This window comes from Episyrphus balteatus, chromosome X (assembly GCF_945859705.1).
Source record: "Episyrphus balteatus chromosome X, idEpiBalt1.1, whole genome shotgun sequence".
Taxonomy (NCBI): domain Eukaryota; kingdom Metazoa; phylum Arthropoda; class Insecta; order Diptera; family Syrphidae; genus Episyrphus; species Episyrphus balteatus.
Window position 1 is genome coordinate 9,270,973 of NC_079138.1, and position 72,089 is coordinate 9,343,061.

The 72,089-nt window shown below is 34.1% G+C and overlaps 1 protein-coding gene, 4 long non-coding RNA genes and 5 pseudogenes across 8 annotated transcripts; 1 reads left to right on the forward strand and 9 right to left on the reverse strand.

Annotated features, from left to right (window-relative positions):
* Positions 1-20,581: 20,581 nt before the first annotated feature.
* Positions 20,582-21,505, reverse strand: LOC129920553 (uncharacterized). Its single transcript, XM_056001876.1, has one exon. The coding sequence runs from the start codon at positions 21,503-21,505 to the stop codon at positions 20,582-20,584; it is 924 nt and encodes a 307-aa protein (XP_055857851.1).
* A 1,782-nt stretch (positions 21,506-23,287) lies between these two features.
* LOC129920654 (phosphatidylinositol 4-kinase type 2-beta-like) lies at positions 23,288-24,125 on the reverse strand (annotated as a pseudogene).
* Positions 24,126-27,140: 3,015 nt separating this feature from the next.
* On the forward strand, positions 27,141-28,697 carry LOC129920611 (uncharacterized). Of its 4 annotated transcripts, none has more exons than XR_008773275.1 (5): positions 27,142-27,751; positions 27,832-27,977; positions 28,059-28,171; positions 28,229-28,295; positions 28,355-28,697. It is a non-coding gene; the product is annotated as an uncharacterized LOC129920611 (long non-coding RNA). The 4 variants fall into 4 exon arrangements; XR_008773274.1 differs by having other exon boundaries at positions 27,143-27,751; positions 28,360-28,694; XR_008773273.1 differs by having other exon boundaries at positions 27,141-27,751; positions 28,059-28,295.
* A 12,507-nt stretch (positions 28,698-41,204) lies between these two features.
* Positions 41,205-42,974, reverse strand: LOC129920694 (phosphatidylinositol 4-kinase type 2-beta-like; annotated as a pseudogene).
* A 5,706-nt stretch (positions 42,975-48,680) lies between these two features.
* Positions 48,681-49,200, reverse strand: LOC129920689 (uncharacterized). Its single transcript, XR_008773290.1, has 3 exons — positions 49,174-49,200; positions 48,950-49,088; positions 48,681-48,878 (listed from the first exon to the last, which is right to left on the reverse strand). It is a non-coding gene; the product is annotated as an uncharacterized LOC129920689 (long non-coding RNA).
* Positions 49,201-50,685: 1,485 nt separating this feature from the next.
* Positions 50,686-51,523, reverse strand: LOC129920554 (phosphatidylinositol 4-kinase type 2-beta-like; annotated as a pseudogene).
* A 6,636-nt stretch (positions 51,524-58,159) lies between these two features.
* LOC129920687 (uncharacterized) lies at positions 58,160-58,679 on the reverse strand. The gene is made up of 3 exons (XR_008773289.1): positions 58,653-58,679; positions 58,429-58,567; positions 58,160-58,357 (listed from the first exon to the last, which is right to left on the reverse strand). It is a non-coding gene; the product is annotated as an uncharacterized LOC129920687 (long non-coding RNA).
* A 1,485-nt stretch (positions 58,680-60,164) lies between these two features.
* LOC129920686 (phosphatidylinositol 4-kinase type 2-beta-like) lies at positions 60,165-61,792 on the reverse strand (annotated as a pseudogene).
* A 4,573-nt stretch (positions 61,793-66,365) lies between these two features.
* On the reverse strand, positions 66,366-67,887 carry LOC129920620 (uncharacterized). Its single transcript, XR_008773279.1, has 3 exons — positions 67,117-67,887; positions 66,527-66,982; positions 66,366-66,441 (listed from the first exon to the last, which is right to left on the reverse strand). It is a non-coding gene; the product is annotated as an uncharacterized LOC129920620 (long non-coding RNA).
* Positions 67,888-67,908: 21 nt separating this feature from the next.
* On the reverse strand, positions 67,909-69,649 carry LOC129920617 (phosphatidylinositol 4-kinase type 2-beta-like; annotated as a pseudogene).
* Positions 69,650-72,089: the final 2,440 nt, after the last annotated feature.

Consider the following 72,089-nt stretch of genomic DNA (forward strand, 5'->3'; position numbering starts at 1 on the left):
GCTGCATTACATAGGATTTACCATCTGCGGATTCCCACTTACGCCTGAGTAGCCCTTCTTGCACATGAAGTGAGTCCCATTGTGCCCAATATGCTTTTAGAGTGGGGCTTCGGTCGGAGATGTCGGCCCATTCTGGTTTCTCTTGATGTTCCTTCCATTCAAGGATGGGTTCGATGTCCGAATCTTCCTGTTGGGCCATTCTGAGTTCTTCATTACTCCAGCCGCAAATGGGATCAGCTCTCGTTCTTCTAACAGCGACGACCTTTCTTCTAGTCGTGTGCAATGCTTGCAGTCTTGCTTGCACGGGCGCCGAGATAATGCGTCTGCATTTGAATGCAGCTTTCCTCTTCGATGTTGAATCTGACATTGATACGTCTGAAGTATCTCGATCCATCTTGCTACTTGACCCTCTGGATTTTTGAAGTTCAAAAGCCAATTTAGTGCACCATGATCTGTGCGAAGAAGGAACTTCTGTCCATAGATGTACTTATGGAAGTGCTTTGTTGCCAATACTAGAGCTAGAAGTTCCCTTCTGGTCACGCAATAGTTTCTTTCTTGTTTCGAGAGTACCTTGCTGAAATAGGCAACGACCTTTTCTTCTCCGTTATGAACTTGCGATAAAACAGCACCAACTCCAACATTACTTGCATCTGCGTCAATGATGAATTGTTTGCCTGGAGTCGGATAGGCCAGCACAGGAGCTTCACATAACCGCAGCTTCAGTTCCTGAAAGCTTTTCTCACACTCACCTGACCATTTAAAGGGTTTACCCTTCTCCGTAAGTTGGTGCAAGCTTTTGGCGATTCTCGCAAAATCCTTCACAAATCGTCGATAGTACGTTGCCAGACCCAGGAAACTCCGAAGTTGATGCTTGTCCTGAGGGGTTGGCCAGTTCTTCACAGTGTCAACTTTTTCAGGATCAGTCTTCACTCCTTGGGATGAGATGATATGCCCCAAATATTTAACCTCGGTCTTGAAAAGTCAAATTTCTTTGGATTCAACTTAAGATGTGCTTCTCGTAGCCTTTGGAATACAGCCTTTAGGTTTTCACAATGGTCATCAAATGTTTTTCCGTAAACGATGACATCATCCAAATAGACTAGGCAAGATTTCCAGGTTAATCCATTTAAAACGCACTCCATTAAGCGCTCAAAAGTAGCTGGGGCATTACATAGTCCAAACGGCATGACATTGAACTGCCACAGACCATTTCCTGTGGAGAAAGCCGTCTTTTCTCGATCTTCTGGATGGATTTCTACCTGCCAGTAGCCACTCTTCAAGTCCAAAGTCGAAAACCATTGTGCTCCTTCCATTGCATCTAGAGTATCGCTGATTCTTGGCAGTGGGTAGCTGTCTTTCTTCGTCACATCATTCAGTCTGCGGTAGTCGACACAAAATCGAGTGCTTCCATCCTTCTTTTTGACGAGAACTACCGGTGATGCCCAAGGGCTTTTGGAATTTTCGATCAGCCCGTCTTTCTTCATTGTCGATATCATTTCTTCAACTTCACCTTGTTTGGCCAAGGGGAGACGTCTTGCTGGTTGACGAATCGGCCTAGCGTCTCCTGTATCGATTCGGTGCTGCACCAGTTGTGTTCGGCCGTATTGCCCGCTGGGTGAAGAGAAGATATCAGCATATTCATGAAGAAGCCTTCCAGCAACATTAAGCTGATGTTGACTCAAGTTGTCTGATTTGAGAATTTGAGTCTTTAGTTTCTCAGAGTTCATAGTCATCTGTATGTCCATTTCATTGATCTTAGTTATTGCGGACACAGATTCACATTGCCCAACAACTTCTCCTTTCTTAAGCTTGATTGGGTACGGTTTGATGTTAAGTATCCGTACAGGTACCATGTTGTTCTTTGGTGCCACAAGAGTCTTCCCGATGATGATGTTTTCGTAACTTTGCTCAACTTCTGGTTCAACCATGAGGTATCGATGGCTTCCAAAGTTCCCCTTTAACTTGGTCCACACAAAAACTTCTGAAGAAGGAGGCAGACACATGTCTTCTTTGATGACAGTTCTAATTGTTGTCGAGTTGTCAGTGCCATAGACCATTGGAATCTCTACATTTCTGTATTTCAGGACTTGATTACTGATATCCAAAATGATTCCATGCTCCTTCATGAAGTCGATTCCAATGATGCACTCGTCACATATATCTGCCACCAAAAACACATGCGAAAACTCTAGTTCTGCCATACGGATCGTAAGACGAACTTCACCGTACACCCTTGCTGCTTCTCCTGTGGCGGTCTTCAGACGGTAGCTGTTGGTGTTATGTAGCCATGTCATCTTCACCAAGTCTCTTCGTACAATGGAGGCGGTGGCACCGGTGTCAATTGTAGCCACATGTTGTTTGTTGTTTATGGTCGCCTCCACTGTCAGACTTTTGTTGTCTCGTTTAGTCTGTGAGACTTGAATTGTGGTTCTGGGGCCATCGATACCAGAAACCAGCTTCTGCCCCTCGAAGTTGGTTCTTACTCGTTTCCCGAATGGGAATTCAAGATAAGCATGAGTGGTAGTTGTATCGCTTACCTGTTGTTGGGCAATATTCCTGTTTCCACAGTGTTGGCAAGCAGTTCTTCTTGGTGGCAATCTGCACTGCCGCTGGAGATGTCCGGTCTTGTTACAGTTCCAGCATCGAGCAGCTCCGTCTCGCTGGTTTCTTTGGATTGCGAGTTTTTGACAAGAGCATTCCTCCACTGCAACTTCTCTTACCCGATGAACGCCTTGAGAAGCCTGTTCTGCTGCTTCCATAGTTAGTGCGAACGCTAATGCTTCAGGAAGGGAATGTTTTCCGGCTGTCCGAATCGCTCGCTGGAGATTTGTATCAGATACAGCACGAATAAAGGCTTCTGTCGCAAACTGACTGATAATATCGTCTCCTGCTTTCGGATATGCCAGATGAGCCAACCTTTCAATATCAGCTTGGAGTTGTTGCAGAGTTTCTCCTCTTTTCTGGACTCTTGTATTGAGTTGGACGCGGAAGACCTCCTGCATATGGCCATCTCCAAAGCGTTTTTCAATGACCTGGACAAGAGCGTTAAAGTTACCATTCTTTTCTGGTGGTAAAGTTTGTAACAACTCAGCAGCAGGACCTCTAAGAGCAAGAGTCAGCGCTATACATTTGTCTTCGTCATCCCAGCCATTTGTTGTGGCAGCTGCCTCAAACTGTTTCTTGTAGATCGACCAAGAACTTTGTCCATCAAAGGTTGGTGGATGCATTTCCTTCTTCTTTGAATACTCACCAGAACTTTCTCGGGCCTTAATTTTTCGAACCTTGTCCAACTCTTTAGTAATGTCTTGGAATTTCTCTTCGAACTTTGTGTCCATTGCCAACAGCTTTTCTTTGTTTTCTTCAACACGCTCGTCAAGAGCAGTGAACTTCTTCTCGAAATCACCAAGCTTTCCCTCTAAAAGATTTTTCTGTTCTTCTAGAAGATTCTTTTGCTCATCGCGATGTTCTTCTAGATGTTTCTCCATTTTTTCGAGAAGATTCTGTTGTTCACTCTTTTGCTCTGTTCGTTGTTGTTCCATTTGTTCTCTTTGTTCATTGCGTTGTGTCTCAATTTGTTCAAGAAGATTTTTCTGTTCATCCTTTTGCTCTGTTCGTTGTTGTTCCATTTGTTCTTTCTGTTCTTCAAATTTTGCAAGGAGAACAGCCATCATGGATGACATATCGGAACTAGTACTTACTCGTTCTTCTATCATTTCAACTTCGAATTGAAATGTATCCAAATCTTCGCTTTTCTGGGTTAAATAATCTTGCAGGCGAATAATGAGGTCATTTTTCGATCCAGCAGTAGGAAGACCTCGTTTAGTTAATTCCGCCTTCAGCTCAGTCAAACTTAACTGATTTAATGTCTTACCCATTTTAACTTTTTAGAATGCGAGCACTTTTACTTATTTCAAAATGTTTTACACTTTGTTTATTGTTAAAACACACGCGCACTTTTTATTTTATTCGCGAAATTATCTGATTCGCACAAATAAATAAGTTTTATTCCACTTTTCTGACACCAATGTAATGTTTTATTCCGGGTTCACAATAAAACTTATTTAATTTCCACTTATATTTCCGTTCAAATAAGAACACACTTTATTTCAACTCAATTTACTTTTATTATTCGCTCAAACAAACACACTTTTAAATCACTTTATTTACTACTAACAATTCGCAACACTTTATTTCACTTTGTACTGTACTCTTTCACTTTCAAGATTAAACTGTATCCGGTCGGTGTCCACGCTGCCCTTTTATACCTGAAATTCGGAATTCGAGAATGTCTTCGAAGGTTCTCGTCTTTGCTTCTCGAAGCTTCCTTTCCAAGAGGGGGCGCTTCATACTTCCAGTCCAGTGGGATATTTTGGGATATTCAGCAGTCGAGGGAATTTCTTTGGATGCGTTCAGAGGGTAGTTTCTTAATTACTAAAGGTCCGTTCACATTTCTACCTTTACTGTAGCAGGTAGTGTGTTCAGACTTTTATCTTAAAAGTAGTTCGGTAATTCATCGTTACAATACATTGACTTAATATATATGGACTGCTAGAAGCATATTCAGGTTGGTTCCACTTGTTTCTTCGTGATACTAGCGCCCTAAAAAAAAGCGGAGAATAAGTGCAACATTTTTTACGAAGTGCGAAAGGAACAAATATAGAAAAACAGAGAAAGCACTACCTTTTAACGACAGATTTCATTCACTAAAAGTTTCCTCTTTTCGCCGTCTAAGGTTATACCGCTAGTAGAGCTAGAAAGATGTGGAATCATTTTTTTTCAATTTTTGTATGGAAAAGTCAAACCACTAGCAGTCCATATATAGTAGGTCAATGATTGTATATATATTTCTATAGTACTATCAATCGAAGAAAATACTTTAGCGACATCTTTTGGTAGATCTGCATTTCAATTTCCTGCATAAGGTTCAAATATAAAATAAAATAGCGATGCCACCGGTGGCGACGCAAAACAGAAAATTCTACTTCATGAGAGTACTATAGGAATAAATATACAATGATAGTACTATGGAAATATATATACAATGATGTTGATGATGATTGTAAAGATGGCGATAAAGATGAAAATTAGTTAATGGATGAAGATATAGATGGCGTTAAGATGAAAAGTAGTAGATGAATAGAGTAGAGATGAAGGAAGATGACAAGGCAGGTGGTGGTAAAATATGTAAATAAACAAACACCAAAGGCACTATAGTATATATAGTATATAAGTATACTTAATGGTGTAGCAACAACAAAGTAGAACTGCTAGGCAGAACAATACTAAAAAGAACTCACCCAGAAGGTAAGGGCAAAATGCAATGATATTGATGTTGGAATGTATAATTTAGTTGGTAGATGTTGGAATGTACAATTTAATTGGTAGAGTAAGTCCGAGATGAGGAGATGCGGGCAGTCCAACGAAACTCGAGCAGTCGGCGAAGATGGTATTTCAGCATGAAAGTACAGGACACAAAAATACTTATGTATGTAGCATCAAACAATGCCTCGAGAGCAGAACATATACGTTAAAAAGTTTCACTCACCGGGACGGTAGATGAGTCAGGTAGAGATAATAAAAATGGAGAAGAGCCACTTATTCATGCCTATTACCGAAGACGCAGATGCACTGCGGCGGGAGTGAGAGTCACTTTCACAAGATTTCTCATTACTGAAGCCGCCGGTGCGGAAGTGATAGAATGACATTTGGCTATGTAAGTGTCACCAATGACATATGTCGGTAAGCAGTTTAGTGTGTTTTCGTGGATCGATAATACAGTTCATCCCGGGGAGTTCACAGATTGAAATTTGATTCGGTTGCGGATCGAGTAGATTCCCGGGGACTGAGTCACTGCGTCTTCTGTAATAGGCATGATTATGTTGTTGTAGATGATAGTTGGACAGATGAGACAGATAGATTATTATTAAAGGCTCCGGAGAGAGTTCCAGTTAAGTATCAATAAAAAAGAAAACACTCAAAAATAAAATATTTTTTTTGTGTACTTTCACTATTAAAAAATTGATTTAATTATCTCTAATTACTGAAAATGTGAGGGACTTTTAAAGCAAAACACTCGCGAGAGAAAAAGAGTTTGGTAAAACTAAAAATGATTAATTGTTTATAGAAATAAATAATAGAAATTAGGTAAAAATCACGGAGCTAGTTTTAAGCACGAGCCAAAGGGATTGCTACCAGTGTTGCCACTGATTATCTATTTGACACTTCAAAACGAGTTAAGGACTTTCCCTTCAAGCAAGAAAACGGAGTTCAGAAAAGACAGTCCGACCTCCGACCGAGAAAAACGGGGTTGCACTCACACACTTGCAACTTTTTGTGTATGAAAACAAAGTCGAAGGAGAATCGTGGTGAAAAAGTGAGAAAAGGAAAACGAACGTAGGAAAGACAAAGACAAGAAGACAAGGTATAATGCGTCATTTTGTTATTATTTGTCGTTTGTTGCAGTATCTCGTCGGTGGTCGGGTCGTGCCTCGTTCTTAAACTAAATACATTGTTTTGTTAATATGGAAAAATTTTATTTCAAAAAAAGGTATGAATTGCTTAACGTGCTTCTGCGATTTTATAATTAACTAGCTGACCCGGCGGACTTCGTTCCGCCATTTCTGGTATTTATTTCTAATTTTCGACTCTGTAATTATTTAATTTTCAAATGAAAAAGAGGATCAAAACTTGAAGAGTTCATAAAATGAGTTTAAAAATATTCACTTTTAAACTTTTAGCAAAAGTGGCCTATGCAAAATACTCATGCATGCGCATAACTAAAACCTATATTTTCTATTAGTTTGAGATTTTTTGCAGGCTTTTAAAAATTCAAAAAAATTAAAAAAAACTACTCAAAAATGTTCCTAAAAATTAGTTGTTTTTCAAAAACTCATATTTGAAAATGAAGTGCCTATGAAAAAAGTCCGTTTGAGACACCTAATTTTTTTTTAAGTATAGTTCCAATGGTGTAACTCTTATTTCTGTAAAAAAAATTTCCCTACCTGTAATAAGACTTTTGTCGAATGTCAACCACATGTTTTCACTACAACTTAATTTTGAATTTTTTTTAGAATTTTTTCAATTCGTTTTTCAACCTTAAAAATAAATTTATCTGTCATTTAAAAAAAAATTCAACTCTCTTCACCTTACCGTTTAGAACATAGCCTCGTTTTTCAATATCGTGTTACCCCTTTTTACCCTATAAAATCATTAATTTTTTAGCCTTAAACCTTCTACTGTTATTCCCCTTTGATTAAAAAAAAATAAGAAAAATAAGTCAGCCGGTGTTGCCGGTTTATATACCTATAAGATAGCAAGACCCCCGACCGATTCGCAGGGCGTTAAAAAAAACTGTTTTTTTTTTAATTTTTTTGTATATGTTATTGATTATTTTTTACTCTAATGCTTTTTTATAAACTATATTTTTGGTTTTTCCTTGGTCGTATAAATGAATAAGGCTGATGGCTTACCAACACGTGAACAACCAACATAAAGTTGACCATGGGAGAAAACTGGATGTTCCAAATATATACCACAGATTTCAAGGGTTTGGCCTTCAGATTTATTTACGGTCATACCAAAAGCAACACGAACAGGCAACTGCAAACGCTTAAATTCAAAAGACAAATCAGATGGAATCATTGGTATTCGTGGTATTAAAACATGTTCGCCCTTAAATTTACCAGTTAAAATTGTTGCTTCTATAAGATTATTCATTAAACGTTTCACTACCAATCTGGTGCCATTGCTGACCCGGCGGACTTCGTCCCTCCTTTCCTAGTATTTATTTTCAAATTTTAGCCCTGTAATGTGTAAAACTTATCCAATACAAAAAAAAAAATCGGTTCACTTGGTTCGGTTGATATTTGGAGCACAAACTACTAAAATTCATTTTGGCTATTTAGGAAATTCAATTAGTAGTAATTTTTTTTGAAAATTTATGTGTGTCCTAGTGACAGATCAAACAAAATATTTTTTACTATTTTGAAATAATTTCATGTTTTAAATTTCTATATTTTTATCCAATAAAGGCTCTGGTTTATTAAATTTTGTTTTGTCTCAAACTATAGTTTGGTTTGACGTTTTGCAATTGTATATTGTAGTGTGTGTGAAAATGTATGTGAATCCGTCTCAAAAAGAGATTTGAAAAGATCGAATCTTCCGGAATCTTCCGGAAAAGTAGCAAATTTTTTTCAATGCAGATTGATTCGACTGCAGATTGAATTTTTGGTTGTTTGGAATTCGAAATAAGGTTCTTAACACATTTTTGTAAGTTTTCAGTAGTATTTTAGTTAGTAAAATCAGTTTACTTTTAAACTTTCACTTTAGAACTTATGTAAGTAAGATTATAAAAATACTCATTTAGTGCACCACAAAATTAGTTTTCAACTCCTTGAAACTTTTTCAATAAATATTTCAAAATGGCCTTTTAAAAATTCGGCACTTCAAAAATTAGGCTTTTAAGAAATACGGCTATTTGCCAATACACTTGTGGCGACATCTCAAATTTCATCGCTGAATTCTCAATTTACTTGACATTACTTTAAGTCACTTATTCTTTTAAATTTCATTCATTTCTTTTAATTTCTTTTATTTCCTTTTTCTATCAAAATATTAAATGTATAAAGAGAAGGCTTAACCCAAAATCTTTCTTCTTGATAATCATATACGCCTCGTGGCTACAATCGAAATTTGTATACTTAGTTAGTAAGTTTAAATTTTATTAAATTGGATTATTTTTAGATGAAAGTTCGCATCTTTTTATTAAATTAAACGACTCCACACACTTAAAAAATACAACTCTTTACTTTACAAATTTAAATAATGTGTACCTATGTTAAATTTTAAATAAAACTGATGAATTGGGCAGTCATTACCCGTTAGCAGTGTGCATTAGATTATAATTTCATCTTAAAAGCCAAGTAACATGAAGTCATGTCCAACTTAAGACAGTTGAATGATTTTAAACCCCAAATATTGAATTTGCTTATATTTTGGAATCAGCGTCACCTTCCGGGTCCAAATATAAAAAAAATTGTCTCGAATGAACCTTATCAACAAAAATTCACAAAAATTCACAAAAATCTATACAGTCTTTCGGACTCCAAATATGGAATTTCACTATAACTTGACAACAGCGACACATACTGGGTCCAATTATAACACAAAACCTGTCTGGGATGGACCTTATCGCACACCCGAAATTTCACAAAAATCTGTTCAGTCATTCGACCCCAAGTACGCAATTGCATATAACTTGACAACAGCGCCACCTAGCGGGTCCAATTATAACACAAAACCTGTCTGGGATGGACCTTATCGCACACACAAAATTTCACAAAAATCTATTCAGTCATTCGACCCCAAATACGCAATTTGCATATAACTTGACAACAGCGCCATCTACTGGGTCCAATTATAACACAAAACCTGTCTCGGGTAGACCTTATCGCACACCCGAAATTTCACAAAAATATGTTCAGTCATTCGACCCCAATACGGAATTTGCATATAACTTGACAACAGCGCCACCTACCGGGTCCAATTATAACACAAAACCTGTCTGGGATGGACCTTATCGCACACCCAAAATTTCACAAAAATCTGTTCAGTCATTCGACCCCAAGTACGCAATTGCATATAACTTGACAACAGCGCCACCTAGCGGGTCCAATTATAACACAAAACCTGTCTGGGATGGACCTTATCGCACACACAAAATTTCACAAAAATCTATTCAGTCATTCGACCCCAAATACGCAATTTGCATATAACTTGACAACAGCGCCATCTACTGGGTCCAATTATAACACAAAACCTGTCTCGGGTAGACCTTATCGCACACCCGAAATTTCACAAAAATATGTTCAGTCATTCGACCCCAATACGGAATTTGCATATAACTTGACAACAGCGCCACCTACCGGGTCCAATTATAACACAAAACCTGTCTGGGATGGACCTTATCGCACACCCGAAATTTCACAAAAATCTGTTCAGTCATTCGACCCCAAATACGGAATTTGCATATAACTTGACAACAGCGCCACCTACCGGGTCCAATTATAGCACAAAACCTGTCTAGGATAGACCTTATCGCACACACAAAATTTCACAAAAATCTGTTCAGTCATTCGACCCCGAACACGAAATTTGCATATAACTTGACAACAGCGCCACCTACTGGGTCCAATTATAACACAAAACCTGTCTGGGATGGACCTTATCGCACACACAAAATTTCACAAAAATCTGTTCAGTCATTCGACCCCAAATACGGAATTTGCATATAACTTGACAATAGCGCCACCTACCGGGTCCAATTATAAAACAAAACCTGTCTTGGATGGACCTTATCCCACCCACCAGATTTCAGAAAAATCTATCAAGTCGTTTAGAAGGAGTAGGGTCACAAACAAACGCACAGGAGAATTATATATATAAGATATAAATTAAAATATTATTAATAGCGGCGATTTTAATTTCTGGCAATTGAACAACATTCCAATTATTTGTGTTATCTGCATTAAGATATTGCTTTATCAGTTAGAGATGTAACTCCATCAGTTCTCGATGACTCGGTTGGGATAATCTCAGTTGTTCTTGTTGGCATAACAGTATCATTAACTTGTTTAATTGGAGGGTTACAAAATAATATTTTCCAACAAAATATAGCTTTACTCCATAGTCAATAAACTAAGCTTTTAAATAAAATAAAAATCAAAATCATACTTTGAAAAACAAAGAAATTAAACCACTTTGTTTTAAAAAAGTTAAGAAAAAATGACTTTTTAACTTTTTTTGTTGTTTAAGACCTTAAAACATAATATAAATTTCTTAAACTAATCAATGTGTTAGTATTTGAGTTGAGGTACTTATTTCTTTTTATTTCGATGAATTTTATTAATAATTGCAGAAGTTACACATGTTCAAACATTCTAACATAAGGAAAAATAGCTTCAGTTTCGATTAATTTTTTTCTATGAAAAAATACATTTTTAGTTTTTCAAAATAGTTTTACTCCGTAGTTTGATTCAACCTCAATCCAAAATAGAAATAAAAAAAATAAAAATTTTAGTCTAACTAAGAAACAAACCAATGTCTTTCAGGGTTTCAGGTCGTTCTAAAACAACGAACATTTTATCATGTTTTGTTCTCTCTTCAAGACAAGTGCACAAATTTGGAAATTGTGGGGATGAAGATATTTAGCCTTCTTTATTATCTAAATAATAAAATCTATTTCATTCAATTATCTTTAAAAATGTGAAAGTTATGCACCGATTTGTAAACGATAGCCCGATTTTTACGTGGTCCACTCAGCCTTAATCCAATACGGCACTTTATTGTATCCTTATTTAAGTCTGAATGTTTAAAAAATAATTGACGAATTGTTAATGTTTCATAAATTAATTTATCAACAAGTCCAGCTACGTAAAAACAGAATATAAAGAGTTTTTTTTAGAAAAAAGCCGTTTTGGTTTTTTGTTAATTTCTCGAAAACGACAACATATTTTTGAATCTGGTTTTCTGTTTCTGTTTAAAAAAAAATAAAAGCATCGAATTTAAAAATTAAATTAGTACTTTATTACATGAAATTTTGAAAAAAATTAGTTTGAAATTTTTTTTTTCCAATTTTTTTTTCAAAATTTTGTTTTTAAAAATTAATTTTTCAAAAACTGTGCCATAAAATGGCTTTGTTTACAAATTTTGTAAAAGACTTATGTTTTGGCTTTAATAAAAAAAAGTATAGCACGTTATTGTAAGTATAACCGTTAATTTTTAATAATTTTTTTTCCAAATTAAGTCAATTTTTTTTAAATTGCCCCTCCCCGCTACACGAAGGGGAATAGACCCCCCCTCCCATAAGATTTTTTTTTTATCTTGACCTAACCTACACGCTCTAGCTTTTTGGCACATTACTCCTGAATCACCCTGTATATCACCTAAAGCGAGTGCAAAGCCTTGCTTGCGTCGCCTGTAGTTTGGACAACAAATATGTACGTCTTCTCTGGATCGGACGAGATGAACATCCGCATGTGGAAGGCCAGAGCATCGGAAAAACTTGGCTTGGTCAGACCACTTGAACGATCCAACTTTAACTACCAGAATACTTAGAGAAAATGAGTATACGAGTCCATGGGATATGGAACCCATCGATGAAAATAGTTTCTGGAGTTGATGCAAAATATAAAAGCTTGTAAGTCAAAATAGATGCAAGATTAATAATTGAATCTTATTGATTAAATTTGATACACTCCTTTTTGGATATCTGACAAGTAAAGAATCAGCGTATTGGATACATGTATAAAGGTCATAAAATTCCACCACAACCTAAAAATTCCGAACACCTCCTGTTAATACTCAGAATCCAGCATAGTTAACACCTCCACAGCAACAGCAAGAGCATCAAAAACAGATCAATCCAAATCAAACAATTATCTTGCAAAGTGCCGGAAGATTAAAGGACGCGTACGCTATCGACATTCAATCCCAGTACAAAGAAACGAGCACAAAGCTGATATTTTCGTTTGTTATTCCATAATTTATAAATAATGATTTTATTTATAAATAAATTAAAAAATAAACAAAAACAAAATATTTCATTGAAAATTTGTTTAGATTATTATTTAGAATTGTTGTCGGTGGAAAGCAAAATTGTTCTAAATCCACTGCTTACCTAAAATGAGATAATGATGCAATTTTAGTAATATGAGGGTGCTCTTTCCGAATTTGAAAATCGTTTTTGTCTAAGAAATTTCTTCAGCAGATAATATAATTTAATGCGACATCACATTATAAAAACAGCCAAGCAGCCTTCTGAAAATGAGACCCGAGTATTCTTGATTGTTCTAAGTCCCATCATATTTTCTTCTAAGTCCACTTTTTATTTAAGGAAAGTGCGTACTTGTATAGGAATTGTTCTATAAATCCAAGTTTGGGTTCTTAGTTTTTAAAAATATTAAAAAATAGTATTTATTTACTAATGAAGAAAGTTTGTATCGTTTCTTCAAAAGGAAAGACCAGACTTTATAAAAAACATAACTTGAACTACCGAGGAGCAAAAAAATATCACTCTCAATCAATTTGAAACTTAAAAATCGCTCCCTGTTAAATTTGCTTTTTGTGACTTAGAACAATTTTGCTTTCCGCCGATTATATGTGGTCATTTCATAATCCAAATACGTAACCATATGATCAATGGTATCTGAATCAACGAAATCCTTATCACGCCTTTCAGCTTTATTCCAAAGTAGAATTGGACAAGTTCTCGTATTGCACGGGTCCGAACCTATAAATACGTAGCAATACGAAAAAAATAAACAATTACCAAACACCAAACATGGCATAAATTCAAAAAAAATGTTTACCGATGTTTCATGTTCGCTTACTTGTGATGGCTCCCATATTAATCTGTCTTCATTTTCAAAAGAAAACATAAAACTAATCAAAATAAACTCTGAATGAATTTTTCCGTGTTAACTTCTGATTAACTTTATTCAATAAATTAAATATTCACCTATATTTACAAAACAAAAAATTTAAACGTATCATTACTTGACTTGGCCTTCTCGTTAGCACCATGAAAAAAATGGGCTTTTTTATTGGAAGCGCTGGGTAAACGAGGTTAATCTGCTTTTCGGTTCACTTCTGAAAAATAAAATAAAAATTTTACTAAATACTTGAATTTTGAAAAGAAGAAAAAGGAAACAAAAATTTACTTTATATTATATACAGAGATAGATATAGAGAAAAAAAGAATGGATTATTATTACTTATTATTATTATTATTATTATAATTTTTTTTTTTTTTTTTTTTTAATAGAGTTTTCAATTTTTAGAGTTTTCATAATGTTGTAAACTAAGTTTATGTTTTCGATATTTATATTTTTTAAAAGATGAATTAAGTTGTGGTTGGATTTGCTCATGTTGAGGATACTTTTGGGCAGGAAAGTAAATGGTTCATTAGCCCGATCATCCTAGACGAAATTTCACTATATATCAAAGTTAATTTAAGTACAAGATTTTTTGATGCAGTTAGGTTCCTTTGATGGAGTAGAATATAAAACCACAGTTTTACACCAAAATTTGATATGGCGTATCCCCGAAAATGACCCCTGACCCCTAGGTAGTACGGAAAAAGTGATTTCACGATTTTTTGATGCAGTTAGGTTCCTTTGATGGAGGAGAATATGAAATCACAGTTTTACACCAAAATTTGATATGGCGTATCCCCGAAAATGACCCCCTGACCCCTAGGTAGTACGGAAAAAGTGATTTCACGATTTTTTGATGCAGTTAGGTTCCTTTGATGGAGAAGAATATAAATTCACAATTTTACACCAAAATTGTATATGGCGCGTGCCACAAAATGACCTCTGACCCCTAGGTAGTTTGAAAAAGTGATCTCAATCGAATTTAATAAAATTTTAGTATGTTAAAGTTCACATCATGCTCATAAAAACTCTCTATGGGAGCAACCCCATTGCACCAACTATACCCCTTCTTAAACTCCCTTCTTTACAATTTTTTACCCCAATTTTACCCTTTAAACGGGGAGAGTACGATAAAGTTAGGGCCAAGAATTGATAATTTAGTTTTTAGTAGAGGGGTTGATTACAATAAATTTTTTTATGGGAGGGGGATCTATCTTCCCCCGTTTAGGTTAGAGGGGCAGTTTTCTAAAAAAAAATATCAAAATAAAAAAAAAATAATAAAAAACTGCTTCAATTGATTTCTTATAAAACTCTGAAAATCATGTTCCTATGCCTTCTAGTTTTTGAGATAATTGAAATTTGTTAAACATAAATTTTCATAAAATAAGAAGTTTTTTAACTTCTTTCCACACCACCGTAGAGGTAGAGTTGTCGGTGCGTTTTTTTTAACGTGGTCTCCCCAGTAGGCCTAATGCAATGCTATGGTAATGACAAACAGCTTGAAATGGAGTTACGGAGGTCTTTCTAGAGAATGTTTATCTAATGCACAAACCGGATTACTTGCGTAGGATGTTATAATAAGGCCTAATAGAAGTTGTTGTAGGTGATGTAGAAAATGTTGTAGAAAATGAATAAAAAAAAGAATTAATTGAATTTCATTAATTTTCTTTTGATTTTTTCTGTTTTGTATTTTCTACATATTATTTTATTTATTTTAATTTTTTCCTACTTTGTTTCTTTTCCTTTTTTTGGAAATTCCACAGCTTTTTCTGTTGTTCTGAAATGATGAGAATATTATTTTAATTGAAAAAGAACATATTTTTTTATTTTCATCACATGGGCCGACCAGGAATCGATCCCACGTACCTCTGCATACCTAGCCAGCACCTTACCAGTAGACCATACTGGAATATTAAAGATGAGTGGAAAAAAGGGAGCTAATTAAAACCTCACATAAAAATGCAATGTTTTTTTCTAAAGCGTTTCAAACATTGCATATCTGCAGGATAAATGCTTTGCATACTTATTGATGAAAAACATTGCATACTTGAGAGATGAAAACATTGCATACTTACAAGAACCTCTTGAAACAGGTCTTATGAAAGCCTTCTACTGAAATCACTTTTTTCGAACTTCCTAGGGTCAGAGGTCATTTTAGGGAACACGCCATATCAAATTTTGGTGTAAAACTGTGATTTCATACTCTCCTCCATCAAAGGAACCTAACTGCATCAAAAAAGCGTGTACTTCCATTAACTTTGATAAAATTTCTGTTAAATTCGACTGAAATCACTTTTTCGAACTTCCTTGGGTTCAGAGGTAATTTTAGGGAACACGCCATATCAAATTTTGGTGTAAAACTGTGATTTCATATTCTCCTCCATCAAAGGAACCTAACTGCATCAAAAAATCGTGAAATCACTTTTTCCGTACTACCTAGGGGTCAGGGGTCATTTTCGGGGATACGCCATATCAAATTTTGGTGTAAAACTGTGATTTCATATTCTCCTCCATCAAAGGAACCTAACTGCATCAAAAAATCTTGTACTTAAATTAACTTTGATAAAATGTCTAGATTGATCGGGCTACATCGTGAGGGTGGAATTTTCTTCGCAGAGATGGCATATGGATGGAGATGTTTTATTGAACAGGTGTTGATGTGTTATATATGAATGTCCTAGCCTGAGCCTGATGTAGACCTTTAGTTTACTTGGTGCCATGTTGTTGTGATAGATTGCTCTGTCCCCGTGAGGATTGACATTTTTGTATAGGTGGTTATAATTTGACCAAGCGTCTTTTCTTTTGAATTTCCAGTTTTCAATAAGGAATCTTATGGTGTCTTTTTTGTTATATTGAAAAAATGATTTCAATGGTTCTTTTATTGCGGATTTGGCTTCTGCATCAGCTGTTTCGTTACCAGCGATTCCAGCGTGTCCGGGAATCCAAACGATTTTTAAGGTTTCAGAGTTCAAGATTAGATGGTTGCGTATATTTTCTACAATTTCAGTAGAGTTGGAAATATTTTGTAGGGCTTTTATGGTAGAAAGGCTGTCAGAAAATATAATTGTTTTATTTTTCTGGGCGTGAGTTATTGCTTTATATATAGCGAATGCTTCGGCAGTAAAAGTTGAGGTATGATTTGGTAATAGTCCTTTGGAAACAACTGAATCGGTACTATCAACAACAGCAAAAGAGGTGTATGTTTCTGCTTTGGATGCATCCGTAAAGAGTAGTTTCCAACCGAGGGACTTGAAGTTCTCCGAAAATTCCAAAAATAGAGTTTTGTATATATCCACAGAGGTTGAGTTTTTTGGATAGTTGCAAAAATCGGTGTTTATGGTGTAATTTGGAAGGTTCCAAGGTGGTTGGCTAATACTGGTGTGTTCTTGCAAAGAGATCTGTAGGTTGAAATCTTTCGCGAACGTAAGCGCCCTGCATAAGGTTGATTGTATTTTTTGATTTTTCTTTCGATTCAATATCTTTTTGATTTTTGGATGGATGGATGTTTTATGGGTCGAATTATTTTGGATGTAAGAAAATTGATTCTATCAGATAAATTGGGTAGACCAGCTTCGGTTAGTATGTTGATAATTGGTGTCGAGCGTAATGCTTTCATGCAGCATCTGGCGGCGGCGTGGTAAGGTGTCGTGATAAGTCCCAATGATGATTTGGAGCATTTTCCGTAGATTGGTAAACAATAGTCAATTTTTGATAATACTATGGATTGTGTTAAATTAATAAGAGTATTAACGTTAGCGTAACTATTTTTTGATGATAAATATTTAATTATATTGACCCTGGCAGTTAAACTTTTTCTAAGATAAATACAATGGTTCTTAAAATTAAATTTAGAGTCAAAAATAATACCAAGAAATTTCAAAGAATTTACATTTTTAATAACATTGTTGTTTAAAATGATTTTAACAGATTTTGTACAATTGTGCTTTTTACATATATGAAACAATTCGGACTTTTAATAAGAAATTATCGAACCTGAGTAATTACTTCATTCAAGAAGAGCATTTAATATACAAGTAAAGATATTTTCCAATTCGTGGAGGTCCTTAGTCTTGGAAAAAATAATTAAATCGTCGGCATACAAAGAATGTTCAACTTTATGGAAACTGTCAATTATGTTGCTTACTTCATTAAAAGCTATGATAAATAAGACCACTGATAGTGGTGATCCTTGAGGAATGCCGTTATTGAGTTTGTGTGTGTTTGAGTTGATGTTGCAATATTTTATACGAAAGTTTCTGTTAATAAGAAAAGATTTTATGTAGGGGAAAGGTGCAAACAGTGAGACAGTGCAAACAGTGAGACAATCAATTTTTCTCTTTCCTGAAAATAAGCACAGTAACGCTAGTTTTGGTCAAAACGTTTATTTCCCCGTCTGCGTCTTTTAATTTTGTCCCTACTAAATTAAAGCTGTCCATTCTCCTACACCGTAAAATATCACACAAAATCAGGTGAAAGTAGTTTTTGGAGTGTTATAAAAAGAGTGTATAACACAAAAAAATCTGGTTAGTGGACAGAACTTTTTTTACATATGTATTATATTTATATGTTCTTTCATAAAAAAATATCATGTAATTAGAATTCCTTATCGTTTTTTGTAATTTTATATTTTTCCGAAAAATGACAAAAAGTAAACAGTGAGACATTATTAAAAAGCAAACAGTGAGACATAGATTTTTAAAAAAGCAAACAGTGAGACATAAGATTTAAAAAAAAAATCTATTATTTTAGCATGACTTCAATATGATTTTGTAGTGTTTTTTCTTTCGTTTTTTTTGGGCTTTTTCTTACATTTTTTGAAAAAAATGGGTTAAAGTAACATAAATTAATTAATTATATACTTGTCAATTACCTAATTATTTGACGTTTTCGTTAATTTTTTTTTCACCTAAGAATGTCTCACTGATCGCATCCTTTGCAAACAGTGAGACGTTTTGACTTTTTTTACATTTTAGTCCAATGTGATGCTCTCATTCATTCTTTAACTACAAGTTTTTTTGCAACATTAAGATAAAATATGTCTTAAACTGACTTCAAAGTTTCGTTAAATTATCTTGAAAACATTCTAAGATATACCAATTTAAAAAAAGGGTGTCTCACTGTCCGCACCTGGCCCGATTTTCCATTTTAATAGTTGATTAAGGACAACATGTGCCCCAATCCTATCAAAAGCTTTCTGAAAGTCAAGGCTGAGAATGGTGGCATGATTTCGCACAGATAGTGTTGAGGAGACGAAATGGTCAATATGAAGAAGAGCATCGAGGATAGATTTACCTTTTTTAAATGCCACTTGGCGGTTGTCAACTAATTTGTCTTTTTCGAGGAACCAGAATAAGCGTTTGGATATTATTTTTTCTAAGATTTTTCCTGTGCAGGGGAGGAGAGATATTGGACGATATCCAGAAATTAGAGTGCGGTCTTCATTGGGTTTAGGTAGTGGAATTATATTTGCCGTTTTCCAAGCATGTGGAATTATTCCGGTGTCGAAGATGTTGTTGTAAAGGGTAAGTAGACGGGTTTTTAAAGCCGGGGGAGAATTTTTTAACATAACATATGAAATGCGATCAAAACCTGGTGTTTTGCCTTTGACTGTGTGTACGCAAGAAATTAGTTCGGACATGTTGATTTGTGTTTCAATAGACATAGCTGAAGAACTTGGGTAAAAAGATATATTTTTATTATCAAGGGTTTTAATTTTTTCGTTGATGAAAGAGGGTTGGAAATTGGAGTCGTCCGCAAATTGTTCAAATGTTTGGGCAAATTGTTCCACAATTTGTATAGGACATGACAATGTTGTAGTGTCTGTTTTTATTGTTTTTATTGTGTATGGAGTATATGTGCCTGTAAGAGTTTTAATTTGTGCCCAAAGTTTTTGGGGGGTTGAGTCTGGGTGTATATTGGTTGTAAAATTTTCAAAACAATTCTTTTTTTCCTTTTTTACTGCTTTGCGAAATTTTGCGTTTAGTTTTCGGTATCGAATAAGGTTGTTATCAGTAGGAGAACGTTTAAAATCGTACCATCCTTTTTGTTTTTGTGTTCGCAGAGACTTTATTTCCTGATTCCACCAAGGGACTGTTTTTTTGTGAATCTTGTCGCAGGTTTGAGGAATGGCTAGGTTTGCTGCACTGCGTATTGATTTGTGAATCAAAGCAGATTCTTTATTGATGTTAGAAGAAACTTTTCTCGAAAGCAACTCTTGAGATACATTAGATCTGAATGAATCCCAGTTTGCTTTATCGTGTAGGAATTTTTTTGGTTTTTTTAACTGTTGATTGTAATGGCCAGTAGTGAGATTAATAAAAATGGGAAAGTGATCGCTGCCACAGAGGTTATCCGATGTATCCCAGGTAGTTTTACTGAGGAGAGAGGGCGTGATGAGTGATAGATCAACGTGCGTAAACGTTCTATGGGTAGAAAAGTGGGTTGGTCGACCGTCATTAAGTATGGCTAACCCAGAGTTAGCAATAAAATGTTCGACTGTTTTGCCGCGTTTATTTATTTTTTCAGAGCCCCAAGACGGACTCCATGCATTAAAATCACCTGTTATTAATACCGGATTGGTAAATCCATTGATAATGTCTTCAAGGTCTTGTATTGAAAAGTTTTGATCGGGGTGAATGTATAGGGAAATAATTGTAAATTGAATATTGAGATTGATTTGAACGCCTATTGCTAATATATTAGAGTCAATTGTGACAAAAGAATGGGGGATTGAATTGTGGACGAGGATGCCAACACCTTGTTTTGAAGTCGATATGGAATCAACATTATGGAAGTATGTAGAATATTGCTTAGGAGCGAATGGATGGCGATCCGATGGGATATGTGTTTCTTGCAAGCAAATGACTTTTGCTTGTGTGTCTTTTATAAGTAGTTGTAATTCGTGTAAGTTATTTATGTAGCCATTTAGGTTCCACTGTCAGACAGTGAAATTTTGATTTATTGAAGGTTCATTATTTTTTTTGTTGGTAGAAGGAAAACTTTGTTGAGAGGAATTGGAGGTGTTGATATTATTGGGGTGTTCATTATGACTCCACGGAGTGGATACAGGATCGGTAGGGCTCCGTGAAGAGCCCGATCGATCCGGTATTCCCACCGTGGAGTCGTTATTCTGGTCAATAGGTTTAATTTTAGATTGATTCATCATCATCTTGATCCATGTGATTATTAGGTAAGTAGTATTTACTTTGTAAGAGAAGATTGTTTGTTAAATTTGTTAGAGGAGATGAGAGATTAGGAGGTGTATGTGTTGGAGTAGTTTCAACTAAGTTGTTATGTGTGTTGTTTTTGGCGTTAGATGTTTTTGTAGAGTCGTTTGACTCATTCTTGGAAGAAGTAACAGAAGTATTTTTTTGTGGGATACGTGCAGGAATTGCGGGTGCGGAAGAGGGAATATGACAATTATCATTGCCTGTTGTTGTTGATGTATTTGTTTTAGTTGGAGGTAAATCAGTTGTTGTAGATTGGATTTGAAGATTTTGTTTAGAGGTATCAGTGACGGCGGTAGAATTGGAGGGAGGGGATGGAGTTGGAGGAGGTGTTGAATGTAAGGTTGTAGAAGCTGTTTGTTTTTTGGTTGTGGATGAACTTTTTATCGTGGAAGAATATGTTGTAGTAAAGAACTGTGTGGGGTTTGTTTCTTTATATATTTTTTTCGCGTCTGCCATAGAGCATTTGCGTATTGTTTTTATTTTTAGTATTTCTTTTGCCTTGATATATTCGTTGCAGGATTTGGAAGACGATGGATGACTTTCGGTACAGTTAGCGCACGAGGTACGCGTACAGTTTTCGGGTTGATGGGGGGAAAGGTTACAATTTTCACAAGCGTCTGAAGAAGTGCATCTCTTAGTGGTGTGACCAAGGAGTTGACACTTGCGACAGCGCATTGGATTAGGGAAGTATTCTTCTATTTTTACTTTATGCCAGCCTAAATCAACAGTAGAAGGGGGGCGGAAGCGATCAAAAGTAAATAGTACTAGTCCGGTGGCACGAAGATTATTTTCAGGTGTTGTTTTTGTAAATTTATAAACATCGGTTACCCCTTGGCTTTGCATTTCTGATTTAATGTGATCTACCGACGAATTAATAAGGCATGGAGCGTATGCTATACCTTTGCAAGAGTTTAGGTTAGAATGGAGTTTAACAGAGATTGGGCATAGGGTACCGAGTTTTTTTTGTGCAATGAAATGTTTGGCTATTTTTAGGGATTTTACAAGGAGAAGGAGGCTGCCGTCGCGCAGTTCCGTTATGCTTTCATACGCGGTACTTATACCATCGATAGCTTTTTTAACGAGAAATACACTGAGAGACGACAAAGAAATTTTTTCATCACTCGAAGAAATCACTATGAATTTGGGATCGGGAAGGGAGGAATCAATTAGCACTGATTTGTTCTGTTCAACATAAGTTAAACCATTGTTTTTACGTTTCCTAGACCCAGGCACAGATTTATGCTCTCTACCAAGAAGCTCAAATCTGTTGCCCGAGTTAACAGGCGGCCCTGAGGTCATGATTTATATAATAACCCACTTGATTAAACTATATGTCAGTTTTTGCGATGCCGAGAAAAAACAAACAAGACAATAGATTTTTGAAATAACGGTTAAATATAAATGGAGTATATAAGAAAAGAGAGCGAGCAAAACTGAGAGACAAGTTGTCGACTTGAAAGACAGACGGTGACTGCGCAAAATAAATTAAATTCATCCAAACCTTAAACTAATACATTGCACAATTCCTCTACAAAATTCATATCGGATAACGAAGGAAGGACAAGTTGTTTGGTTTCTTCACTAAAAGGCAACCACGCGTAATGGTATGGATATGCACGCCATGAATCTGAATGTTTAAATGGAAATGTAAAAGCCAGTCCATTATAATGGATATATATATATATAAATTACTAGCTGACCCGGCGGACTTCGTTCCGCCTTTCCAAGTATTTGTTTTCAAATTTTAGCCCTGTAATGTGTTAAACTTTTTCCGGTTCACTCGGTTCGGTTGATATGTGGAGCACAAATAAATTGACTACAGCGCAACCTACAGGGTCCAATTATAACACAAAACCTGTCTGGGGCAAACCTTATCACACACACAAAATTTCACAAAAAATATCCAGTCATTCGACCCCAAATACGGATTTTGAATTAAACTTGACAACAGCGCCACCTACCGGGTCCAATTATAACACAATACCTGTCTCAGATGGACCTTATCGCACACACAAAATTTCACAAAAATCTATTCAGTCTTTCGACCCCAAATACGGAATTTGCATATACATAACTTGACAACAGCGCCACCTACCGGGTCCAATTATAACACAAAACCTGTCTCGGATAGACCTTATCGCATACACAAAATTTCACAAAAATCTGTTCAGTCATTCGACCCCAAATACGGAATTTGCATATAAATTGACAACAGCGCCACCTATCGGGTCCAATTATAACACAAAACCTGTCTCGGATGGACCTTATCGCACACACAAAATTTCACAAAAATCTATTCAGTCTTTCGACCCCAAATACGGAATTTGCATATACATAACTTGACAACAGCGCCACCTACCGGGTCCAATTATAACACAAAACCTGTCTCGGATGGACCTTATCGCACACACAAAATTTCACAAAAATCTGTTCAGTCATTCGACCCCAAATACGAAATTTGTATATAACTTGACAACAGCGCCACCTACTGGGTCCAATTATAAAACAAAACCTGTCTCGGATGGACCTTATCACCCCCACCAAATTTCAGAAAAATCTATCAAAATCTACTCCTTCGAGTAGCGTCACAAACAAACGCACAGGAGAATAATATATATAAGAATATATAAATTAAAATATTATTAATAGCGGCGATTTTAATTTCTGGCAATTGAACAACATTCCAATTATTTGTGTTATCTGGATTAAGATATTGCTTTATCAGTTAGAGATGTAACTCCATCAGTTCTCGATGACTCGGTTGGGATAATCTCAGTTGTTCTTGTTGGCATAACAGTATCATTAACTTGTTTAACAATTTTTGGTTGATCATATTTTACTAGCCAATTATCGTTCCCACGATATGTGTTTCTTATGATTTGTAGTCTAAGAGAAATAATCTTTCAAATTGTAATTGAAAGGATTTAGCTAGCACAGATGTTAGAGCTTTGTTTTCAAAACGTCGTAGGCAGTAATCAGCTCCCTGTAGTTTTGCACGAATATTTGAAATGATCCTTTCTAAAAAATTAATAATTAACATAACATTTTTTAAACAAAAACAATTTAGGGTTGAAAAACTAACTTTCAAAGGAAAGCTCATTCAATTAAATCTTGTGATGGGAAGTCTTTATTGATTTGTTTTTTTTTTTTTAATTTCGCTTTTCGTCTATCGATTCGGGCATAATTAAATGTCTCGGCAACTAAACGAACTATTCGTGTATTCGGTACAACGCCTAATTGTATTTTTTGGTCAACTTGACTTGCTCCAGCTTCCGAGAGATATCTGAAACAAAATAATAACAAGTTATCAGAGATTGTATTATTTAGTAAAATGATTTAAATCCTTACCCTTGATCCGGAATTAAACAAGCACGTCCAAAACAACACAGTTTGTGCATCCATTTTGTCGTTTTTCATTCATTTGTCCATATGGCTCCTCGTTTTTGGGTTTGAATACTGCCACTACTTTCTGTTTGAAGTTCTGAAAAAGTTTTATGTTATTTGATATGCATTATATATAGATATGTTTGCAAGTCAATGTATTAGGTATATTTTAATGTAGATGACACAACTTCCTTCTAACTAGAAATCATTTAAATATTCTAAAAGTTTTGAGACTTATTGGCCTGGTCAGACCATGTGAATACCTTTCAGAATACCTTGAAGGAGAAATACGCTGCAGATCCACAAACCATACGAATCTACCTCAATGCGAATATACAAATCTGCTGGATGATCGAGATTCGAGACTCTTTAGTCCTTACACAGTAATATAAAACTCTCCTACAACTCTATCGTCGTTGTTGAAGCGCAACAAATAGGAACTTATCTCAGCCTTCATGCTTTCTTGCATAGCCAGAAGGCATTGATAATATTTGCTCAGGGAATATTATATTGTTGCTAAAAAAAATATACTATTTTATGTATACTACATAGAAGGAGGGGGTAAGGGTTGTGAAAGGAACAACTTACATCCCTTAACGATTTAATAGATTCAATCCATTGCGTTCGCTTAACGGACTCAGGAAGATAATGTCATCGTCTTAGTGGTGGACTTATCGTCTATTCTAAAAACTTAGTTGGGTGAAACCCAGACCAGGTGGGACTCGAGATAGACACTTTAGTTCATCGACATACAAATTGTATCGTTGTTACTGTAGATTTGATCTTATTCGACCACGCGAAAATGTTGATGTATCCTCTTCGAAGAAAACAGCAACAAATTCTCCTCTAATATAATGGTTTAGAGGGTTTTTCATGGACGTAATGTTTCCAGAACATTATGTTGTATAGTTTGTTGAATTTTTCTATTGGTTTTGGTAAAAATTTTTTTTCCTCAAGAATTTGTTTCTTTACTTTGTTTGTTTATTATTACTGACAAATGTCACTTATACTATGTTTCCACCTACGCTAAATCCGAGATTTAGCTAAGTAGATTTAGAATAAATCTCGAGATTTATTTTAAATCTACTTCGCTAAATCTCAGATTTGTGTTCAGCTACCCTAAATCTAAGATTTTCAACTACTTACAATCCGAGATTTAGAATAAAACTCGAGATATATGATAAATCTACTTAGCTAAATCTAGGATTTAGGGTAGGTGGAAACGTAGTATTAATACTGCTCCTCCGCCGAAAGTGAAGATAAAACCAGTGTAGGACCTCCTGTCATATGCGTTTCCACCCCAGTCCGCGTCTACGTACCCTTTAAGTCCATCATCTGATTTAGTATACATGAGCTTTGCATCGAGAGTTGTTCTTAAGTATCGCAACAAGTGTTTCAATGCTGCAAGATGTTCACTATGCGGGTCTACCCAACTAACATTTTTGCTTACGGGTTGCAAGTCTAAAGGGCTATTCGCACCTATAAGGCTGGTATACTACCCACGGTAAAAAAATAATCAGTAAACGCTGATATTTATACTTCTAAAAAACTTTTTAGGAGTATCTTATAGTGGGATTATAGGTGTGATGAGAAAATTATCTATAAGCACACTATAACGATGTCGAGAAGCATTTAATCCTATAGGAATCCGCGACAGAGGTCATTAAAAGCTTCTTATCATCATAACAATTTTATTCTTATAAAGCTTTACAGGTGTACAAAATGTAGCATCTGGAAAGGTTTATAGAAGGCATGATACTCAGCTTCTCGATTGTTCTTTTGAGGACCGAATCATTATTCGCAGCATCTTTAGTTTTTACCGTTAAATTTCAATTTCCCCTCCTTGGAATCAAATATAAACAAAAAGTTTGAGCCCAATCGACTTATTGGATTGTTTTATATTTTGTGCAATTTTGTATGTATGAGTAAAATTTCCTTATTTTCTTTTTTTCATTTATAGGATGTCGATGTGTCGATACGATTTATTTTTGTTTGACATTTGTTTCCTTATGTTTGTATAAGTGAAATTTCCTTTTTTTTAAACAAATTTTTGGAAACATAATTTTCTAGGACAAGGTCCATTCTCTCTGGGGATATTTTAGTACATCTGATTGCCGAAAAAAATAAAATCGAGTGGCGCTAGAAACTATCGGTGTCACTTCTATATATAATTATTTAATGCTTGTAGATTATAAGAGCTGCCTCTACATACAAGAAAATTGGTTGATGTAGGGGAAGAGCCGACATGTAAAAAAAATTTTTCTTAAATAATTTTTTTTTTATTTCACTTTTTTGAGAAATATTTAAAAATGCAGTTTTATTGCAATTGTTGCGGGAAGATTCGACATTAGTGATTAAAAAAAAGGAAACACCATATTTCCATTATTCGTATTTTTTGAGAAAAAGTAAAAACGCAGTTTGATTAGAATAACTTAGAACTTAGTTCATTATGTACACGAAATTTATTCGAAATCGTTAGAGCTAGAGCCGTTTTCGAGAAAATTGCATTAAATCAAAAATTTTGTATGGGAGGTACACTTTTTAACAGAGATAATAAAAAAACAAAAAAAGAAACAACTTTGGAAATGACAAGAAAAACATCTGTACCAAATTTCAAGAAAATGCGCCCACCCGTTTAGGCTGTAGCTTCATGTACAGATGGTCGCACCTACGCGACGCACAGATGTAGCGAGACCCACGAACGTCATGACGAAACTCACTTTTGTTAACATCTCCATAATCATAATGTTAGTTTTGATTTTATTTTCTAAGAGCCAATTTTTATTAGCCATATAAACCTCATAGTGGACTAACAAAAAAAAAATTATTAGGGAACCCGGCCGAACAGCTCTGATTTCGAAATACTTTAACCTCTATAGATAAAAAGTTGCTGATGTTCCCGTATCGTTTTTTAAATTTAAAGTTAAATTGTATATTTTATTGTAACAGTAACATATGAAAAAGGCAAAAATTAAATAAGTAAATCGTCATTAGGAAGGGTTCAAAGTGCGATTGCGGGTTTCAACCAAATCCCCCCTACCTTCTTAGATCTCAGTACAAAAATAAAAAAAGTCTGTTAATTTTAAAACATTTTTGATTTTGTACTTATATAGGTATATGGAATGACCTTGAATAAATAATCTTAAATCATAAAACATAAATAAGAAAACAAAAATATACAAAGAGGCATTTATGGGATCGGTGGGTATCAACCCCTATGGCGAAATACCAATGAATACGCAACAACATTATGCCACAAGAAAAACTCGCAAAAAATGTGATTATAAAATCCGGAGTCATAGATCCAGCTGTGATTCCTAGAGCCGCAGAGTGGTCGAGCATCGTGCTTCTAGTGGAAGACTTTATTACTAGCTATTCGTGATATGAAGGCAGCACGAATTGCAATTCACCGACGTGCTGCTCCGCAGACTGTTATTCCACCACCAATGAATCAGGTTCATCACATTTTTATCAAACCCACACATGCATAGCGATGGATAGACAGCGGAACCTTTTTATTCTTCTCTGACGTATAGTAATGCAGTAAAAGCAGTCGCTGCTGATCAAACTATCAAGATGGCCGAACTCAAGGAGTCCAAGGAAAAAGGATATAAGTAGCAAAAGTGGTGATACCATTAAGATTCGAACTGGGTCAGAGTCGAGTGTTGAAGAAGTTTGAATTAAAAAACCCAAAAGTTTCAACGGGTAAGTTGATTTCCATCTTTATGATGATTAGCAGTTTTATTTTTAAATTTGTTCACAATGAACTTTGTTTTTATATTTAGAAGTGAAAGCAGTAAAGAAATCACCAAATGAAGCAGCCAATATGGAAGCGGCAATGGAAGAGAAAGTTTGAGCAGCGAAAGAACGTGCCTTAGTACCACTCGGAACACATGTTAAATAATTCAAAGAAATGCTTCGTGAAAAAGATGTAAGCCTATCAACTACACAATAAAAACTTCTCAAATACCTATTAGTTCTAATTTTAAATATTCTTTTTATATTTTAAAAGTTCATTCAAGCTTTTGGAATTTTTGCGAGCATGGCCGACTACACTCATCAAACATTCGTTTGTTGTTGAAATTTTACTTGGAGGCTTCGAACAACACTCAGCTGCATAGCTCGGTGCGTATAAACACTGGCATACATTGGCTGGTTAATAAGAAAGTAATTTTCACACAGGAGCTCGTTGAACTTATCATTCAGGTTGTCTTCCAGTTAATGGCCAATGAACCAGAACCGACTGGCGGTAAAAATTTCATAAGTTTTTTTTGAGTTTATTTTGTTTTTACATTATTTTTTGTCTAGATCAGGAAGGACACTTTCTTAGTGAAATCTAACTTGAACCCAATTGTTCGTAATGCCTCCAGTGGCGAAGATAAAAATATGCCGCTGACACACCACCGTTGCTAGAAAGAAGAATAACATGCATGTTTGGATTCGTTCGATGTTGGCTGCAGCATGCATTCATGCAATGCTGAATTCAGAAGTAACGAGTTTGCTTCGGCAACAAGTGCTTGATCTGTGATGTGAAGTGAATTTGTTTAAAAATATGAACATTAACAAATAAAATATTTTATAAATTCAAAATAATTTCTCTTTTTTCATTTTATTTTTATTTTTTTTTCCTCCCTCCTGGTGAGTATTGAATAGCCCTATTATGCTTCCAATAAGAATTCTGTGGTAGGCTTATAGGATCGAATACCACTTTCGGCTACTGATGAGAAACCTTACAGTAGTCTTACAGTGTACTTCTCGCACATTTGTAGGCTCGAATACCACATTCGGCTACTGATGAAAAACTTTACAGGAGTATTTCATCGTACTTCTTATAGGTTTAATAGGAGTAAAAAAAGGGGGCCTTTTTGATAATAAACAGGGTTATATGAGTCTTTTAGGTGTGAAATTAGTGATGACAAAAAGCTTCTCACCATCGTTATAACATCGAAATTGTTAGTTGGGTACATTGTATTGTGACAATTTGCTGATTGAATGGCTTATGTCAGGCCTCGTAGAAACTGCTAAATACATAATTGCTCCCACAATTGACTGGTAGTTATTAGGATCTTCCTTCTTGCATGTAGAATTTTGACATTTTGCCATCACCGTCCCAGGATCTAGTGGGGTAAAACAGGTTTTGCAATCTTCCATTCGATGTCTCTCTAGCATTTCTTTCATGTATTGATGGTGGTGTATTGCGAGTGGTCCTCTTGGTTCTGCGCGCTCAACTTCTATACCCAAAAATTGTGTAACGGGTCCCTTGTCAACACATTCGAACACGCTTCTGATTTGCCTCTTAATTGAACTCATTGATGACTCTGTTGAACAAGCAATGAGAAAATCATCGACATACACAGCTAATATGTTTATTTCATCATCTTTGTTCATAAAATACAGACAGTTGTCGCCGTTGCACCTCATAAATCCAATTTTCTGCAGCTCTTCATTCAATTTGCAATTCCATTGCCTCCCAGCCTGTTTTAGGCCATATAACGACTTGCGCAGCTTACAAACCTTCGCAGGAAATTCTTGATCCACAAACCCTTCAGGTTGGGTCATATAAACGTTTTCGGTAAGATCCCCATTAATATACGCTGATGTTACATCGAGGTGGTGTAGCAAGAGTTCATACTGCACTGCAACGGCTAAAACCAATCTAATTGTCGAATATCGGACGACCGACGGGGGAAAAAGTTTCATTATAGTTAATCATGTATTTTTGGGAACACCCCTTGGCAACAAGTCTACATTTATACCTGTCAATGGAACCATCTGGTTTTCTTTTTAGGTTGAAAACCCACTTACAGCCGATTATATTTTCCTTTGTTGGTCGATCCACCAGGTCCCAAGTCTCGTTTGCTATGAGTGATTTGAACTCCAACTCCATAGCGTTTTCCCATTCGGCAGCATCTTTACAGGATTTGGCTGCCGCAACTGATGATGGAACTGGTGAATCTTCTTTCATGGAATTGACAGCTTCAACCATGTTGTACTGTTTTGTTGGTCTACCAGGCTTACCACTTCGAATAATTTTTGGTCGTCCAGGACCAACAACTAATGTTTTGCTGGGTGAGTCTGAGTCTGATGACTTCTCTCGTTCTTGCGTGAGCTTTGATGCTTCTTTTGAAGTACCTTCAATTTCAGTTGGTTGTTGCTCTTTAAATGTTTCTATGTCATCAGATTCTGGAAATAGAAAATCTTTAGTATCAATAAAACTATTTTCTGTGTTTTCAAAGAATTTCACATCGCGACTGTTTTCAATTTTTCTTGTTTTGGGATCGAAAAGCCTATAACCCTTGGATTCCTCCGAATATCCAACCAGCAGCAACTCGTTGCCCTTCGCAGCAAATTTAGACCGACCAGGTTTTTTGATTAATACGATAGCTCGAGAACCAAAAACTTTCAGGTGCGAAACACAAGGTTTTTCTCCTGTCCATAACTCATATGGTGTTGCATTTCCTAGTAATCTGGATGGAGATCGATTCCTTAAATATGCCGCCGTATTAATGGCTTCTGCCCACAGGTATTCTGGAAGATTCTGGTCCAACAACAGACACCTAGCCATCTCTACTAGAGTGCGGTTGGCTCTCTCAGCCACACCGTTCTGCTGTGGAGTATATGGAATAGAAAGTTGTCGTGTTATTCCATGTTCTTTCAAAAAATTATTAAAATTGTTGTTGACAAATTCTCGACCATTGTCGCTGCGTAAACATTTAATTTTGTTTGATGTTTGCAGTTCTACCATATTTTTAAATTGTTTAAATGTACTAAATACCTCATCCTTTGTTTTTAGGAAGTAAACTTGTATTTTTCTTGATTTATCATCGATAAATGTGATGAAGTACCTCGCTCCCCCAGCTGATGGAATCTTCATCGGGCCGCAGACGTCAGCATGCACAAGCTCTAGCAATTGTTTACTTTGATTAAACGATTGTTTAGGGAACGGCTGCACAGTTAATTTGCCTTTCGCGCACACAACGCAGTTCAGGTTGACATCAGAGGGATCCACGTTCAAACCAGTTACCATTTTATTGTCTTTTAGTTGTTGAAGACTATTCATATTTAGATGTCCAAATCTTTGATGCCATCTTTGGAAGGTATTTGTTTTTATGCTAGATTGGAAAGAAAGAAATTCAGAATGAGGCTTTACAATATAAAGTTCATTTTTCTTATTAGCCTTTAAAACAATTTCTTTATTACAGTTTTTCACAATTGCAGCATTTTGTATAAAATCCACGGTAAAATTATTATTAGTTATTTTACTCACTGATATGAAACTTCCTTGTAGCTCTGGAATGAACAAAACATTTTTCAGAAATATGTCACCTGAACTGAATGTCAACCTGACTGTTCCAACTCCACTTGATAAAACGAACTTATCGTTTGCTAGTTGAACCTTCTCTCCCTCAACGACATCATGAAACTCTATGAAAAGTTCTTTATTGCAGCACATATGGGATGTCGCCCCGCTATCCAAGCACCATTCATCCCGTTGCAGCATTGTAGAATCAATTGATGAAAAAAGACCAAACGATGATGACTGTCGTGGTTTTGATTTACGGCATTCCGATGCAAAATGCCCACGTTTACCGCAAGTATAACATTTTCCTTTCCCGTTTGAAGAATTTTTACCGGAACTTTTCTCACGCGATTTAGCGGCAAAAATATGTTCACTTACTGGTCCGTTATTTTGCTCTCTACTAACCCTTCTCCGCTCTTCCTCCATTATCTTAGCTTTTAACCCCGTAATTGATGACAACGTGTCACGACTTTCAATTGCAACAATAAAATTTTCGTAAGAGTCTGGCAAGCTACACAATAAAATAATCGACAACAGGTCTTCTGGAATAGACACCTGAATTTCGCTTAATTTTTCTACTACACCTGTAAAATCGTTGATATGATTCTGCATGGACTGTCCATCCAACATCCTTCCTTGCATCAACTGCTTAAACAAATTTACCATCCGCGCAGGCCCTTTTGGCTGGTACATCTCACGAAGCTTGTCCCATGCTTCCTTGGATGTCTTTGAGTTTTTGACATGGATTAACCCTTGTTCTGCTACCAAATAACTCCGATGGTTTAACACTGAGTAGAATAGTTGCCAGAGCTTTACCATCTGCTGCTTCCCAAGCTGTCTTCTCTTCAGGTTTTGGCTCTGCGGCCAAAGTATTTGATCCGTCGACATACGACCAGAGATCTGTATGAATAAGCACGCTTTTCATATGGATTACCCAGCTTCCATAATTCTCTCCGTTCAACTTATCGATCTGATACAACGAACTCATCGCAACAGTATCAAGAACAATTATCAAGAACAATTAAACTCGACTTACGAATTTCTTTAGAAAATTATTTAAGCTACAATCGAAATTAAAACTTCTCTTCTTAAATCTCTGAATAACCTGGGCCCATAACCTGTTATAATATCAGCAGATAAAATAATGAGGCAACCAGAGTTTGATATAAAAAGAAGTGTTTAATGTTCGGTAATTTAAGAAAGACTGTACATTGTATAATTTAAGTTTAAAGCAATTAGAAAGAATCGCAACAAAAGCTATTGACTTTACAGTTTGATAAAGCTTATAAGCAGTGGCGTATTGAGGGGGGGGCTCAGGGGGCTCAAGCCCCCCCCAAGCCTTCCAGATCATGTTATTTTTTACATAATTTCATTGTAATGTATATGCTTCACTGAAACTTGTTCGTAAATCTTATAGATTTAGAGGCAGCTCACATGCTCGAGCCCCCTCCAAGTTCTGAAACGGCTATTTGTGTTTGTTTGAGTAAGAGCCTTAGCTGTAGCTGGGGGTTGGGTGGTTTTTTTCGGATTTAAGTCCAATTCGAAATTCTTCAGATCACTTTTTAATATAATACGTACGTCGAATATCATCACCGTGTAATTTTGCAAAAGTTCTTATGCAATCTCGATAAACACTTTTTTCAAAAATTATATACTTCTCAAAGCTATTGGAAATAGAAATATTTGATATCTCAAAATCTTAGTGGTCAACATATGTAACTAATGGTTTCTTTCAGCAAATGCCAGTTTGGACTTCGAATTCGGATTATAAAAGCAACATATTACGAAAAAATATATATTTCGAATTAAACATCTAAAATAATTTAATGGAAAATTAGTTTCTAGGCTTTCACTTTCTGCATTTTTCACTCATTTAGATTTTCTGATCGAATTCAATTCACATTATTTCTGTTTGTAAATTTGGTGCCTTTTTTAATGAATCTATAATTTTTAGACAAAATATTATCATAACTTATTTGTGTCTCCTTATTTTTTCTCTTGAATTCTTCTTTTTTTTTCATTAAAATTGCCGATAAAATTGCATCCAGCAGTAATAATTTAACTTCAGAAACAAAATTAAAAAGGATGATCCTTCAGCTATGACAGTTCGAAGCAATTTCGAAGTTTTTGAAATTGATCCAAATGAAGAATATGATATTTTATTTCACGTGAAATCTAAAAGTGATTTCAATTCACTTTCGGTCGAATTGCGGAACAAGAACTTTAAAAACAGGAGACAGCAGTACGAAGCTATCGACGTCGAGAGCAGTTAAATGCTACTATACCACTTTCAGTATCGCAGCACAGCGCTTCACTCTCGATCAAAGGTGAATAAAATAGAGAGAAAAATTTTTCGTACCCCTCTAAAAAATGTTTGAAAAATTTTCTAGCCCCCTCCAAATTTTTTTCTGGATACGCCACTGCTTATAAGTACAGTGATGCAAATAACTTTTACAACACATTTGGACCTTTTTTAAAAAATTAATTACTCGGCTCGTGTGGGTCATAGAGAGCTAATTTTTACTTGCGATATAGGTACTATAGGGCAAGTTTAGGATTCGTAAAAAAAATCGAACTCGAGATAACAATTTTACATGACATTACGATGATGGAGAATGCCAAAAAAGTGGGTCCGGCAATTCTGTCTGTCTGTCTGTCTGTCTGTCTGTCTGTCTGTCTGTCTGTCTGTGTGTCTGTCTCTATCTGGAGCTGCAGCCTAAACGAGTGAAGTGATTTTCTTCAAACTTGGTAGTTAGCAGTTTTTGGTGATTCCCTAGAGGGGAAATTGAAATTTTTTTTTTTATGACCAAAACTAACGGTACCTGCCATATAACGGAAATAGAAAAGTTAATTTTTTTCAAAAACGGCTCTAACGATTTTGATTAAAATTTTTGTGTGTAGTACTACACATAAGAGCCAACTTATTAAATAAAAAAAATATTTTTTGTACCGTTATTAACGGTACCTGTCATAGAACGGTTTTTTTCGTTTCTGAATATCTCGTACAACATTAACCCGATTTAAATGAAAATTTTTATACACACGTGTGTAAGTAAAGATAATATTAAAAATTTAGAAAATTTCAAAAAACGCATTTTTGGATTTTTTAAAAATATTTCAAAATTTTTTTTTGAAAAATCAATTTTTTGAAAACGGATCAATGAAAAATTTTGAAATTTAGTTTTTATGTGTAAATTAATTATTTCTTCAAAATGGCATACCAACTTTTTTTTTGAAAAATGTTAAAAAATTTTTATACATAAAAAATTATTTTTTTAAAAAACGACTCCTACAATTTTCGAAAATTTTTTTCTAAAAATACCTTTTTATACAAGAAATAAAATATCATATTTGTTTTTTTTTTAAGATAATTTACAACGGAGTTTAATTAATTATAAAAACAGATTTAATTTTTTTATACAACAACTTATGAAATTTCTTCAAAATATCAAATTTTAAATTTCTTGAATAAAAAGCTTTAACATTATAGTTACGTTAAGCATAAGAGCAAGTACGTGCGACCCCAGTCGTGCAATTTATTTTTTTAAATTGTAGATAATTTAAAGGACTACAATAATATTTTATTTTCTTAGCCAATACTCGCACCGTTTGCAAAATAATAAGGCGAGAGTTTGCTAAACAAAAAAATGACTTTGACTTAATATTACTTATTTTTTATTTGTTTCAACAAAAAGATTGTGCACTAAATTGATAGAAAATGTTGTAATGAACAATTCATTGCTTTATTTTTTGCCGTAGGACATTCTGAAGTCGAGTTAAGGGCCCAACCCATAGAATCCGTTGCGTCCGTTGCGTCGAAGTTTTTGACTGACAGCTCGATAAAATACACACGTTCTTATGGGAAGTCCGTCTCCGTCCGATCCGTCGCTTATGGGTCGCTTCCCATAAGAACGTGTGTATTTTATTTTAAAACTTCGACGCAAAGGACGCAACGGATTCTATGGGTTGGGCCCTTTATTCCCAAAAAACGATATTTTTGGGTGTTTTCGCACCGGTTTTGCATGCGTTCATTTATCAATAGCTCGGCCATCTTTGGTGATACAGAGCTACATGAACAGGGCTACAAAATAGGTTGGAAAAATGTCAATCATGATATAAGCTTTTTTCGAAATAATGACAAAAATGTGTTTTTTAACAACAAGAATTTGACTTTAAATGGTTGCCATTTTATATTTACTCACTCAAATACAATGAAATTACATACAACGATAGAAAATATTATAAGGAAGAGAATGTATGTTTATTTTTTGGTCTACGATAATCTGGAGCAAAGATATTAGCTTAGAAGTAAAATATCCTAAAAAATGCATTTTTGTGAATAACTCCGCTAAAAAAAATGATCAGGTGGTGAGAAATTGGGTTTAAGCCTTTTAAATATACCCCTATCGATCCATGAAATAAAAACTGACAGTGCCTCTCATCGCAAGGTGAGGCCCTTTTTTCCGACGCTTTGACTGGAGTATATACCTACCACGCAACACCAGATACCATACATTGCGAACGTGCGAGAGATCCATTTCCTGTATCCTCTCATTTTCGCAAAAAAAAAAATACAACACTTTGCATGCGCGATGAGCTTGCCTGGCGCCAATCCTTTTTTATGGAAAAACCTATGTACAATCAATATGTAGAATATAGATACCTAAGTTCATCTTATTCTTTATACCACCAAACAACCACTCGACAGAGCGAGTGTGAGAGATCATGTAGAAACAAAATAGAAGATAATAAAGAGAGAGAGATACAACTAGCGCCAGCGGAATTTGTTTAAACTACAAATTCCAATACATACGCATTCCATGAATTTCTGAGGAAAAAAATGGAAAGTAGACTCTTTTTCAAAAATTAATTGTAAGAAAACTATTATAGCAATTCTTGTTTTCTAACTTGATATTGATAGAAAAAATAATGAAAAAAAAATAAAAAAAATATAACAAAAAATCTAAAAATTCTGGTTTCTTAGTACAGTTTATTGTTTTTGGGACTACTTAAAAAGCGATTGGAGGGTTACAAAATAATATTTTCCAACAAAATATAGCTTTACTCCATAGTCAATAAACTAAGCTTTTAAATAAAATAAAAATCAAAATCATACTTTGAAAAACAAAGAAATTAAACCACTTTGTTTTAAAAAAGTTAAGAAAAAATGACTTTTTAACTTTTTTTTGTTGTTTAAGACCTTAAAAATAATATAAATTTCTTTAACTAATCAATGTGTTAGTATTTGAGTTGAGGTACTTATTTCTTTTTATTTCGATGAATTTTATTAATAATTGCAGAAGTTACACATGTTCAAACATTCTAACATAAGGAAAAATAGCTTCAGTTTCGATTAATTTTTTTCTATGAAAAAATACATTTTTAGTTTTTCAAAATAGTTTTACTCCGTAGTTTGATTCAATCTCAATCCAAAATAGAAATAAAAAAAAATAAAAATTTTAGTCTAACTAAGAAACAAACCAATGTCTTTCAGGGTTTCAGGTCGTTCTAAAACAACGAAAATTTTATCATGTTTTGTTCTCTCTTCATTACAAGTGCACAAATTTGGAAATTGTAGGGATGAAGATATTTAGTTTTGTTTATTATCTAAATAATAAAATTTATTTCATTCAATTATCTTTAAAAATGTGAAAGTTATGCACCGATTTGTAAACGATAGCCCGATTTTTACGTGGTCCACTCAGCCTTAATCCAATACGGTATCACTTAATAGTATCCTTATTTAAGTCTGAATGTTAAAAAATAATTGACGAATTGTTAATGTTTCATAAATTAATTTATCAACAAGTCCAGCTACGTAAAAACAGAATATAAAGAGGTTTTTTTTTAGAAAAAAGCCGTTTTGGTTTTTTGTTAATTTCTCGAATCTGGTTTTCTGTTTCTGTTTAAAAATAAATAAAAGCATCGAATTTTAATTTTAAATTAGTACTTTATTACATGAAATTTTGAAAAAAAGTAGTTTGAAATTTTTTTTTTCCAATTTTTTTTTCAAAATTTTGTTTTTAAAAATTAAATTTTCAAAAACTGTGCCATAAAATGGCTTTGTTTACAAATTTTGTAAAAGACTAATGTTTTGGCTTTAATAAAATAAAGTATAGCACGTTATTGTAAGTATAACCGTTAATTTTTAATAATTTTTTTTCCAAATTAAGTCAATTTTTTTTAAATTGCCCCTCCCCGCTACACGAAGGGGAATAGACCCCCCCTCTCATAAGATTTTTTTTTTATCTTGACCTAACCTACACGCTCTAGCTTTTTGGCACATTACTCCTGAATCACCCTGTATATCACCTAAAGCGAGTGCAAAGCCTTGCTTGCGTCGCCTGTAGTTTGGACAACAAATATGTACGTCTTCTCTGGATCGGACGAGATGAACATCCGCATGTGGAAGGCCAGAGCATCGGAAAAACTTGGCTTGGTCAGACCACTTGAACGATCCAACTTTAACTACCAGAATACTTAGAGAAAATGAGTATACGAGTCCATGGGATATGGAACCCATCGATGAAAATAGTTTCTGGAGTTGATGCAAAATATAAAAGCTTGTAAGTCAAAATAGATGCAAGATTAATAATTGAATCTTATTGATTAAATTTGATACACTCCTTTTTGGATATCTGACAAGTAAAGAATCAGCGTATTGGATACATGTATAAAGGTCATAAAATTCCACCACAACCTAAAAATTCCGAACACCTCCTGTTAATACTCAGAATCCAGCATAGTTAACACCTCCACAGCAACAGCAAGAGCATCAAAAACAGATCAATCCAAATCAAACAATTATCTTGCAAAGTGCCGGAAGATTAAAGGACGCGTACGCTATCGACATTCAATCCCAGTACAAAGAAACGAGCACAAAGAACAAAGCTGATATTTTCGTTTGTTATTCCATAATTTATAAATAATGATTTTATTTATAAATAAATTAAAAAATAAACAAAAACAAAATATTTCATTGAAAATTTGTTTAGATTATTATTTAGAATTGTTGTCGGCGGAAAGCAAAATTGTTCTAAATCCACTGCTTACCTAAAATGAGATAATGATGCAATTTTAGTAATATGAGGGTGCTCTTTCCGAATTTGAAAATCGTTTTTGTCTAAGAAATTTCTTCAGCAGATAATATAATTTAATGGGACATCAAATTATAAAAACAGCCAAGCAGCCTTCTGAAAATGAGACCCGAGTATTCTTGATTGTTCTAAGTCCCATCATATTTTCTTCTAAGTCCACTTTTTATTTAAGGAAAGTGCGTACTTGTATAGGAATTGTTCTATAAATCCAAGTTTGGGTTCTTAGTTTTTAAAAATATTAAAAAATAGTATTTATTTACTAATGAAGAAAGTTTGTATCGTTTCTTCAAAAGGAAAGACCAAACTTTATAAAAAACATAACTTGAACTACCGAGGAGCAAAAAAATATCACTCTCAATCAATTTGAAACTTAAAAATCGCTCCCTGTTAAATTTGCTTTTTGTGACTTAGAACAATTTTGCTTTCCGCCGCTTATATGTGAATGTGGTCATCATAATCCAAATACGTAACCATATGATCAATGGTATCTGAATCAACGAAATCCTTATCACGCCTTTCAGCTTTATTCCAAAGTAGAATTGGACAAGTTCTCGTATTGCACGGGTCCGAACCTATAAATACGTAGCAATACGAAAAAAATAAACAATTTCCAAACACCAAACATGGCATAAATTCAAAAAAAATGTTTACCGATGTTTCATGTTCGCTTACTTGTGATGGTTCCCATATTAATCTGTCTTCATTTTCAAAAGAAAACATAAAACTAATCAAAATAAACTCTGAATGAATTTTTAGCTGACAATCAAATTTAATTTTCCGTGTTAACTTCTGATTAACTTTATTCAATAAATTAAATATTCACCTATATTTACAAAACAAAAAATTTAAACGTATCATTACTTGACTTGGCTTTCTCGTTAGCACCATGAAAAAAATGGGCTTTTTTATTGGAAGCGCTGGGTAAACGAGGTTAATCTGCTTTTCGGTTCACTTCTGAAAAATTAAATAAAAATTTTACTAAATACTTGAATTTTGAAAAGAAGAAAAAGGAAACAAAAATTTACTTTTCAATGACCACTGCTGGCATTTGGACTAGTTGAACGGGAGATTTACCGTCCTTGAGGCTTGAGTTACACTTAAAATTTTTCCCCGCATCACAGACATTTGACGTTAATACAATTTTCTATCGAATCCTTTGTCTTGCTAAAATTTTTTCATTTTGAAATAAAGCCAAAAAAAATTTGTAATTTAACTTATTGATAACAAAATAAATTAAATTCATCCAAACCTTAAACTAATACATTGCACAGTTCCTCTACAAAATTCATATCGGATAACGAAGGAAGGACAAGTTGTTTGGTTTCTTCACTAAAAGGCAACCACGCGTAATGGTATGGATATGCACGCCATGAATCTGAATGTTTAAATGGAAATGTAAAAGCCAGTCCATTTTAATGGATATATATATATATAAATTACTAGCTGACCCGGCGGACTTCGTTCCGCCTTTCCAAGTATTTGTTTTCAAATTTTAGCCCTGTAATGTGTTAAACTTTTTCCAATTCACTCGGTTCGGTTGATATGTGGAGCACAAATAAATTGACTACAGCGCAACCTACAGGGTCCAATTATAACACAAAACCTGTCTGGGGCAAACCTTATCACACACACAAAATTTCACAAAAAATATCCAGTCATTCGACCCCAAATACGGATTTTGAATTAAACTTGACAACAGCGCCACCTACCGGGTCCAATTATAACACAATACCTGTCTCAGATGGACCTTATCGCACACACAAAATTTCACAAAAATCTATTCAGTCTTTCGACCCCAAATATGGAATTTGCATATACATAACTTGACAACAGCGCCACCTACCGGGTCCAATTATAACACAAAACCTGTCTCGGATAGACCTTATCGCATACACAAAATTTCACAAAAATCTGTTCAGTCATTCGACCCCAAATACGGAATTTGCATATAAATTGACAACAGCGCCACCTACCGGGTCCAATTATAACACAAAACCTGTCTCGGATGGACCTTATCGCACACACAAAATTTCACAAAAATCTGTTCAGTCATTCGACCCCAAATACGGAATTTGCATATAACTTGTCAACAGCGCCACCTACTGGGTCCAATTATAACACAAAACCTGTCTCGGATAGACCTTATCGCATACACAAAATTTCACAAAAATCTGTTCAGTCATTCGACCCCAAATACGGAATTTGCATATAAATTGACAACAGCGCCACCTACCGGGTCCTATTATAACACAATACCTGTCTCAGATGGACCTTATCGCACACACAAAATTTCACAAAAATCTATTCAGTCTTTCGACCCCAAATATGGAATTTGCATATACATAACTTGACAACAGCGCCACCTACCGGGTCCAATTATAACGCAAAACCTGTCTCGGATAGACCTTATCGCATACACAAAGTTTCACAAAAATCTGTTCAGTCATTCGACCCCAAATACGGAATTTGCATATAAATTGACAACAGCGCCACCTACCGGGTCCAATTATAACACAAAACCTGTCTCGGATGGACCTTATCGCACACACAAAATTTCACAAAAATCTGTTCAGTCATTCGACCCCAAATACGGAATTTGCATATAACTTGTCAACAGCGCCACCTATTGGGTCCAATTATAAAACAAAACCTGTCTCGGATGGACCTTATCACCCCCACCAAATTTCAGAAAAATCTATCAAGTCGTTTAGAAGGAGTAGGGTCACAAACAAACGCACAGGAGAATTATATATATAAGAGATATAAATTAAAATATTATTAATAGCGGCGATTTTAATTTCTGGCAATTGAACAACATTCCAATTATTTGTGTTATCTGGATTAAGATATTGCTTTATCAGTTAGAGATGTAACTCCATCAGTTCTCGATGACTCGGTTGGGATAATCTCAGTTGTTCTTGTTGGCATAACAGTATCATTAACTTGTTTAACAATTTTTGGTTGATCATATTTTACTAGCCAATTATCGTTCCCACGATATGTGTTTCTTATGATTTGTAGTCTAAGAGAAATAATCTTTCAAATTGTAATTGAAAAGATTTAGCTAGGACAGATGTTAGAGCTTTGTTTTCAAAACGTCGTAGGCAGTAATCAGCTCCCTGTAGTTTTGCACGAATATTTGAAATGATCCTTTCTAAAAAATTAATAATTAACATAACATTTTCTATACAAAAACAATTTAGGGTTGAAAAACTAACTTTCAAAGGAAAGCTCATTCAATTAAATCTTGTGATGGGAAGTCTTCATTGATTTGTTTTTTTTTTTTTTTAGTTTCGCTTTTCGTCTATCGATTCGGGCATAATTAAATGTCTCGGCAACTAAACGAACTATTCGTGTATTCGGTACAACGCCTAATTGTATTTTTTGGTCAACTTGACTTGCTCCAGCTTCCGAGAGATATCTGAAACAAAATAATAACAAGTTATCAGAGATTGTATTATTTAGTAAAATGATTTAAATCCTTACCCTTGATCCGGAATTAAACAAGCACGTCCAAAACAACACAGTTTGTGCATCCATTTTGTCGTTTTTCATTCATTTGTCCATATGGCTCCTCGTTTTTGGGTTTGAATACTGCCACTACTTTCTGTTTGAAGTTCTGAAAAAGTTTTATGTTATTTGATATGCATTATATATAGATATGTTTGCAAGTCAATGTATTAGGTATATTTTAATGTAGATGACACAACTTCCTTCTAACTAGAAATCATTTAAATATTCTAAAAGTTTTGAGACTTATTGGCCTGGTCAGACCATGTGAATACCTTTCAGAATACCTTGAAGGAGAAATACGCTGCCCATCCACAAACCATACGAATCTACCTCAATGCGAATATACAAATCTGCTGGATGATCGAGATTCGAGACTCTTTAGTCCTTACACAGTAATATAAAACTCTCCTACAACTCTATCGTCGTTGTTGAAGCGCAACAAATAGGAACTTATCTCAGCCTTCATGCTTTCTTGCATAGCCAGAAGGCATTGATAATATTTGCTCAGGGAATATTATATTGTTGCTAAAAAAAAATATACTATTTTATGTATACTACATAGAAGGAGGGGGTAAGGGTTGTGAAAGGAACAACTTACATCCCTTAACGATTTAATAGATTCAATCCATTGCGTTCGCTTAACGGACTCAGGAAGATAATGTCATCGTCTTAGTGGTGGACTTATCGTCTATTCTAAAAACTTAGTTGGGTGAAACCCAGACCAGGTGGGACTCGAGATAGACACTTTAGTTCATCGACATACAAATTGTATCGTTGTTACTGTAGATTTGATCGCAACAAAAACATTACTGTTAAAAAAAGAGCCAAGTTCTCCTATGTTGAAATTATGCTGGCACAAAAAGTACTGAGATGTAAAAGTGTACCAAGTTCTAAAGTTTGGGTTCAAATTCGTATCAATAAAATTTTGATTGTTCTCTTGACAATTTTTCTTAATTATCGATTTTTAAAGTTATTTCAAAAATTGCCAAGTAAACAATCAAAATTTTATTGATACGAATTTGAACCCAAACTTTAGAACTTGGTACACTTTTACATCTCAGTACTTTTTGTGCCAGCATAATTTCAACATAGGAGAACTTGGCTCTTTTTTTAACAGTAATGTTTTTGTTGCGATTTCACTACTTTTTGCAAGGTATGGCTGTAGAATATAAAATCTCTATATTTGATGAAAATTCAGTGAAAATGGGTGGTTGCCACGCCCCCTGCCTGAAATTCTCAATCTTTAAATTTTTTCCTTTGTGTAAACTACCAGCTCCACCATTCTACCAAATTTCAAGATTCTACGACAATCAGAAGTGCTGTATAATAATTTATGAAAATTCAGCGGAAATGGGCGGTTGCCACGCCCCCTGGCTGAAATTCTCAAATTTTAAATTTATTCCTTTGTATAAACTATTAGCTCTACTATTCTACCAAATTTCAAGATTCTACGACAATCAGAAGTGCTCTATAATAATTTATGAAAATTCAGCGGAAATGGGCGGTTGCCACGCCCCCTGGCTGAAATTCTCAAATTTTAAATTTATTCCTTTGTATAAACTATTAGCTCTACTATTCTACCAAATTTCAAGATTCTACGACAATCAGAAGTGCTCTATAATAATTTATGAAAATTCAGCGGAAATGGGCGGTTGCCACGCCCCCTGGCTGAAATTCTCAAATTTTAAATTTTTTCCTTTGTAAAAACTACCAGCTCTACCATTCTACCAAATTTCAAGATTCTACGACAATCAAAAGTGCTCTATAATAATTTATGAAAATTCAGCGGAAATGGGCGGTTGCCACGCCCCCTGGCTGCAATTCTCAAGTTTTAAATTTTTTCCTTTGTATTAACTACCAGCTCTACTATTCTACCAAATTTCAAGATTCTACGATAATCAGAAGTGCTTTATAATATATGATGAAAATTCAGCGGAAATGGGCGGATGCCACGCCCCCTGAATTGAAAATCTCAAATTTTTTCCTTTGTATACACCACAAGTCCTATCACCGTGTAAAATTTCAAGTTTCTACGATATCGGGAAGTTCTCCATAATTTTGATGATCTGTCAGTGAGTCAGTGAGTCAGTTACGGTTTTTGCGATTTTTGAAGCCCTATATCTCAGAAACTACTCATCGTAGGAGGCTGAAATTTTGTGAGGAGTTTGGTTTTTACGAGCTCAACAAATGTAGTGAGTTTGAAATTTCTAGCATCTTTGGTGTGGAAGTTAGAGGGGGGTCGAAAATGGCCTGAGTTGTTTCCTGTAAATAAGGGTGTAGTGCCAAAGTTGCTAGAGAACTTGGCTGGGCACTACCGTGCCCCTTGATCTTATTCGACCACGCGAAAATGTTGATGTATCCTCTTCGAAGAAAACAGCAACAAATTCTCCTCTAATATAATGGTTTAGAGGGTTTTTCATGGTCGTAATGTTTCCAGAACATTATGTTGTATAGTTTGTTGAATTTTTCTATTGGTTTTGGTAAAATTTTTTTTTCCTCAAGAATTTGTTTCTTTACTTTGTTTGTTTATTATTACTGACAAATGTCACTTAAATGTTAAATCGATAAGTATTACCAACTGCAAGAAAAATAAACTCTTTTTTTTCACGAGAAGATGTCGCCAACGTATGTGTGTGGAAGCTTTTCACTTTTTGGAAAGCTTTTCACTTTTTCACTTTTTGGAATTTTTTTAAAAAGTGCCCATTGTAGTTATGGCTTTAAAGGCTTAACTACATTGGCCACTTTTTGAAAAAACTTCAAAAAGTGGAAAAGTGAAAAGCTTTTACACACATACCGTAGCGACATCTTCTCGCGAAAAAGAGTTCATTCAATTTTTTTTTTGGAGCTGGTAACACTTATGAATTTAAGTGACATTAATGGCGTTTTTAATTGGCAATCTGGAAGCAAAAAAAAGCAATCTGAAAGCGTTCAATTGGGCAAAACTGACAGTTCTGATTCTGAAAAAAAGAGAATTTCTCTTCTGGTTTTAAAAACAGAATCAGAAGCAGAATCACTCAAACATTCATAGAGCAGCACAAAATGTTTGCAGCATAAAAACAAATGAAATTTGGCGCGAATACACGTATATGTGACACAAGTCAAACTCAACCAATACATTCACACCAAACATCAGATTCTTCGGAATAAAAAAAAAACTGTTCAATTGGGATTCCGAATCGAAGAACAATTCCGGATTGCCAATTAAAAACGCCATAAGTATGTTCAGCGAGGATTTTTCTAGATCAGAACAGGACAGGACAGCACAGTTTCGTGAGAAACGTCAGATCATGATCAAGAGATAAATAAACCAGTTTAAAAAAAAAAACAAGAATACAAAAAAAAACTCGTTTGTCCTATTCCATATACCTACCACGCAACACCAGATACCATACATTGCGAACGTGCGAGAGATCCATTTCCTGTATCCTCTCATTTTCGCAAAAAAAATACAACACTTTGCATGCGCGATGAGCTTGCCTGGCGCCAATCCTTTTTTATGGAAAAACCTATGTACAAACAATATGTAGAATGTAGATACCTAAGTTCATCTTATTCTTTATACCACCAAACAACCACTCGACAGAGCGAGTGCGAGAGATCATGTAGAAACAAAATAGAAGATAATAAAGAGAGAGAGATACAACTAGCGCCAGCGGAATTTGTTTAAACTACAAATTCCAATACATACGCATTCCATGAATTTCTGAGGAAAAAAATGGAAAGTAGACTCTTTTTCAAAAATTAATTGTAAGAAAACTATTATAGCAATTCTTGTTTTCTAACTTGATATTGATAGAAAAAATAATGAAAAAAAATAAAAAAATATAACAAAAAATCTAAAAATTCTGGTTTCTTAGTACAGTTTATTGTTTTTGGGACTACTTAAAAAGCGATTGGAGGGTTACAAAATAATATTTTCCAACAAAATATAGCTTTACTCCATAGTCAATAAATTAAGCTTTTAAATAAAATAAAAATCAAAATCATACTTTGAAAAACAAAGAAATTAAACCACTTTGTTTTAAAAAAGTTAAGAAAAAATGACTTTTTAACTTTTTTTTGTTGTTTAAGACCTTAAAAATAATATAAATTTCTTTAACTAATCAATGTGTTAGTATTTGAGTTGAGGTACTTATTTCTTTTTATTTCGATGAATTTTATTAATAATTGCAGAAGTTACACATGTTCAAACATTCTAACATAAGGAAAAATAGCTTCAGTTTCGATTAATTTTTTTCTATGAAAAAATACATTTTTAGTTTTTCAAAATAGTTTTACTATGTAGTTTGATTCAATCTCAATCCAAAATAGAAATAAAAAAAAATAAAAATTTTAGTCTAACTAAGAAACAAACCAATGTCTTTCAGGGTTTCAGGTCGTTCTAAAACAACGAAAATTTTATCATGTTTTGTTCTTTCTTCATTACAAGTGCACAAATTTGGAAATTGTAGGGATGAAGATATTTAGCCTTGTTTATTATCTAAATAATAAAATTTATTTCATTCAATTATCTTTAAAAATGTGAAAGTTATGCACCGATTTGTAAACGATAGCCCGATTTTTACGTGGTCCACTCAGCCTTAATCCAATACGGTATCACTAATTGTATCCTTATTTAAGTCTGAATGTTAAAAAATAATTGACGAATTGTTAATGTTTCATAAATTAATTTATCAACAAGTCCATCTACGTAAAAACAGAATATAAAGAGGTTTTTTTTAGAAAAAAGCCGTTTTGGTTTTTTGTTAATTTCTCGAATCTGGTTTTCTGTTTCTGTTTAAAAATAAATAAAAGCATCGAATTTTAATTTTAAATTAGTACTTTATTACATGAAATTTTGAAAAAAAGTAGTTTGAAATTTTTTTTTTCCAATTTTTTTTTCAAAATTTTGTTTTTAAAAATTAATTTTTCAAAAACTGTGCCATAAAATGGCTTTGTTTACAAATTTTGTAAAAGACTAATGTTTTGGCTTTAATAAAAAAAAGTATAGCACTTTATTGTAAGTATAACCGTTAATTTTTAATAATTTTTTTTCCAAATTAAGTCAATTTTTTTTAAATTGCCCCTCCCCGCTACACGAAGGGGAATAGACCCCCCCTCCCATAAGATTTTTTTTAATCTTGACCTAACCTACACGCTCTAGCTTTTTGGCACATTACTCCTGAGTCCTGAATCACCCTGTATATCACCTATAGCGAGTGCAAAGCCTTGCTTGCGTCGCCTGTAGTTTGGACAACAAATATGTACGTCTTCTCTGGATCGGACGAGATGAACATCCGCATGTGGAAGGCCAGAGCATCGGAAAAACTTGGCTTGGTCAGACCACTTGAACGATCCAACTTTAACTACCAGAATACTTAGAGAAAATGAGTATACGAGTCCATGGGATATGGAACCCATCGATGAAAATAGTTTCTGGAGTTGATGCAAAATATAAAAGCTTGTAAGTCAAAATAGATGCAAGATTAATAATTGAATCTTATTGATTAAATTTGATACACTCCTTTTTGGATATCTGACAAGTAAAGAATCAGCGTATTGGATACATGTATAAAGGTCATAAAATTCCACCACAACCTAAAAATTCCGAACACCTCCTGTTAATACTCAGAATCCAGCATAGTTAACACCTCCACAGCAACAGCAAGAGCATTAAAAACAGATCAATCCAAATCAAACAATTATCTTGCAAAGTGCCGGAAGATTAAAGGACGCCTACGCTATCGACATTCAATCCCAGTACAAAGAAACGAGCACAAAGAACAAAGTTGATATTTTCGTTTGTTATTCCATAATTTATAAATAATGATTTTATTTATAAATAAATTAAAAAATAAACAAAAACAAAATATTTCATTGAAAATTTGTTTAGATTATTATTTAGAATTGTTGTCGGCGGAAAGCAAAATTGTTCTAAATCCACTGCTTACCTAAAATGAGATAATGATGCAATTTTAGTAATATGAGGGTGCTCTTTCCGAATTTGAAAATCGTTTTTGTCTAAGAAATTTCTTCAGCAGATAATATAATTTAATGGGACATCAAATTATAAAAACAGCCAAGCAGCCTTCTGAAAATGAGACCCGAGTATTCTTGATTGTTCTAAGTCCCATCATATTTTCTTCTAAGTCCACTTTTTATTTAAGGAAAGTGCGTACTTGTATAGGAATTGTTCTATAAATCCAAGTTTGGGTTCTTAGTTTTTAAAAATATTAAAAAATAGTATTTATTTACTAATGAAGAAAGTTTGTATCGTTTCTTCAAAAGGAAAGACCAAACTTTATAAAAAACATAACTTGAACTACCGAGGAGCAAAAAAATATCACTCTCAATCAATTTGAAACTTAAAAATCGCTCCCTGTTAAATTTGCTTTTTGTGACTTAGAACAATTTTGCTTTCCGCCGCTTATATGTGGTCATCATAATCCAAATACGTAACCATATGATCAATGGTATCTGAATCAACGAAATCCTTATCACGCCTTTCAGCTTTATTCCAAAGTAGAATTGGACAAGTTCTCGTATTGCACGGGTCCGAACCTATAAATACGTAGCAATACGAAAAAAATAAACAATTTCCAAAAACCAAACATGGCATAAATTCAAAAAAAATGTTTACCGATGTTTCATGTTCGCTTACTTGTGATGGTTCCCATATTAATCTGTCTTCATTTTCAAAAGAAAACATAAAACTAATCAAAATAAACTCTGAATGAATTTTTAGCTGACAATCAAATTTAATTTTCCGTGTTAACTTCTGATTAACTTTATTCAATAAATTAAATATTCACCTATATTTACAAAACAAAAAATTTAAACGTATCATTACTTGACTTGGCCTTCTCGTTAGCACCATGAAAAAAATGGGCTTTTTTATTGGAAGCGCTGGGTAAACGAGGTTAATCTGCTTTTCGGTTCACTTCTGAAAAATTAAATAAAAATTTTACTAAATACTTGAATTTTGAAAAGAAGAAAAAGGAAACAAAAATTTACTTTTCAATGACCACTGCTGGCATTTGGACTAGTTGAACGGGAGATTTACCGTCCTTGAGGCTTGAGTTAAATTTAAAATTTTTCCCCGCATCACAGACATTTGACGTTAATACAATTTTCTATCGAATCCTTTGTCTTGCTAAAATTTTTTCATTTTGAAATAAAGCCAAAAAAAATTTGTAATTTAACTTATTGATAACAAAATAAATTAAATTCATCCAAACCTTAAACTAATACATTGCACAGTTCCTCTGCAAAATTCATATCGGATAACGAAGGAAGGACAAGTTGTTTGGTTTCTTCACTAAAAGACAACCACGCGTAATGGCATGGATATGCACGCCATGAATCTGAATGTTTAAATGGAAATGTAAAAGCCAGTCCATTTTAATGGATATATATATATATAAATTACTAGCTGACCCGGCGGACTTCGTTCCGCCTTTCCAAGTATTTGTTTTCAAATTTTAGCCCTGTAATGTGTTAAACTTTTTCCGGTTCACTCGGTTCGGTTGATATGTGGAGCACAAATAAATTGACTACAGCGCAACCTACAGGGTCCAATTATAACACAAAACCTGTCTGGGGCAAACCTTATCACACACACAAAATTTCACAAAAAATATCCAGTCATTCGACCCCAAATACGGATTTTGAATTAAACTTGACAACAGCGCCACCTACCGGGTCCAATTATAACACAATACCTGTCTCAGATGGACCTTATCGCACACACAAAATTTCACAAAAATCTATTCAGTCTTTCGACCCCAAATATGGAATTTGCATATACATAACTTGACAACAGCGCCACATACCGGGTCCAATTATAACACAAAACCTGTCTCGGATAGACCTTATCGCATACACAAAATTTCACAAAAATCTGTTCAGTCATTCGACCCCAAATACGGAATTTGCATATAAATTGACAACAGCGCCACCTACCGGGTCCAATTATAACACAAAACCTGTCTCGGATGGACCTTATCGCACACACAAAATTTCACAAAAATCTGTTCAGTCATTCGACCCCAAATACGGAATTTGCATATAACTTGTCAACAGCGCCACCTACTGGGTCCAATTATAACACAAAACCTGTCTCGGATAGACCTTATCGCATACACAAAATTTCACAAAAATCTGTTCAGTCATTCGACCTCAAATACGGAATTTGCATATAAATTGACAACAGCGCCACCTACCGGGTCCTATTATAACACAATACCTGTCTCAGATGGACCTTATCGCACACACAAAATTTCACAAAAATCTATTCAGTCTTTCGACCCCAAATATGGAATTTGCATATACATAACTTGACAACAGCGCCACCTACCGGGTCCAATTATAACGCAAAACCTGTATCGGATAGACCTTATCGCATACACAAAGTTTCACAAAAATCTGTTCAGTCATTCGACCCCAAATACGGAATTTGCATATAAATTGACAACAGCGCCACCTACCAGGTCCAATTATAACACAAAACCTGTCGCGGATGGACCTTATCGCACACACAAAATTTCACAAAAATCTGTTCAGTCATTCGACCCCAAATACGGAATTTGCATATAACTTGTCAACAGCGCCACCTACTGGGTCCAATTATAAAACAAAACCTGTCTCGGATGGACCTTATCACCCCCACCAAATTTCAGAAAAATCTATCAAGTCGTTTAGAAGGAGTAGGGTCACAAACAAACGCACAGGAGAATTATATATATAAGAGATATAAATTAAAATATTATTAATAGCGGCGATTTTAATTTCTGGCAATTGAACAACATTCCAATTATTTGTGTTATCTGGATTAAGATATTGCTTTATCAGTTAGAGATGTAACTCCATCAGTTCTCGATGACTCGGTTGGGATAATCTCAGTTGTTCTTGTTGGCATAACAGTATCATTAACTTGTTTAACAATTTTTGGTTGATCATATTTTACTAGCCAATTATCGTTCCCACGATATGTGTTTCTTATGATTTGTAGTCTAAGAGAAATAATCTTTCAAATTGTAATTGAAAAGATTTAGCTAGGACAGATGTTAGAGCTTTGTTTTCAAAACGTCGTAGGCAGTAATCAGCTCCCTGTAGTTTTGCACGAATATTTGAAATGATCCTTTCTAAAAAGTTAATAATTAACATAACATTTTCTATACAAAAACAATTTAGGGTTGAAAAACTAACTTTCAAAGGAAAGCTCATTCAATTAAATCTTGTGATGGGAAGTCTTCATTGATTTGTTTTTTTTTTTTTAGTTTCGCTTTTCGTCTATCGATTCGGGCATAATTAAATGTCTCGGCAACTAAACGAACTATTCGTGTATTCGGTACAACGCCTAATTGTATTTTTTGGTCAACTTGACTTGCTCCAGCTTCCGAGAGATATCTGACACAAAATAATAACAAGTTATCAGAGATTGTATTATTTAGTAAAATGATTTAAATCCTTACCCTTGATCCGGAATTAAACAAGCACGTCCAAAACAACACAGTTTGTGCATCCATTTTGTCGTTTTGGATTCATTTGTTCATATGGCTCTTCGTTTTTGGGTTTGAATACTGCCACTACTTTCTGTTTGAAGTTCTGAAAAAGTTTTATGTTATTTGATATGCATTATATTTAGATATGTTTGCAAGTCAATGTATTAGGTATATTTTAATGTAGATGACACAACTTCCTTCTAACTAGAAATCATTTAAATATTCTAAAAGTTTTGAGACTTATTGGCCTGGTCAGACCATGTGAATACCTTTCAGAATACCTTGAAGGAGAAATACGTTGCCCATCCACAAACCATACGAATCTACCTCAATGCGAATATACAAATCTGCTGGATGATCGAGATTCGAGACTCTTTAGTCCTTACACAGTAATATAAAACTCTCCTACAACTCTATCGTCGTTGTTGAAGCGCAACAAATAGGAACTTATCTCAGCCTTCATGCTTTCTTGCATAGCCAGAAGGCATTGATAATATTTGCTCAGGGAATATTATATTGTTGCTAAAAAAATATATACTATTTTATGTATACTACATAGAAGGAGGGGGTAAGGGTTGTGAAAGGAACAACTTACATCCCTTAACGATTTAATAGATTCAATCCATTGCGTTCGCTTAACGGACTCAGGAAGATAATGTCATCGTCTTAGTGGTGGACTTATCGTCTATTCTAAAAACTTAGTTGGGTGAAACCCAGACCAGGTGGGACTCGAGATAGACACTTTAGTTCATCGACATACAAATTGTATCGTTGTTACTGTAGATTTGATCGCAACAAAAACATTACTGTTAAAAAAAGAGCCAAGTTCTCCTATGTTGAAATTATGCTGGCACAAAAAGTACTGAGATGTAAAAGTGTACCAAGTTCTAAAGTTTGGGTTCAAATTCGTATCAATAAAATTTTGATTGTTCTCTTGACAATTTTTCTTAATTATCGATTTTTAAAGTTATTTCAAAAATTGCCAAGTAAACAATCAAAATTTTATTGATACGAATTTGAACCCAAACTTTAGAACTTGGTACACTTTTACATCTCAGTACTTTTTGTGCCAGCATAATTTCAACATAGGAGAACTTGGCTCTTTTTTTAACAGTAATGTTTTTGTTGCGATTTCACTACTTTTTGCAAGGTATGGCTGTAGAATATAAAATCTCTATATTTGATGAAAATTCAGTGAAAATGGGTGGTTGCCACGCCCCCTGCCTGAAATTCTCAATCTTTAAATTTTTTCCTTTGTGTAAACTACCAGCTCCACCATTCTACCAAATTTCAAGATTCTACGACAATCAGAAGTGCTCTATAATAATTTATGAAAATTCAGCGGAAATGGGCGGTTGCCACGCCCCCTGGCTGAAATTCTCAAATTTTAAATTTATTCCTTTGTATAAACTATTAGCTCTACTATTCTACCAAATTTCAAGATTCTACGACAATCAGAAGTGCTCTATAATAATTTATGAAAATTCAGCGGAAATGGGCGGTTGCCACGCCCCCTGGCTGAAATTCTCAAATTTTAAATTTATTCCTTTGTATAAACTATTAGCTCTACTATTCTACCAAATTTCAAGATTCTACGACAATCAGAAGTGCTCTATAATAATTTATGAAAATTCAGCGGAAATGGGCGGTTGCCACGCCCCCTGGCTGAAATTCTCAAATTTTAAATTTTTTCCTTTGTAAAAACTACCAGCTCTACCATTCTACCAAATTTCAAGATTCTACGACAGTCAAAAGTGCTCTATAATAATTTATGAAAATTCAGCGGAAATGGGCGGTTGCCACGCCCCCTGGCTGCAATTCTCAAGTTTTAAATTTTTTCCTTTGTATTAACTACCAGCTCTACTATTCTACCAAATTTCAAGATTCTACGATAATCAGAAGTGCTTTATAATATATGATGAAAATTCAGCGGAAATGGGCGGATGCCACGCCCCCTGAATTGAAAATCTCAAATTTTTTCCTTTGTATACACCACAAGTCCTATCACCGTGTAAAATTTCAAGTTTCTACGATATCGGGAAGTTCTCCATAATTTTGATGATCTGTCAGTGAGTCAGTGAGTCAGTTACGGTTTTTGCGATTTTTGAAGCCCTATATCTCAGAAACTACTCATCGTAGGAGGCTGAAATTTTGTGAGGAGTTTGGTTTTTACGAGCTCAACAAATGTAGTGAGTTTGAAATTTCTAGCATCTTTGGTGTGGAAGTTAGAGGGGGGTCGAAAATGGCCTGAGTTGTTTCCTGTAAATAAGGGTGTAGTGCCAAAGTTGCTAGAGAACTTGGCTGGGCACTACCGTGCCCCTTGATCTTATTCGACCACGCGAAAATGTTGATGTATCCTCTTCGAAGAAAACAGCAACAAATTCTCCTCTAATATAATGGTTTAGAGGGTTTTTCATGGTCGTAATGTTTCCAGAACATTATGTTGTATAGTTTGTTGAATTTTTCTATTGGTTTTGGTAAAATTTTTTTTTCCTCAAGAATTTGTTTCTTTACTTTGTTTGTTTATTATTACTGACAAATGTCACTTAAATGTTAAATCGATAAGTATTACCAACTGCAAGAAAAATAAACTCTTTTTTTTCACGAGAAGATGTCGCCAACGTATGTGTGTGGAAGCTTTTCACTTTTTGGAAAGCTTTTCACTTTTTCACTTTTTGGAATTTTTTTAAAAAGTGCCCATTGTAGTTATGGCTTTAAAGGCTTAACTACATTGGCCACTTTTTGAAAAAACTTCAAAAAGTGGAAAAGTGAAAAGCTTTTACACACATACCGTAGCGACATCTTCTCGCGAAAAAGAGTTCATTCAATTTTTTTTTTGGAGCTGGTAACACTTATGAATTTAAGTGACATTAATGGCGTTTTTAATTGGCAATCTGGAAGCAAAAAAAAGCAATCTGAAAGCGTTCAATTGGGCAAAACTGACAGTTCTGATTCTGAAAAAAAGAGAATTTCTCTTCTGGTTTTAAAAACAGAATCAGAAGCAGAATCACTCAAACATTCATAGAGCAGCACAAAATGTTTGCAGCATAAAAACAAATGAAATTTGGCGCGAATACACGTATATGTGACACAAGTCAAACTCAACCAATACATTCACACCAAACATCAGATTCTTCGGAATAAAAAAAAAACTGTTCAATTGGGATTCCGAATCGAAGAACAATTCCGGATTGCCAATTAAAAACGCCATAAGTATGTTCAGCGAGGATTTTTCTAGATCAGAACAGGACAGGACAGCACAGTTTCGTGAGAAACGTCAGATCATGATCAAGAGATAAATAAACCAGTTTAAAAAAAAAAACAAGAATACAAAAAAAAACTCGTTTGTCCTATTCCATATACCTACCACGCAACACCAGATACCATACATTGCGAACGTGCGAGAGATCCATTTCCTGTATCCTCTCATTTTCGCAAAAAAAATACAACACTTTGCATGCGCGATGAGCTTGCCTGGCGCCAATCCTTTTTTATGGAAAAACCTATGTACAAACAATATGTAGAATGTAGATACCTAAGTTCATCTTATTCTTTATACCACCAAACAACCACTCGACAGAGCGAGTGCGAGAGATCATGTAGAAACAAAATAGAAGATAATAAAGAGAGAGAGATACAACTAGCGCCAGCGGAATTTGTTTAAACTACAAATTCCAATACATACGCATTCCATGAATTTCTGAGGAAAAAAATGGAAAGTAGACTCTTTTTCAAAAATTAATTGTAAGAAAACTATTATAGCAATTCTTGTTTTCTAACTTGATATTGATAGAAAAAATAATGAAAAAAAATAAAAAAATATAACAAAAAATCTAAAAATTCTGGTTTCTTAGTACAGTTTATTGTTTTTGGGACTACTTAAAAAGCGATTGGAGGGTTACAAAATAATATTTTCCAACAAAATATAGCTTTACTCCATAGTCAATAAATTAAGCTTTTAAATAAAATAAAAATCAAAATCATACTTTGAAAAACAAAGAAATTAAACCACTTTGTTTTAAAAAAGTTAAGAAAAAATGACTTTTTAACTTTTTTTTGTTGTTTAAGACCTTAAAAATAATATAAATTTCTTTAACTAATCAATGTGTTAGTATTTGAGTTGAGGTACTTATTTCTTTTTATTTCGATGAATTTTATTAATAATTGCAGAAGTTACACATGTTCAAACATTCTAACATAAGGAAAAATAGCTTCAGTTTCGATTAATTTTTTTCTATGAAAAAATACATTTTTAGTTTTTCAAAATAGTTTTACTATGTAGTTTGATTCAATCTCAATCCAAAATAGAAATAAAAAAAAATAAAAATTTTAGTCTAACTAAGAAACAAACCAATGTCTTTCAGGGTTTCAGGTCGTTCTAAAACAACGAAAATTTTATCATGTTTTGTTCTTTCTTCATTACAAGTGCACAAATTTGGAAATTGTAGGGATGAAGATATTTAGCCTTGTTTATTATCTAAATAATAAAATTTATTTCATTCAATTATCTTTAAAAATGTGAAAGTTATGCACCGATTTGTAAACGATAGCCCGATTTTTACGTGGTCCACTCAGCCTTAATCCAATACGGTATCACTAATTGTATCCTTATTTAAGTCTGAATGTTAAAAAATAATTGACGAATTGTTAATGTTTCATAAATTAATTTATCAACAAGTCCATCTACGTAAAAACAGAATATAAAGAGGTTTTTTTTAGAAAAAAGCCGTTTTGGTTTTTTGTTAATTTCTCGAATCTGGTTTTCTGTTTCTGTTTAAAAATAAATAAAAGCATCGAATTTTAATTTTAAATTAGTACTTTATTACATGAAATTTTGAAAAAAAGTAGTTTGAAATTTTTTTTTTCCAATTTTTTTTTCAAAATTTTGTTTTTAAAAATTAATTTTTCAAAAACTGTGCCATAAAATGGCTTTGTTTACAAATTTTGTAAAAGACTAATGTTTTGGCTTTAATAAAAAAAAGTATAGCACTTTATTGTAAGTATAACCGTTAATTTTTAATAATTTTTTTTCCAAATTAAGTCAATTTTTTTTAAATTGCCCCTCCCCGCTACACGAAGGGGAATAGACCCCCCCTCCCATAAGATTTTTTTTAATCTTGACCTAACCTACACGCTCTAGCTTTTTGGCACATTACTCCTGAGTCCTGAATCACCCTGTATATCACCTATAGCGAGTGCAAAGCCTTGCTTGCGTCGCCTGTAGTTTGGACAACAAATATGTACGTCTTCTCTGGATCGGACGAGATGAACATCCGCATGTGGAAGGCCAGAGCATCGGAAAAACTTGGCTTGGTCAGACCACTTGAACGATCCAACTTTAACTACCAGAATACTTAGAGAAAATGAGTATACGAGTCCATGGGATATGGAACCCATCGATGAAAATAGTTTCTGGAGTTGATGCAAAATATAAAAGCTTGTAAGTCAAAATAGATGCAAGATTAATAATTGAATCTTATTGATTAAATTTGATACACTCCTTTTTGGATATCTGACAAGTAAAGAATCAGCGTATTGGATACATGTATAAAGGTCATAAAATTCCACCACAACCTAAAAATTCCGAACACCTCCTGTTAATACTCAGAATCCAGCATAGTTAACACCTCCACAGCAACAGCAAGAGCATTAAAAACAGATCAATCCAAATCAAACAATTATCTTGCAAAGTGCCGGAAGATTAAAGGACGCCTACGCTATCGACATTCAATCCCAGTACAAAGAAACGAGCACAAAGAACAAAGTTGATATTTTCGTTTGTTATTCCATAATTTATAAATAATGATTTTATTTATAAATAAATTAAAAAATAAACAAAAACAAAATATTTCATTGAAAATTTGTTTAGATTATTATTTAGAATTGTTGTCGGCGGAAAGCAAAATTGTTCTAAATCCACTGCTTACCTAAAATGAGATAATGATGCAATTTTAGTAATATGAGGGTGCTCTTTCCGAATTTGAAAATCGTTTTTGTCTAAGAAATTTCTTCAGCAGATAATATAATTTAATGGGACATCAAATTATAAAAACAGCCAAGCAGCCTTCTGAAAATGAGACCCGAGTATTCTTGATTGTTCTAAGTCCCATCATATTTTCTTCTAAGTCCACTTTTTATTTAAGGAAAGTGCGTACTTGTATAGGAATTGTTCTATAAATCCAAGTTTGGGTTCTTAGTTTTTAAAAATATTAAAAAATAGTATTTATTTACTAATGAAGAAAGTTTGTATCGTTTCTTCAAAAGGAAAGACCAAACTTTATAAAAAACATAACTTGAACTACCGAGGAGCAAAAAAATATCACTCTCAATCAATTTGAAACTTAAAAATCGCTCCCTGTTAAATTTGCTTTTTGTGACTTAGAACAATTTTGCTTTCCGCCGCTTATATGTGGTCATCATAATCCAAATACGTAACCATATGATCAATGGTATCTGAATCAACGAAATCCTTATCACGCCTTTCAGCTTTATTCCAAAGTAGAATTGGACAAGTTCTCGTATTGCACGGGTCCGAACCTATAAATACGTAGCAATACGAAAAAAATAAACAATTTCCAAAAACCAAACATGGCATAAATTCAAAAAAAATGTTTACCGATGTTTCATGTTCGCTTACTTGTGATGGTTCCCATATTAATCTGTCTTCATTTTCAAAAGAAAACATAAAACTAATCAAAATAAACTCTGAATGAATTTTTAGCTGACAATCAAATTTAATTTTCCGTGTTAACTTCTGATTAACTTTATTCAATAAATTAAATATTCACCTATATTTACAAAACAAAAAATTTAAACGTATCATTACTTGACTTGGCCTTCTCGTTAGCACCATGAAAAAAATGGGCTTTTTTATTGGAAGCGCTGGGTAAACGAGGTTAATCTGCTTTTCGGTTCACTTCTGAAAAATTAAATAAAAATTTTACTAAATACTTGAATTTTGAAAAGAAGAAAAAGGAAACAAAAATTTACTTTTCAATGACCACTGCTGGCATTTGGACTAGTTGAACGGGAGATTTACCGTCCTTGAGGCTTGAGTTAAATTTAAAATTTTTCCCCGCATCACAGACATTTGACGTTAATACAATTTTCTATCGAATCCTTTGTCTTGCTAAAATTTTTTCATTTTGAAATAAAGCCAAAAAAAATTTGTAATTTAACTTATTGATAACAAAATAAATTAAATTCATCCAAACCTTAAACTAATACATTGCACAGTTCCTCTGCAAAATTCATATCGGATAACGAAGGAAGGACAAGTTGTTTGGTTTCTTCACTAAAAGACAACCACGCGTAATGGCATGGATATGCACGCCATGAATCTGAATGTTTAAATGGAAATGTAAAAGCCAGTCCATTTTAATGGATATATATATATATAAATTACTAGCTGACCCGGCGGACTTCGTTCCGCCTTTCCAAGTATTTGTTTTCAAATTTTAGCCCTGTAATGTGTTAAACTTTTTCCGGTTCACTCGGTTCGGTTGATATGTGGAGCACAAATAAATTGACTACAGCGCAACCTACAGGGTCCAATTATAACACAAAACCTGTCTGGGGCAAACCTTATCACACACACAAAATTTCACAAAAAATATCCAGTCATTCGACCCCAAATACGGATTTTGAATTAAACTTGACAACAGCGCCACCTACCGGGTCCAATTATAACACAATACCTGTCTCAGATGGACCTTATCGCACACACAAAATTTCACAAAAATCTATTCAGTCTTTCGACCCCAAATATGGAATTTGCATATACATAACTTGACAACAGCGCCACATACCGGGTCCAATTATAACACAAAACCTGTCTCGGATAGACCTTATCGCATACACAAAATTTCACAAAAATCTGTTCAGTCATTCGACCCCAAATACGGAATTTGCATATAAATTGACAACAGCGCCACCTACCGGGTCCAATTATAACACAAAACCTGTCTCGGATGGACCTTATCGCACACACAAAATTTCACAAAAATCTGTTCAGTCATTCGACCCCAAATACGGAATTTGCATATAACTTGTCAACAGCGCCACCTACTGGGTCCAATTATAACACAAAACCTGTCTCGGATAGACCTTATCGCATACACAAAATTTCACAAAAATCTGTTCAGTCATTCGACCCCAAATACGGAATTTGCATATAAATTGACAACAGCGCCACCTACCGGGTCCTATTATAACACAATACCTGTCTCAGATGGACCTTATCGCACACACAAAATTTCACAAAAATCTATTCAGTCTTTCGACCCCAAATATGGAATTTGCATATACATAACTTGACAACAGCGCCACCTACCGGGTCCAATTATAACGCAAAACCTGTATCGGATAGACCTTATCGCATACACAAAGTTTCACAAAAATCTGTTCAGTCATTCGACCCCAAATACGGAATTTGCATATAAATTGACAACAGCGCCACCTACCAGGTCCAATTATAACACAAAACCTGTCGCGGATGGACCTTATCGCACACACAAAATTTCACAAAAATCTGTTCAGTCATTCGACCCCAAATACGGAATTTGCATATAACTTGTCAACAGCGCCACCTACTGGGTCCAATTATAAAACAAAACCTGTCTCGGATGGACCTTATCACCCCCACCAAATTTCAGAAAAATCTATCAAGTCGTTTAGAAGGAGTAGGGTCACAAACAAACGCACAGGAGAATTATATATATAAGAGATATAAATTAAAATATTATTAATAGCGGCGATTTTAATTTCTGGCAATTGAACAACATTCCAATTATTTGTGTTATCTGGATTAAGATATTGCTTTATCAGTTAGAGATGTAACTCCATCAGTTCTCGATGACTCGGTTGGGATAATCTCAGTTGTTCTTGTTGGCATAACAGTATCATTAACTTGTTTAACAATTTTTGGTTGATCATATTTTACTAGCCAATTATCGTTCCCACGATATGTGTTTCTTATGATTTGTAGTCTAAGAGAAATAATCTTTCAAATTGTAATTGAAAAGATTTAGCTAGGACAGATGTTAGAGCTTTGTTTTCAAAACGTCGTAGGCAGTAATCAGCTCCCTGTAGTTTTGCACGAATATTTGAAATGATCCTTTCTAAAAAATTAATAATTAACATAACATTTTCTATACAAAAACAATTTAGGGTTGAAAAACTAACTTTCAAAGGAAAGCTCATTCAATTAAATCTTGTGATGGGAAGTCTTCATTGATTTGTTTTTTTTTTTTTAGTTTCGCTTTTCGTCTATCGATTCGGGCATAATTAAATGTCTCGGCAACTAAACGAACTATTCGTGTATTCGGTACAACGCCTAATTGTATTTTTTGGTCAACTTGACTTGCTCCAGCTTCCGAGAGATATCTGACACAAAATAATAACAAGTTATCAGAGATTGTATTATTTAGTAAAATGATTTAAATCCTTACCCTTGATCCGGAATTAAACAAGCACGTCCAAAACAACACAGTTTGTGCATCCATTTTGTCGTTTTGGATTCATTTGTTCATATGGCTCTTCGTTTTTGGGTTTGAATACTGCCACTACTTTCTGTTTGAAGTTCTGAAAAAGTTTTATGTTATTTGATATGCATTATATTTAGATATGTTTGCAAGTCAATGTATTAGGTATATTTTAATGTAGATGACACAACTTCCTTCTAACTAGAAATCATTTAAATATTCTAAAAGTTTTGAGACTTATTGGCCTGGTCAGACCATGTGAATACCTTTCAGAATACCTTGAAGGAGAAATACGCTGCCCATCCACAAACCATACGAATCTACCTCAATGCGAATATACAAATCTGCTGGATGATCGAGATTCGAGACTCTTTAGTCCTTACACAGTAATATAAAACTCTCCTACAACTCTATCGTCGTTGTTGAAGCGCAACAAATAGGAACTTATCTCAGCCTTCATGCTTTCTTGCATAGCCAGAAGGCATTGATAATATTTGCTCAGGGAATATTATATTGTTGCTAAAAAAAAATATACTATTTTATGTATACTACATAGAAGGAGGGGGTAAGGGTTGTGAAAGGAACAACTTACATCCCTTAACGATTTAATAGATTCAATCCATTGCGTTCGCTTAACGGACTCAGGAAGATAATGTCATCGTCTTAGTGGTGGACTTATCGTCTATTCTAAAAACTTAGTTGGGTGAAACCCAGACCAGGTGGGACTCGAGATAGACACTTTAGTTCATCGACATACAAATTGTATCGTTGTTACTGTAGATTTGATCTTATTCGACCACGCGAAAATGTTGATGTATCCTCTTCGAAGAAAACAGCAACAAATTCTCCTCTAATATAATGGTTTAGAGGGTTTTTCATGGTCGTAATGTTTCCAGAACATTATGTTGTATAGTTTGTTGAATTTTTCTATTGGTTTTGGTAAAATTTTTTTTTCTACAAGAATTTGTTTCTTTACTTTGTTTGTTTATTATTACTGACAAATGTCACTTAAATGTTAAATCGATAAGTATTACCAGCTGCAAGAAAAATAAACTCTTTTTTTTCACGAGAAGATGTCGCCAACGTATGTGTGTGGAAGCTTTTCACTTTTTGGAAAGCTTTTCACTTTTTCACTTTTTGGAATTTTTTTAAAAAGTGCCCATTGTAGTTATGGCTTTAAAGGCTTAACTACATTGGCCACTTTTTGAAAAAATTTCAAAAAGTGGAAAAGTGAAAAGCTTTTACACACATACCGTAGCGACATCTTCTCGCGAAAAAGAGTTCATTCAATTTTTTTTTTGGAGCTGGTAACACTTATGAATTTAAGTGACATTAATGGCGTTTTTAATTGGCAATCTGGAAGCAAAAAAAAGCAATCTGAAAGCGTTCAATTGGGCAAAACTGACAGTTCTGATTGTGAAAAAAAGAGAATTTCTCTTCTGGTTTTAAAAACAGAATCAGAAGCAGAATCACTCAAACATTCATAGAGCAGCACAAAATGTTTGCAGCATAAAAACAAATGAAATTTGGCGCGAATACACGTATATGTGACACAAGTCAAACTCAACCAATACATTCACACCAAACATCAGATTCTTCGGAATAAAAAAAAAACTGTTCAATTGGGATTCCGAATCGAAGAACAATTCCGGATTGCCAATTAAAAACGCCATAAGTATGTTCAGCGAGGATTTTTCTAGATCAGAACAGGACAGGACAGCACAGTTTCGTGAGAAACGTCAGATCATGATCAAGAGATAAATAAACCAGTTTAAAAAAAAAAACAAGAATACAAAAAAAAACTCGTTTGTCCTATTCCATATACCTACCACGCAACACCAGATACCATACATTGCGAACGTGCGAGAGATCCATTTCCTGTATCCTCTCATTTTCGCAAAAAAAATACAACACTTTGCATGCGCGATGAGCTTGCCTGGCGCCAATCCTTTTTTATGGAAAAACCTATGTACAAACAATATGTAGAATGTAGATACCTAAGTTCATCTTATTCTTTATACCACCAAACAACCACTCGACAGAGCGAGTGCGAGAGATCATGTAGAAACAAAATAGAAGATAATAAAGAGAGAGAGATACAACTAGCGCCAGCGGAATTTGTTTAAACTACAAATTCCAATACATACGCATTCCATGAATTTCTGAGGAAAAAAATGGAAAGTAGACTCTTTTTCAAAAATTAATTGTAAGAAAACTATTATAGCAATTCTTGTTTTCTAACTTGATATTGATAGAAAAAATAATGAAAAAAAATAAAAAAAATATAACAAAAAATCTAAAAATTCTGGTTTCTTAGTACAGTTTATTGTTTTTGGGACTACTTAAAAAGCGATTGGAGGGTTACAAAATAATATTTTCCAACAAAATATAGCTTTACTCCATAGTCAATAAATTAAGCTTTTAAATAAAATAAAAATCAAAATCATACTTTGAAAAACAAAGAAATTAAACCACTTTGTTTTAAAAAAGTTAAGAAAAAATGACTTTTTAACTTTTTTTTGTTGTTTAAGACCTTAAAAATAATATAAATTTCTTTAACTAATCAATGTGTTAGTATTTGAGTTGAGGTACTTATTTCTTTTTATTTCGATGAATTTTATTAATAATTGCAGAAGTTACACATGTTCAAACATTCTAACATAAGGAAAAATAGCTTCAGTTTCGATTAATTTTTTTCTATGAAAAAATACATTTTTAGTTTTTCAAAATAGTTTTACTATGTAGTTTGATTCAATCTCAATCCAAAATAGAAATAAAAAAAATAAAAATTTTAGTCTAACTAACTAACAAACCAATGTCTTTCAGGGTTTCAGGTCGTTCTAAAACAACGAAAATTTTATCATGTTTTGTTCTCTCTTCATTACAAGTGCACAAATTTGGAAATTGTAGGGATGAAGATATTTAGCCTTGTTTATTATCTAAATAATAAAATTTATTTCATTCAATTATCTTTAAAAATGTGAAAGTTATGCACCGATTTGTAAACGATAGCCCGATTTTTACGTGGTCCACTCAGCCTTAATCCAATACGGTATCACTTAATTGTATCCTTATTTAAGTCTGAATGTTAAAAAATAATTGACGAATTGTTAATGTTTCATAAATTAATTTATCAACAAGTCCAGCTACGTAAAAACAGAATATAAAGAGGTTTTTTTTAGAAAAAAGCCGTTTTGGTTTTTTGTTAATTTCTCGAATCTGGTTTTCTGTTTCTGTTTAAAAATAAATAAAAGCATCGAATTTTAATTTTAAAAATTTTGTTTTTAAAAATTAAATTTTCAAAAACTGTGCCATAAAATGGCTTTGTTTACAAATTTTGTAAAAGACTAATGTTTTGGCTTTAATAAAAAAAAGTATAGCACGTTATTGTAAGTATAACCGTTAATTTTTAATAATTTTTTTCCAAATTAAGTCAATTTTTTTTAAATTGCCCCTCCCCGCTACACGAAGGGGAATAGACCCCCCCTCTCATAAGATTTTTTTTTTATCTTGACCTAACCTACACGCTCTAGCTTTTTGGCACATTACTCCTGAGTCCTGAATCACCCTGTATATCACCTAAAGCGAGTGCAAAGCCTTGCTTGCGTCGCCTGTAGTTTGGACAACAAATATGTACGTCTTCTCTGGATCGGACGAGATGAACATCCGCATGTGGAAGGCCAGAGCATCGGAAAAACTTGGCTTGGTCAGACCACTTGAACGATCCAACTTTAACTACCAGAATACTTAGAGAAAATGAGTATACGAGTCCATGGGATATGGAACCCATCGATGAAAATAGTTTCTGGAGTTGATGCAAAATATAAAAGCTTGTAAGTCAAAATAGATGCAAGATTAATAATTGAATCTTATTGATTAAATTTGATACACTCCTTTTTGGATATCTGACAAGTAAAGAATCAGCGTATTGGATACATGTATAAAGGTCATAAAATTCCACCACAACCTAAAAATTCCGAACACCTCCTGTTAATACTCAGAATCCAGCATAGTTAACACCTCCACAGCAACAGCAAGAGCATCAAAAACAGATCAATCCAAATCAAACAATTATCTTGCAAAGTGCCGGAAGATTAAAGGACGCGTACGCTATCGACATTCAATCCCAGTACAAAGAAACGAGCACAAAGCTGATATTTTCGTTTGTTATTCCATAATTTATAAATAATGATTTTATTTATAAATAAATTAAAAAATAAACAAAAACAAAATATTTCATTGAAAATTTGTTTAGATGATTATTTAGAATTGTTGTCGGCGGAAAGCAAAATTGTTCTAAATCCACTGCTTACCTAAAATGAGATAATGATGCAATTTTAGTAATATGAGGGTGCTCCTTCCGAATTTGAAAATCGTTTTTGTCTAAGAAATTTCTTCAGCAGATAATATAATTTAATGGGACATCACATTATAAAAACAGCCAAGCAGCCTTCTGAAAATGAGACCCGAGTATTCTTGATTGTTCTAAGTCCCATCATATTTTCTTCTAAGTCCACTTTTTATTTAAGGAAAGTGCGTACTTGTATAGGAATTGTTCTATAAATCCAAGTTTGGGTTCTTAGTTTTTAAAAATATTAAAAAATAGTATTTATTTACTAATGAAGAAAGTTTGTATCGTTTCTTCAAAAGGAAAGACCAAACTTTATAAAAAACATAACTTGAACTACCGAGGAGCAAAAAAATATCACTCTCAATCAATTTGAAACTTAAAAATCGCTCCCTGTTAAATTTGCTTTTTGTGACTTAGAACAATTTTGCTTTCCGCCGCTTATATGTGAATGTGGTCATCATAATCCAAATACGTAACCATATGATCAATGGTATCTGAATCAACGAAATCCTTATCACGCCTTTCAGCTTTATTCCAAAGTAGAATTGGACAAGTTCTCGTATTGCACGGGTCCGAACCTATAAATACGTAGCAATACGAAAAAAATAAACAATTTCCAAACACCAAACATGGCATAAATTCAAAAAAAATGTTTACCGATGTTTCATGTTCGCTTACTTGTGATGGTTCCCATATTAATCTGTCTTCATTTTCAAAAGAAAACATAAAACTAATCAAAATAAACTCTGAATGAATTTTTAGCTGACAATCAAATTTAATTTTCCGTGTTAACTTCTGATTAACTTTATTCAATAAATTAAATATTCACCTATATTTACAAAACAAAAAATTTAAACGTATCATTACTTGACTTGGCCTTCTCGTTAGCACCATGAAAAAAATGGGCTTTTTTATTGAAAGCGCTGGGTAAACGAGGTTAATCTGCTTTTCGGTTCACTTCTGAAAAATTAAATAAAAATTTTACTAAATACTTGAATTTTGAAAAGAAGAAAAAGGAAACAAAAATTTACTTTTCAATGACCACTGCTGGCATTTGGACTAGTTGAACGGGAGATTTACCGTCCTTGAGGCTTGAGTTAAACTTAAAATTTTTCCCCGCATCACAGACATTTGACGTTAATACAATTTTCTATCGAATCCTTTGTCTTGCTAAAATTTTTTCATTTTGAAATAAAGCCAAAAAAAATTTGTAATTTAACTTATTGATAACAAAATAAATTAAATTCATCCAAACCTTAAACTAATACATTGCACAGTTCCTCTACAAAATTCATATCGGATAACGAAGGAAGGACAAGTTGTTTGGTTTCTTCACTAAAAGGCAACCACGCGTAATGGTATGGATATGCACGCCATGAATCTGAATGTTTAAATGGAAATGTAAAAGCCAGTCCATTTTAATGGATATATATATATATAAATTACTAGCTGACCCGGCGGACTTCGTTCCGCCTTTCCAAGTATTTGTTTTCAAATTTTAGCCCTGTAATGTGTTAAACTTTTTCCGGTTCACTCGGTTCGGTTGATATGTGGAGCACAAATAAATTGACTACAGCGCAACCTACAGGGTCCAATTATAACACAAAACCTGTCTGGGGCAAACCTTATCACACACACAAAATTTCACAAAAAATATCCAGTCATTCGACCCCAAATACGGATTTTGAATTAAACTTGACAACAGCGCCACCTACCGGGTCCAATTTTAACACAATACCTGTCTCAGATGGACCTTATCGCACACACAAAATTTCACAAAAATCTATTCAGTCTTTCGACCCCAAATATGGAATTTGCATATACATAACTTGACAACAGCGCCACCTACCGGGTCCAATTATAACACAAAACCTGTCTCGGATAGACCTTATCGCATACACAAAATTTCACAAAAATCTGTTCAGTCATTCGACCCCAAATACGGAATTTGCATATAAATTGACAACAGCGCCACCTACCGGGTCCAATTATAACACAAAACCTGTCTCGGATGGACCTTATCGCACACACAAAATTTCACAAAAATCTGTTCAGTCATTCGACCCCAAATACGGAATTTGCATATAACTTGTCAACAGCGCCACCTACTGGGTCCAATTATAACACAAAACCTGTCTCGGATAGACCTTATCGCATACACAAAATTTCACAAAAATCTGTTCAGTCATTCGACCCCAAATACGGAATTTGCATATAAATTGACAACAGCGCCACCTACCGGGTCCTATTATAACACAATACCTGTCTCAGATGGACCTTATCGCACACACAAAATTTCACAAAAATCTATTCAGTCTTTCGACCCCAAATATGGAATTTGCATATACATAACTTGACAACAGCGCCACCTACCGGGTCCAATTATAACGCAAAACCTGTCTCGGATAGACCTTATCGCATACACAAAATTTCACAAAAATCCGTTCAGTCATTCGACCCCAAATACGGAATTTGCATATAACTTGTCAACAGCGCCACCTACTGGGTCCAATTATAAAACAAAACCTGTCTCGGATGGACCTTATCACCCCCACCAAATTTCAGAAAAATCTATCAAGTCGTTTAGAAGGAGTAGGGTCACAAACAAACGCACAGGAGAATTGTATATATAAGAGATATAAATTAAAATATTATTAATAGCGGCGATTTTAATTTCTGGCAATTGAACAACATTCCAATTATTTGTGTTATCTGGATTAAGATATTGCTTTATCAGTTAGAGATGTAACTCCATCAGTTCTCGATGACTCGGTTGGGATAATCTCAGTTGTTCTTGTTGGCATAACAGTATCATTAACTTGTTTAACAATTTTTGGTTGATCATATTTTACTAGCCAATTATCGTTCCCACGATATGTGTTTCTTATGATTTGTAGTCTAAGAGAAATAATCTTTCAAATTGTAATTGAAAAGATTTAGCTAGGACAGATGTTAGAGCTTTGTTTTCAAAACGTCGTAGGCAGTAATCAGCTCCCCGTAGTTTTGCACGAATATTTGAAATGATCCTTTCTAAAAAATTAATAATTAACATAACATTTTCTATACAAAAACAATTTAGGGTTGAAAAACTAACTTTCAAAGGAAAGCTCATTCAATTAAATCTTGTGATGGGAAGTCTTCATTGATTTGTTTTTTTTTTTTTAGTTTCGCTTTTCGTCTATCGATTCGGGCATAATTAAATGTCTCGGCAACTAAACGAACTATTCGTGTATTCGGTACAACGCCTAATTGTATTTTTTGGTCAACTTGACTTGCTCCAGCTTCCGAGAGATATCTGAAACAAAATAATAACAAGTTATCAGAGATTGTATTATTTAGTAAAATGATTTAAATCCTTACCCTTGATCCGGAATTAAACAAGCACGTCCAAAACAACACAGTTTGTGCATCCATTTTGTCGTTTTGGATTCATTTGTCCATATGGCTCTTCGTTTTTGGGTTTGAATACTGCCACTACTTTCTGTTTGAAGTTCTGAAAAAGTTTTATGTTATTTGATATGCATTATATTTAGATATATTTGCAAGTCAATGTATTAGGTATATTTTAATGTAGATGACACAACTTCCTTCTAACTAGAAATCATTTAAATATTCTAAAAGTTTTGAGACTTATTGGCCTGGTCAGACCATGTGAATACCTTTCAGAATACCTTGAAGGAGAAATACGCTGCCCATCCACAAACCATACGAAACTACCTCAATGTGAATATACAAATCTGCTGGATGATCGAGATTCGAGACTCTTTAGTCCTTACACAGTAATATAAAACTCTCCTACAACTCTATCGTCGTTGTTGAAGCGCAACAAATAGGAACTTATCTCAGCCTTCATGCTTTCTTGCATAGCCAGAAGGCATTGATAATATTTGCTCAGGGAATATTATATTGTTGCTAAAAAAAAATATACTATTTTATGTATACTACATAGAAGGAGGGGGTAAGGGTTGTGAAAGGAACAACTTACATCCCTTAACGATTTAATAGATTCAATCCATTGCGTTCGCTTAACGGACTCAGGAAGATAATGTCATCGTCTTAGTGGTGGACTTATCGTCTATTCTAAAAACTTAGTTGGGTGAAACCCAGACCAGGTGGGACTCGAGATAGACACTTTAGTTCATCGACATACAAATTGTATCGTTGTTACTGTAGATTTGATCTTATTCGACCACGCGAAAATGTTGATGTATCCTCTTCGAAGAAAACAGCAACAAGTTCTCCTCTAATATAATGGTTTAGAGGGTTTTTCATGGACGTAATGTTTCCAGAACATTATGTTGTATAGTTTGTTGAATTTTTCTATTGGTTTTGGTAAAATTTTTTTTTCCTCAAGAATTTGTTTCTTTACTTTGTTTGTTTATTATTACTGACAAATGTCACTTAAATGTTAAATCGATAAGTATTACCAACTGCAAGAAAAATAAACTCTTTTTTTTCACGAGAAGATGTCGCCAACGTATGTGTGTGGAAGCTTTTCACTTTTTCACTTTTTGGAATTTTTTTAAAAAGTGCCCATTGTAGTTATGGCTTTAAAGGGTTAACTACATTGGCCACTTTTTGAAAAAATTTCAAAAAGTGGAAAAGTGAAAAGCTTTACAAAAAGTGAAAAGCTTTTACACACATACCGTAGCGACATCTTCTCGCGAAAAAGAGTTCATTCAATTTTTTTTGGAGCTGGTAACACTTATGAATTTAAGTGACATTAATGGCGTTTTTAATTGGCAATCTGGAAGCAAAAAAAAGCAATCTGAAAGCGTTCAATTGGGCAAAACTGACAGTTCTGATTCTGAAAAAAAGAGAATTTCTCTTCTGGTTTTAAAAACAGAATCAGAAGCAGAATCACTCCAACATTCATAGAGCAGCACAAATGTTTGCAGCATAAAAACAAATGAAATTTGGCGCGAATACACGTATTCGCACATTCACACCAAACATCAGATTCTTCGGAATAAAAAAAAAACTGTTCAATTGGGATTCCGAATCGAAGAACAATTCCGGATTGCCAATTAAAAACGCCATAAGTATGTTCAGCGAGGATTTTTCTAGATCAGAACAGGACAGGACAGCACAGTTTCGTGAGAAACGTCAGATCATGATCAAGAGATAAATAAACCAGTTAAAAAAAAAAAAAACAAGAATACAAAAAAAAACTCGTTTGTCCTATTCCATATTACTCCAGTCAAAGCGTCATTTGACCTTGCGATGAGAGGCACTGTCTGTTTTTATTTCATGGATCGATTGATATATATTTAAAAGGCTTAAACCCAATTTCTCACCACCTGATCATTCTTTTTAGCGGAGTTATTCACAAAAATGCATTTTTTGGGATATTTTACTTCTAAGCTAATATCTTTGCTCCAGGTTATCGTAGACCAAAAAATAAACATACATTCTCTTCCTTATAATATTTTCTATCGTTGTATGTAATTTCATTGTATTTGAGTGAGTAAATATAAAATGGCAACCATTTAAAGTCAAATTCTTGTTGTTAAAAAACAAATTTTTGTCATTATTTCGAAAAAAGCTTATATCATGATTGACATTTTTCCAACCTATTTTGTAGCCCTGTTCATGTCCTGCATTTTACAGAAAAAATCAGCTCTTTATCACCAAAGATGGCCGAGCTATTGATAAATGAACGCATGCAAAACCGGTGCGAAAACACCCAAAAATATCGTTTTTTGGGAATAACTCGACTTCAGAATGTCCTACGGCAAAAAATAAAGCAATGAATTGTTCGTTACAACATTTTCTATCAATTTAGTGCACAATCTTTTGTTGAAACAAATAAAAAATAAGTAATATTAAGTCAAAGTCGTTTTTTTGTTTAGCAAACTCTTGCCTTATTATTTTGCAAACGGTGAGAGTATTGGCTAAGAAAATAAAATATTATTGTAGTCCTTTAAATTATCTACAATTTAGCTTTCTACGACCCACGGGAGCCGAGCTATTATAATTTTAAGAAAGCATTAATCCGTACGAAAATTCAAAAAAATTTCCCTTGTTTATGATTCGAATACTAGTTCTCAGTGAGAGGGGTTGTTTCATTGTTTCTTGTTATAAGAGAATTTGTCTTATGTTTTTTCGTTGGTCATTTGGACCTTTTTTAAAAAATTAATTACTCGGCTCGTGTGGGTCATAGAGAGCTAATTTTTACTTGCGATATAGGTACTATAGGGCAAGTTTAGGATTCGTAAAAAAAATCGAACTCGAGATAACAATTTTACATGACATTACGATGATGGAGAATGCCAAAAAAGTGGGTCCGGCAATTCTGTCTGTCTGTCTGTCTGTCTGTCTGTCTGTCTGTCTGTCTGTCTGTCTGTCTGTCTGTCTGTCTGTCTGTGTGTCTGTCTCTATCTGGAGCTGCAGCCTAAACGAGTGAAGTGATTTTCTTCAAACTTGGTAGTTAGCAGTTTTTGGTGATTCCCTAGAGGGGAAATTGAAATTTTTTTTTTTATGACCAAAACTAACGGTACCTGCCATATAACGGAAATAGAAAAGTTAATTTTTTTCAAAAACGGCTCTAACGATTTTGATTAAAATTTGTGTGTGTAGTACTACACATAAGAGCCAACTTATTAAATAAAAAAAATATTTTTTGTACCGTTATTAACGGTACCTGTCATAGAACGGTTTTTTTCGTTTCTGAATATCTCGTACAACATTAACCCGATTTAAATGAAAATTTTTATACACACGTGTGTAAGTAAAGATAATATTAAAAATTTAGAAAATTTCAAAAAACGCATTTTTGGATTTTTTAAAAATATTTCAAAATTTTTTTTTGAAAAATC

Bases quoted from the DNA above. Each gene is read 5' to 3' on its own strand.
- LOC129920553 (XM_056001876.1), bottom strand. From the start codon at position 21,505: ATGCAAAGCCAAGGGGTAACCGATGTTTATAAATTTACAAAAACAACA.